Source organism: Herpailurus yagouaroundi, unplaced genomic scaffold (genome assembly GCF_014898765.1).
Source record: "Herpailurus yagouaroundi ecotype Mexico unplaced genomic scaffold, PumYag 206, whole genome shotgun sequence".
Lineage (NCBI taxonomy): Eukaryota > Metazoa > Chordata > Mammalia > Carnivora > Felidae > Herpailurus > Herpailurus yagouaroundi.
In genome coordinates this window covers 8,730,526-8,799,575 of record NW_024412437.1, presented here as the reverse complement: position 1 = coordinate 8,799,575, position 69,050 = coordinate 8,730,526, and the positions used below count along the sequence as shown (strand labels likewise).

The 69,050-nt window shown below is 55.9% G+C and overlaps 2 protein-coding genes and 1 long non-coding RNA gene across 10 annotated transcripts in view; 2 read left to right on the top strand and 1 right to left on the bottom strand.

Annotated features, from left to right (window-relative positions):
- Window positions 1-19,640, top strand: part of SDK2 (sidekick cell adhesion molecule 2) — a 138,885-nt gene extending 119,245 nt beyond the window's left edge. For both annotated transcript variants that reach the window (XM_040452279.1, XM_040452278.1), the window contains 5 exons: window positions 1,218-1,382; window positions 3,124-3,264; window positions 3,536-3,674; window positions 6,106-6,232; window positions 15,469-19,640. In XM_040452279.1, the coding sequence (XP_040308213.1) occupies window positions 1,218-1,382; window positions 3,124-3,264; window positions 3,536-3,674; window positions 6,106-6,232; window positions 15,469-15,822 (926 nt within the window). In that variant the 3' untranslated portion in view covers window positions 15,823-19,640. The remainder of the gene's footprint in view (window positions 1-1,217; window positions 1,383-3,123; window positions 3,265-3,535; window positions 3,675-6,105; window positions 6,233-15,468) is intronic.
- A 4,228-nt stretch (window positions 19,641-23,868) lies between these two features.
- LOC121015226 (uncharacterized) lies at window positions 23,869-25,039 on the bottom strand. Its single transcript, XR_005783709.1, has 3 exons — window positions 24,940-25,039; window positions 24,376-24,483; window positions 23,869-24,249 (listed from the first exon to the last, which is right to left on the bottom strand). It is a non-coding gene; the product is annotated as an uncharacterized LOC121015226 (long non-coding RNA).
- Window positions 25,040-36,468: 11,429 nt separating this feature from the next.
- CDC42EP4 (CDC42 effector protein 4) lies at window positions 36,469-57,616 on the top strand. Of its 7 annotated transcripts, none has more exons than XM_040452270.1 (2): window positions 36,469-36,614; window positions 55,329-57,616. In XM_040452270.1, the coding sequence occupies exon 2, from the start codon at window positions 55,448-55,450 to the stop codon at window positions 56,495-56,497; it is 1,050 nt and encodes a 349-aa protein (XP_040308204.1). In that variant the 5' UTR covers window positions 36,469-36,614; window positions 55,329-55,447; the 3' UTR covers window positions 56,498-57,616. The 7 variants fall into 7 exon arrangements, with proteins under 7 accessions (XP_040308204.1, XP_040308205.1, XP_040308207.1 ...); XM_040452271.1 differs by lacking the exon at window positions 36,469-36,614 and adding an exon at window positions 37,410-37,692; XM_040452273.1 differs by lacking the exon at window positions 36,469-36,614 and adding an exon at window positions 53,443-53,672.
- The last annotated feature ends 11,434 nt before the right edge of the window (window positions 57,617-69,050 follow it).

The window sequence follows — 69,050 nt, the reverse complement described above, 5'->3', positions numbered from 1 at the left end:
CCTGACGTGGGTGGATCTGTAACACGTTTGGTGAAGGAAAGAGACTCCGCCAGCCCCTGCAAGGGCCAGGCTGGAAGTAGGGGGTAGCCTATGGACCCGACAGGCGGCTCTTCCCAGAGGAGCCCAGAACCGGCGAGGAGGAACGGCGCCTCACTGAGGGGTCAGGCCGGAGCTGGGAGGCTCGTGCGAGCAGGAGGCAGGTGGGAGCTCGTCCAGGGCTGCCAGGCCACAGAATGGAGGACCTAGGAGCTCAACCCGCCACAGACCGCTGGACCCTGTGAAAAGGGTGGTCGGACAGTCTGGTCACCAAGTCGGCCCTGTCCCGGCACAGGCAGGACTCGCTGACTCTCCGGATGCCGTTCCAGCCACGTCGGCCCTGCGTGGAGCCTCTGGCCGGGCCCCCTTCCCAGCCTGCCCGTCAGTGTGCCTACACTTCTCCTGGGCGGGCAGCACGCTCACTGCTCCTTTTGAATGCGGTGGAAACGAATTAGGTCCCAAGGGGGCAAGACCCAGAGAGCCACGGACAAGGGGGCAGGTCCGAAAAGAAAATCAGGAGCTCAAAGGGTGGGGTGGTTGGAGACAACATGGGTGGAGAACAGGTGGAGAGCCCCTCGAAGCTTCTCTGGGGTCTCTCTCAGATCTCTTCTCCTTGGCAAGGAGGCAGCCTAGGATGGGTCCCATCCCCCGCCGCAACTTGACCAAACCCTCACGGGCGAGCCCCACCCCTCCTCCAGCTCTTTTAAGAAGTCTCTTCTTTTTGTCTGACGCCACTACTGTGTATATTTTGAATAGGAAGTGGGGGGGGGGGCAGTGGGAGTCAGAAAAATAGAGGCCCGGTTAAGGAAAGGAGGGTACACCCACGTGATAAAAGCTTAGGCAGCCACTTAAAATCACATTGACCAGCACTTTTTAGGGACACGGAAAACGGGTACGTTGAATTATTCTGCACAAGGGCTAAGATGCTGAGTCTCTTCCTGTGGCTGGGGGTATTGGGTTGCTTGTGACAATATTTTCTGCGTACCACACATTTTTTTAATGTTTTACAGATATTTTAATAAAGGGAACAAAGGGTCAGAGACTCCAAAAAGGCATCTTGGTCAAAACATCTGCTGGGATTGTGTTGAGGGGACAGACCAGACAGGTTCTGCTCTCAGGGGAACAGGTGGGATGGGAGGGGCTCTCCCTCATAGGGCGCCTCCCTCCCGATGTTCTTGCAGATGAGGGGCTATGGGACATCCTCATCAAAGACATCCCCAAGGAGGTGACCTCCTACACGTTCAGCATGGACATCCTGAAGCCGGGCGTGAGCTATGACTTCCGGGTCATCGCCGTCAACGACTACGGCTTCGGCACCCCCAGCAGCCCCTCCCAGTCTGTGCCAGGTACTGCCTGTGGGCACCGCATGGAATAGCCTTGTGGCAGAGACTGGTGCCGGGCAAAGAAGACAGAGGCAGGCAGCATAACACCAGCAGCATTGGGGTGGGAGCTAAAAGGCATTGTCTTCTCAATTCTCCAAGGCAGGGAGCCTGGGCCAGGGCCTGAGTTAGTTTTGAGATTCACAGGAAGCTGGGGCGGTGCGTCTTTGGGGTTCCTTTACAAAGACTCCAGAAGCCCTGGGCAGGAAGCTCAGTGGGGCTTGTGGACAAATCAGTGGACCCAAGATGAGAGCTTCCGTGAGCTCATCACCCAGGAGATTCACCCAGGCCATCAACTGTGTGTTTCCATGGAAGCCGCCCCCAAAAACAGAGTCAGCAGCCTGGGGAGCAGTGCCCAGAGCTGGGGGGATAGGACTCCTATCCCTCCCCCTTTCCCTCTCATCTTCCCATCCAACATGTCTCAGAGGACTCACAGAGGACTCTAATGCCAAAACCCATGACCCCAAATCCAGTCACTAACCAAGTTTTAATATCAGGGCCCCTTCTCTCAAGGCAGAAATATAGCTCAAAATTTTCATCCACTGGGTGAGTCTCAGAAACCCGGCTGCCTCCCTCCTCCCACATACATTCTCCCTTGTCGGGTTGATAGAACCAGATCATGGGAAATAGTAGAGTGAGCCCCTCATCAGGCAGCCCCCGGATCAGAAGTGGTTGGGTGCAAAAAAGCATGGTAGTGAGAGGGGCACCTGGGTGGCTCAGTCGGTTAAGCGTCCCACTTCAGCTCAGGGCATGATCTCGTGGCTTGTGAGTTAGAGCCCTGCATCAGGCTCTGTGCTGACAGCTCAGAGCCTGGAGCCTGCTTCGAACTCTGTCTCTCTCTCTCTCTCTCTCTCTCTCTCTCTCTCTGCCCCTCCCCCACTCATGCCCGCATGCTCGCGCGCGCGCGCTCTCTCTCTCTCTCTCTCTCTCAAAAATATATAAACATAAAAAAAAAAGAAAAAGGCATGATACTGGGGGCTTTGAAAGAAGCAGAGCCCTGGCTGGAGGAAGCATTCTAAAGACCCACTCACGTCCACCTTCCTGGTTCTCCCCTACTTTCTGCCACCAGAGAAAGATTGAGCCCTGCCCCCAGGGAGAAGCTCTCATAGGCCTACCACAGGCCGGACAGCTACTTTTCCAATACAGAGCTGGGTCTGCCTGCCAAGGTAGCCCTTAGGCCGTAGGTGGCAAGAGTAGGAGTGGGGGAAAGGAAAAGAAAAATGAAAACTAGCAAGTGTATGGCCATTTCTCTCTCCTGTGTCCTCAGAAGACATCACTAATCAATCCCAGCACTCTCCCCCAGTGAGTCCAGAAACAAGCACATGACCGCTTTCCCCTCCTGTGTCCTCAGCAGACATCACTAATCAATCCCAGCACTCTCTCCCAGTGAGTCCAGAAGCAACTACATGGCTGCTTCCCCTCCTGTGTCCTCAGCAGACATCACTAATCAATACCAACATGAGCACTCACTCCCAGTGAGTCCAGAAGCACCTCAGAACTAAAAGCATCCTTTGACCAACAACAGAAGAGAGCGGGTACCTGAGCTAAAACTGTCCCTGTCGACCGTGTCTTAGGGTCTCCCCCATGGAGATGGCATGCACCCGGCCTACTGAGAGCCAGGTGGTGGGGTCCCGGCTGGAGCGGGAGGTTTGTAGGCAGGAGGGGGCTGAGCGCCCTGGACTTAACCCCCCCCCCATCCGTGTCCCAGCTCAGAAAGCCAACCCGTTCTACGAGGAGTGGTGGTTCCTGGTGGTCATTGCCCTCGTCGGCCTCATCTTCATCCTGCTGCTGGTATTCGTGCTCATCATCCGGGGCCAGAGCAAGAAGTATGCCAAGAAGACCGACTCTGGTGAGCTGGCACCAAGCCCCGCCGGCTGGACGGGACTCCCGTGGGCCTGCCTCCCCTTGTGGCAAGGTTGAGGGGGCTGGGCGTTCTCTCTCTCCTAGGGATGCACCTGCTCTGATGGGCGGGGCGGCCTGGGGCCCCTGCACGCAGTCTCCGTGGTATGGTTTAGTCTTCCCTCTGACAAGAGAGCCAGGCGGGAGAGGGGAGGCCACCGGTCTAAAGGGACGGCCCGAGTGACTGGATGCTGTCTCCCCCGCCCCCACTGCCCACCCAGGGAACAATGCCAAGTCTGGTGCCCTGGGCCACGGGGAGATGATGAGCTTGGATGAAAGCAGTTTCCCCGCCCTGGAACTCAACAACCGGAGGCTCTCCGTCAAGAACTCCTTCTGCCGGAAGAACGGCCTGTACACCAGGTAAAGGGATCTCTGCGTGGGGAGTCGGGGGGTGGCCGGAGGATGGAGGTTTGGGGGCCCGCGGTGCCCGGGGTGTGGAGGACTCTTGGGGAGGGCACAGGGCACGCAGGGCCCACTGGGCCTCCCTGTCCCGGAAACGGCATTCACGCTCAGGGGCCGGGAATGGTCAGCCGGGCCCGGGAGGCACATCCGGGATCTGGGGGCCAGAACTAGTATGAGAGCGCAGTGGGGGAAACGCCACAAGGAGGTGGCGACAAAGCGTTTCTGCCAATGCCAGCGAAATGCAAAGGGCTTGTACAGCTTCGCAAGCCAGCCCCCTGCTGTTTGGAGCCAGCTGCTCCTGGCGGCGGGTCCGGAAGCCATGAGCGCTACTTTGCCCCAACAGTGAGGGGGACGCAGCACAGGTAGGTCTAGGCGGGCACACCTGAGCGGGAGGTACCGGGAGGCCCCTCGGTATTGCTCACGCCTTGCCCATCTCCTCCCAATTCTGGGAAGAAAGGGCACTCAGGGTGTGGACACCCTCTCCCCTGGTCCTTGCGCCTGCATCTTCTAGAACAATTTTCTCCTACTTACCCCACAAGTCCACGCTCCCAACATCGCCCTCAAAGGGCGGCATCTGAGAACAGCCAACCAGGAAAGGTCCAGGCTGGCGGTGCGCCCGGTTCCTGTTTCCTCCTGAATTCTCTCCAACCCTGGGTCCCCCTCCCCCCACCCCACTCCCCGTGGCAGGCTGGGCTGTGCACCTCCAAGGGCAAGGGCAGCTGCCGGGGCCCACCGGACCCTCACCTGATGTGATCTGGCCGTTTTATGCCCCCGGGAGCTCAGGAGAGATTGGGGGGCTGCGGCCCAGGAGCGCCTGTCTCTGGCCTCGGCCCTCTTAACATTCCCAGCCCGTCGGAGGTGCACGCCGGCCAGGCGCGCAGCTCACAAAGCTTCCCTCTGTCTGGTCCTGGAGGAAAGAGGCCATGTGTGTGTTCCTCGGGAGGACAGAGGGAGGGGCACGCAGGCCGGCGGGCCCGGCTCTCATCCCCCGCCAGATCTAGCTTTGCAAAGAAAGAGCCATTTGAGGCCGAGGTGGTGGGCCCGGCCTGTCCACCGCAGCCCCGCCAGGCTGGCTCCGGGGCTCTGCCACATGGAACAAGGGGGCGTTTCACAGACGGCCTGGCCTCGCCTGCTTCTCACGCCCCCAGAGTACACACACCGCGGCCCCTGCGTGCCCCCTACACTGCTGTGTGTACACAGAAGTCCTGTTTGCATCAAACCAGCCTCGGGCTCTGGGAGTCTGACCCAGCCCTGGTGACACTGTCGGCCCCCCCAACCTGCCTCCGCTCACCCTACTTGCGGCCAAGATCGTGTTAGCCCGGCACCCCGTTTCCTACCCCCTCCCGAAGTCACATGTTTGCCCATCTCGTCTACGTGAGACTGCAGCCAGTGCTGTTACTGTTTTATTTGCAAGTAGTTAAGGAGGCAGCTCCGTTGTTTGGAATAAAATCAGTGCAGATTTAGCACGAGAGGTTGGAGGTGGCAGGGAGGTTGCTTGTGACTTGTTCCCAGGCCGCGGGATTGTTCTCAGAAGAGCATTTCTGCAGCAAGGGCACTGCCGGCCCCTGGGGGGGAGCAGCTGGCGTTCAGAGCCACAGTTCCAGAACACCTGGGCAGATCTCGGGGTGAGACCACCCCCACTCCAAGGCCCTGAGGAAGCACAAACAGGGCAGCCACGAACGACCCCAGCCACCTGCTCGGCGCCCGGCCCACCGCCCTCACCCCCAGCTCAGCGGGCTCAGGAAAGCACAGCCCTTGCCTCCAGCCTCTGGGCGCCCATGGCGGGCGGGCTGCTCGGTGCCTCGTGCTGCGTGTTCGAACAGGTGAGGTAGAGCCAGGCCTCTAACTCAGCGGGCAGCGCACTTTCTCGAAGGCTGATTGTCAAAGGTGGAGCAGGACTTGGCGCCCGGAATTCATTTCTGGTCTCTGAGCAGATCTGGAGGGAAAAGGCCGTGGTTTCCCTTTTTCTCCTGACCCTTGGCGTGAACCCTCTGAAGCTCCCTTGGTGAGCTCAAGAGTGACGCGGGGAGCTGGTCTGCACAGGCACGCCGGCCTCACCTGGGATTCCGACTCGGGGGTCTCAGGGGGCTCTGCCGAGTGATCCCAGTGCCCTGAGGCCTTGAAACCACAAGCGGAGGATCGAGTGGGGTGCTGCCCCTCCCCGTTTCCCTGAAGCTGGCTCAGGAGGTTGGTTCCAACTGAGCCTCTCCCGCCCCTGGAGGGGCCCCCAGCCCAAGGCTCCGCTGTCCGAGGAGCAGACACAGAGAGCAACAGCGCAGGACAGACCCGTCGAGGGCTCCTGCCCTTCCCGGCCCCGCCATGGCCTCTCCAGCCACAGCGGCAGCTCTGGGAAAGGCTGGCTCTCAGCGTCCCTTCCACTCCCTCTTAGATCTCCTCCCCGGCCCAGCCCGGGCAGCCTCCACTACTCCGACGAGGACGTGACCAAGTACAACGACCTCATCCCGGCAGAGAGCAGCAGCCTGACCGAGAAGCCCTCAGAAATCTCCGACTCTCAGGTGAGGGGCAGGGGGGCCAGGCAGCCCAGAGAGGGGAGTGGAGCGGCCCCTTCTGAGAGTGTGGCCCGTCACAGGGGCCTCCTTTCCTCCTTTCCTTTCTGGAGCCGCAAAGACGGAGGAGGGGTCGTATGTGAACCAGCCGTCACCTCCCAAGCTCTGCTCAGAGTTTGCTCCAGGGCTGACGGGGCCCTATAACCTTGACTAGATGTGAGACCCTACCCCCCCCCACACACCCCGCCAAGAACACAGTCCTCTAGAGTTTCCAGCATCTCCCCACGTGCTCTGGCCTGCAAAGGATCTCGTGGAAGCAAGGGGAAGGAGCCCTGCATTGCCAGAGCCTGGAGAATGGCTGAATGTAGCTAGTTAGGGTTAGAATGAGCTCGAGAAACTGAGGGCCAGAAGCTCTGGAGCCCCGAGGCTGGGAAGCAGTACAGATTAGTGAGGCCTTAGGCTTTGGAGATTCAGACCTGAGTTTCCATCCTGACTCTGCTGCCCACCAGCCCGGGCATCCTGGGTTTGGTAGGTAACCTCTTTGGGCCTCAGTTTCTCCATCTGTTCTACAGGCAGGGATGCTAACGGGCGCTGTCATGGGGCTGTGGGACTGCTGAGGTTAAGGCACAGAGAAGCTTAGCACAGCGCACATGGCAACTGTTCGATAAATGTCAGCTTTTATGTGAAGAAGGACACGGTGCCTCTGGGAGAGACACAGAGCTTGAGAGAGGCTGCCATTAGGTGGGCCACATGGGGACACTGTCCCAGACTATGGGGACAGGGGGGTTGAGTGCATTCCAGTGAAGTTATGTCATGGCCTCCCACCCAGCCCTCTTGGCCTCGGCCAAGCCTGGTGGTTGCCCAGGGAGGGGCCAAGAAAGGCCACTGCATCCCACACCCTAGACCTTTATGCCCAGTCCTGGGAGAGGCTGAGGAAGAAGAGATGCCAGCAGGGAACAAGGCTGTCGGCCGGGTAGGTGGTGCCACCATGCCCGGGTTCCGGTTGTGGGCCCAGTAGACCAAGGGCCTCTGGCTCACTGCTGTTTTGTTCAGCTCCAGGGTTACTGATGGGCTTGGCAGAGCAAACAAGGCTGGAGCTAACACCCCAGCTCTGAGCTGGCAGGGACAGAGACCCCAACTTAGCCTGGCTGACAGAGGAACTCACACAATTCAGGTTATGGCGTCTTGTTACAAGTATTTAACTCTCTGCGGCCATATGCATCCTGGGACTTGTGAGGCCACGCTTCACTCAAGCATGATTCTTCTTTCTTTCTCCCCAAAATGGCAATGGGCATTTAGGCTCTAGGCACTCAAGGTAAAATTCAAAAAAATACAGCCCGTGAGGCTCTAACAGAAGGCCCCTTAAGCCACACTCCTGTCTCTGGAGAGCAAAGGCGGTGGCCAGCAGGGGGGACTCTCCTTCCTGCTTTGATCAGCCTCCTTCGTCCTTCTATAGAGGGCATCATTCATGCACACTCATTGGCTGGGCACTGACCTTTCAGGGAGGGAGCCCTCTGAGTGCAAAAGACATTGCCCAGATGTCTTCAGATGGCCCGGGGCCATCTCCTCAAGAGTCGGGAGGAGCCTCCCCCAGAATGCGGAGCTGGTCCCTAAGACCAGCCACCCACCCCCACCTCGAAGGAGTTGCTGAGAGAAGAAACCTCATCCGAAGACCATCCTACTTCCGTCACGCCCACTCAAGGCGGGCAGAGTCCCTAGACTCCCCCACTTTGCCACTGGTGTCTTTTGTTCGACACAAGCCCACCGCCTGAATGCACTTTCCATAGCCATCTGGAACCAGTCACCTTCAGGGAGCACGTGCCCTGGAGAGGGGAGGCCTCCCGGTTCCAGAAGCCAGTTGTCACAGCAGAACACCCACGTTCCCTTTCAGGGGCAGCAGCGGACCACAGCCTGGGCCTAGAGCTCCGCCTGTGGTCTTTAGGGTGGTTTGGGGTTTGATCTGGAGCTCAGCAGGGTCGAGTTGAGTTTACTTATTCTGAAAGCAAAGTTCCATAGAGTCAGGGACTTGTGACCGTCCTGAGGTCTATTACCTCCCCGGTGCCCTTCTTGGCACATGGTGCATGGGCACTCTGCACACTGGTGTCAGGCATGCAAGGGTCATTGGAGAAGCTGGCCAAGCTAGTCCAGACCTAGTAGGCTAGCAAGAGAGAGACGCAAAGGTTCACAGTTGTAAAGCTGTTCCTTTTAGACCAAGGCCAGAAGCACACATTCAGAGCGATCCTTCAGAGTGACACTGATGGCCATGGCTACACCGCCTGGGGCTGCACCCATCATCCCATGTGCCTCACCACTTTGTAATCACAGCGAGCCTCCGAGCGGCCTTTGTGTCATCTTTTTTGTCCAGATGGGGAAACTGAGGCTCACAGAGCTCCGCTGAGTTGGCTCAGGCCCCACAGCCAGAAGGTGCAAACCCAGGATCCCAGCGCCCGAGTCACAGAGGCAGACCTTGCACACGGGCCTTCTGACACAGAGCCCAGCTTGGCCCCCTGGCCCTACCCTGTCCCAAAGCTGGTGATATCACCCTTGTGGCAGACCCCCCTGGAAGGGCCTTCAGAACCAGCTGATGAGACACTCTTGAGAACAAATAACTGTGGATTTTCTTTAAACACAAACAACAACTCAAGCCTGTCTTCAAAGGTTCAGAGGTGCCAGGATCAGGAGGCCCCTGGGACTATTCAGCCATCAGTCGCTCACATCCCCCAGGCCCAGGGCGCCAGGACCGTTACGTGGGCCATTGTCAAAATGTTGAATTGTTTCCATACCTGTTGGGAAAGAGCCACCACCCTGAGCCCCTACGTGTCACCGAGAGAACCCCAAGCAGACTGCTGTGTGACTCTGCCCCTACAGGCTCAGCAAACAGAGGACAGGGCCCTGCTTCAGCCAGAGGCCTTGCCTGGTTGCCTCCGGGGTCACATCAAACTTTGTGTCTTAACAGCTAAGGAGGCCTGATGTCCACCCCCCACCAGGGCGTAGAGGGCGACCCCGGGGGGGTGTGGCAGGGGGCACACACTGACTTCTCAACACTCAGTTCTTGAGCCTGTACTCCAGGGACAGAGAGGTGATGGAGACATGACCCTGCCTCCAAGGAGCTGCTCGTGGGCCGGAGGGGACAGACATGGACACAGAGTGGCTGGTCTCCCTCTGATGCCCTTGCTGAAAACATAAATAAGCAGATCTGATTACTACCCGCTCGCCTCTGTGAGATGCGGCTCAAGTACGAGCCGGTGTCTGCTGTGCAGAGCATCAGCCACCGCGACTTGCAATTTGGGGCTTCAGGCGGGTGCTCCCCAGTCCGCCCGCAGGGGATGGCTTCTGGAGGGGCATCCTTGAGGGTCAGCAGGCACATGGGCCCCCCCGGCCCCGTTTCAACTGCTCTGGAGAATGAGGCCCTGACTTTTTGAAGTATACCCTTCCCCCTGCATCCTCTGAGAGTGACTTTTCCATATGCTGCCTGGTTTCTATTCCAAGTCAGACCACCCAAAAGTGACAACCCAAAATTGGCAGAAATCTGCCCGGCCCTCTCCCTGTGATAGGGTAATAAACAAAAGTCCGCGTTGCTTATAAACAAACGCGCATGACAAGATGTTAAGAAGTGGTTTAACGGGGCTGTGGGAAGACTGGGGCTGGGAGGGCTGTCCCCAGAGGGGTGTTGATGAAGGGGCTTCCAGGCTGGGGGTGGGAGGTGGGGGTGCAGGAAACAAAGGCTGAGGTTTGAAATCCCATAGCTTGTTTGATATAACTTCTGAAAACAAAGCATGGCTGCATTGCAACGTCATTTTCAAAATAAGAGCCCAAGTATGGGAGAAAAATTATATAGCACACAAGTAAATCTCAATGGAAAAGGAGTTCTCGGCCCAGGGCACGCCTCTTCTAATAAATACTCAGTCTTTGTGACTTCCTGGGCAGCCCCAGGAAACCCATTGCAGTGAAATTAAGCCTATGTGGAAAAGTAAGAAAACAGACAGGACAAATTAGGTTTTCTGTAACACTTTTGAGCACCCAGTCATTAATGGTGAATGTTTACGGAGCCCCTCCCGGCGGCCAAGAATGACTCTAGGGCTTGTTCCAGAATGGCACACTTAACCTTCACAGCCCCCTGCAAAGCCTGGCGGGGTTATCTATCGCATGAGTCAGGGAGCCACCAATGACGAAGCCAGGCCCACCTGAGACCTATTGTGTGCCACGCTGGGGTCGGGCCCTGTGTGGCCATCTTGTGGTTTGTCCTCCTCGGGGACCCGTTCGTTCCTTCCTTGCTGCATTTATTCAACAGCGAATTCCTCTGCACCCACTAAGCAGCACCAGGCACCGTTTCCATGTGGCAGCTACAGTGGTGAGCAGGACCGACTCTCAGGGACGTTGCATTAACTGCGTTATGATCCATTAGGGAAGACCACGTGCGTCGAATACTCACGTGTTTTCACGTATTAAAATTTTACGGCGCCACGCCATAATTTTCAGGAGGAAAATGGGAAACAAAAGGCTTCCTGTCCCCTGGGGTGCTGCCCTCTGAGGTATCTTGGGGGACGGTCCCATCCTCCTGGAGGTTCCCAGAGGGCTGCCTGGAGGAGGTGGCATTTCAGCTGGGCCTCAGAGTGCGAACGGGACTGGGTCATGCAGAGAAGGGAGGAGCCGTGCAGGTTTGCAGGTGTGCATTTGGCTGAGTGGTTCTGACAACCCCTCCCTCTTGAGTGTCTCCGGTCTTTTATCAGTGTTCGCCTCTTGGGTTGGGCCGTGAGTCTACAAGATTCACTGAGGCCCATCTCTGGCTTCTCCTTAGCCTGACCCATACAGGCCCAGGAAGCCCAAGCTTGTGCCAAACTAGAAACACACTACGGGCAGGGCAGAGGGAGCCCGGAGGAAAGAGGCAACGCTACATGTGGGGCCCCCGCTTTGTGCCAAGTCCTGCACTGTGCACGTTCTCATTTCAAATCGAGTCGCCCCACCAGGCAAGTTGCAGGATTCCCAGTTAACAGCTGGGGACACTGAGGCTCAGAGGGGTCAAGTAGCTTGCCCGTAATCACAGAGCTTAGAAGTGTGGGCAATCCCCACTGCCTCAGGCCCCGCTGAGCTGACATTTTTAAAAAGACATTCCTGGGAGGGGTGCCTGGGTGGCTCAGTCTGTTGAGAATCTGACTCCTGATTTGGGCTCAGGTCATGATCTCACGGTTCGTGGGCTCAAGGCCCACATCGGGCTCTGTGCTGATAGGGCAGAGCCTGCTTGGGATTTTCTCTCTCTCTCTCTCTGTCTCTCTGCCTTCCACCACTTTCTCTCAGATAAATAAACATTAAAAAAAGAAAGGAAGGAAGGAAGGAAGGAAGGAAGGAAGGAAGGAAGGAAGGAAGGAAGGAAGGAAGGAAGGAAGGGAAAGAAAGAAGACAGAAAGAACAAGGACATTCCTGGGAGATTTCTAGCTGTTTTAGTACAAGAAGCCCAGATGCCTGACAAAATTGCGCCTCGTGGGGGCTTCTAGAGAGGGAGACACCCAGCACATTCCCCCACCTCTGATGTGCAGGAGAGGCCCCCTGGTTCCAGGGGTAGGGCGTCCAAGGGACTGATGTAGAGCTGGCCTCAGCCTAGACGGGTGCAGGGAGCCCCTGGGCCAGGGCGACTCCAGCTTCCAGCCTCCAAAGGAGCCGCACAGGGGACCTCCTGTCACCTGGGGCAGCACAGTCCCACCAGACTTCAGGAGATTCAGCAAGATGAGGGCACCCTGCCTGGCCCCTACGTCCCTGTCGCTGTGCTGGCAACAGCGGGAGACCAAAAAGCTGTCCTCTGCCCCCCTCTCTTTTGTTGCCGGCTCTTCCCGCCGACCCCCTCCCCGCGCCCCTCCGCTCCCCTCCGCAGGCCCGGTAATTGCTGATTGAGTGCCTTTGAGGAGCTGTTAAGAGGCCCGGAGCTGGAGCAGTCGCCTGATTGCCTGGCGGCCTGGCGGGACTGCCCGTGAAAGGTCCCCTTTGTGCTGGGTCGGTTACTGGGAAGCTGCATTCAATTACGCGCGAGAGTTGAAAGCCCGAATGGGCGCCCTGGGTCCCCCCACCCTCGCTCGCTTTCTTCCCTTCTCACCCCACCCCCCCTGCAGAAAAGAAACAGATGTTCCAGGAGAGGGAAGCGGGAGAGCAGCGCAAATGCAAAGGCCGCCTCCCTGGCTGCGGAGAGCTGGGGGCGGGGCGGGCGCGCCTCCAGCCCCCTGCACCTCCCCCACCCCCACCCCCGCTGCGGCTCTGGCTTCCGTCGCGTTTCCACCCCCGTCCGAATGCGGGATGCTGACCGTAATCATTAGCACGAATGGGCCCCCAGGAGGACCAGAGAGGCCCATCCCCCCTAGTGATGCTTCACTTTGGGGGACGGGAGGTGAACATTCTTCTTCCTTGCCAGCCACCTGAGCATTGAGTCCGCCTCCACTACCCCTGCTCCTTCTGATCCCTCCTTGGGGGCTTCCAGGCCTTCGCACCCAGACCCACCTCGCTGTCTCCCCAGTAACACCTTTTACAACGTTCCATCATTTCACCCTGTGAGCTGCAGGCATCTACCCATTTTACAGACAAGGATACCGAGGCTGAGAGAGGCCAAGTGATGCGTCCCAGACTTAACCTAGCTAGCTAGCGAGGGACAGAGTCGGTGATGGCGACTGGCTTCTGGGGCCGGCCAAAGTTCTAGAACCTCTACCAATGACACTACCAACTCTTCAAGCCAGTTGGTGGGGGCCCTCCCGGAGAGACCTGTCCCACAGAGAGAAATGTGGGGTGCCCCCTTCCACCACCCAACACTTACAGACCCTCGCTGCTCCTGCACCAGAGCCCCCCCAACCCCCTGCCTCGTGGCATCCACCATGGCTTGCTCAGACTTCTCCCGCCTCTGGGTGGCCTCCCTGCGGCCGCAGGCATCGGGTGCCCAGCCCTCAGCCTCCTCCCCACTCTTGGCATATGGAGCCCCTGTCTGTACTGCCCTTTTGTTCCCTCCTGGGCTGGCAGCTGGGCAGTAGGCAAAGAAAGGGGCTTGTATTGTGCTGCACTGCGTCATGGGGACACCGAGGGACTTTCCATTGTCTCTACTGCCAAGAGGACTGAGGTCCTGGGAGCCTGTGCAGGGTGGTGGTAAGGAGAGCATCTCTACGGAGGGATGAGGTGGAGGAGGGGAGGCAGCAAATGACGTAAATTTGCAGATGGACTAGGGTGTATGTCATCCCCACGGGGAGGTTAGAGGGGCTCTCATTCCCATCTTGTGACCTCCAGGCAGGAGCGGGGTGGAGCATGTGTGGGCTTTGGAAAATCAGGCAGACCTGAGTCCCCCAGCGCATCATCTCTTGGGGCAAACCCTCATCCTCTCTGCCTTGGTGTTCTCGGCACTTCCAGAGCAATAGCAGTGACGAGGCCGAGGTGTGAGAGTTCAGTACAGTCTCCTGACGGAGCACCTGCTCCCGCGGCTGGCACCGCTATAGTTCTGTACATTCTAGCTCTTTCTCATGAAGGGGCTGGATGCCATACAGGACTTGGGGTTCCGGAGAGCAAGTGCACGTTGCGCCTCCCCATAGCTCAGACCCCTTGGGGCAAGGTCAACAACTCTCCGTTTGCTCTGACTGTAATGCAGGACACAGCTAGTCATCCCAGACTCATTGGTATTGGGTTCACTGGGTCTGTTTGGTACAGCTTTACCCAAAGTATGTTGATAAAATTTACCTCCTCCATGTATTAGCTGGGCAGGGACGCGGCGACCTGAGCGAGGCCTTCTGAGCCTCACTAAAATCAGAGCGCATCTCTTCCAGAGAGTTCTAAGCGTGTTCCCATCTGTCCTCTTCTTAGTTCTCAAAACATTGCTGGGAGCCTGGGGTGGGGGAGGGGCACATGATATTTTTAGCTCCACGATTCAGATCCGAACCAGGGAACGCTGTTTGACGTCGCAACCCGGCCTGACTCTTGGCTGATTCCCCCCTCAGGCAGCTGGAGCTATGGTGAGGACACCAAAGTTATCGACAGTTTTAAGAAAAACTGAATATGTTGTATTTATCGGGGAAAGCTACAGGGTAATCATCGTGTGAAATTCAGAGCTTTTGTTGATCTTTTTCTCATGCTCATTTTATAAATGGATGTTGCTTTCATTCTGGATCACAACGTGGGTGAGCACCAGCGTCCTTTCAGTGCCCGGAGCCTCTCCAAGTCTGGCCCTGGCTTTGTCCCCAGTCACACAGTAAGTCAGAGGTAGACCGAGATTGGAACTCAGTACATCCTACATGAATAGCCGTGCTAAAATGTAGGCTTTGTTCCTCTTCGGGTATGGCAAGGCCAGGAGATCAGGAGATGATTGTCCCGGGGAAAAAAATTATTATTCACAGTTCCCAAGAAGAGGGGACCCATCACACCATGCAGGGCCATTCAGGAAAGCACTAGGGTCCCCCGGAGGCAGAGAGAGCAGGGGGGAACGCATGGGCAGGAGCCTTTATTATGGAAGCAGGCTTAGGTTAGTATGAATCAATTCAGTGGGCTCTGGGATACAGGGGCTGTCCCTAGTTGCCTGGTACCTGGCCCCTGGGGTGATTAGGAGCAGCAGTTGGTGATGAAAGGGCATTCGCTAGCTCCAAAAATTGACCAGCCCCAGGAGCCATAGCCCCTCCAGAATCAGCAAGGCCCCAGATGTCAAAGCATCAGAAATACAGAAAATGAAAAGGCATAATGAATTCAACCACCAAAACATGACATGCTAAGCAAAAGAAGCCGGCCACACAACAGGCGCGTTTTATAGGATCCCACCCGTAGGAAATGTCCGGAGTAGGTAGACCCACAGAGATAGAAAGTGGTTACCAGGAGTGGGGGCGGGGGAAGGAAGGGGGAACGACCGCCAGTGGGTACACGGCAATGAAGATGTTTTGGAGCCGCGCGGAGTAATGCCCAACACTGTGAGTGTGTGAAAAGCCACTGAATCTTACACTTTAAGACGGTTAACTTCATGTGCTATAAAGTTCCCTTCAATGAAAAAGAATTAGAACTCAGGTCTTCGATCCACATTGGGTCCCTTCAAGGCTGTGTGTGTCAACGCCACGATCTGCTCCCAAGGCAAGGAAGGTGGGCACATCCGGGCATTATGCCCCCTGGGCAGTGAGGGGGAGAGAGGTGGTGGCCACAGTCCAGGCCTTGGGAGATTCAAACCTGGGCGCCTGGCGGCTTGCAGCCCTGGGCACACGGACCCGTCCCCGCGGGGCCCCTGACTCCCCGATTCTCTGTCCTCCCAGGGAAGCGACAGTGAGTACGAGGCCGACCCGACCCACCAGAAGGCCCACTCTTTCGTCAACCACTACATCAGCGACCCCACCTACTACAACTCGTGGCGGAGGCAGCAGAAGGGGATCTCCCGGGCCCAGGCGTACAGCTACACGGAGAGCGACTCTGGCGAGCCGGACCACACCACCATCGCCAACAGCAGCAGCGCCCAGCAGGGCGGCCTCTTCCGGCCCAAGGCCAGTCGGACCCCAACGCCCCAAAACCCCCCGAACCCCCCGAGTCAGCAGAGCACCCTCTACCGCCCCCCCAGCAGCCTCACCCCCGGCCCCCGGGCTCCTATAGCAGGATTTTCATCGTTTGTTTGACGTCGGAAGGGGGAAAAGAAAGAAAAAGCAAAACAAAACAAAACAGCACCAAACTCCCCATCCGCCCCTCCCCGCACTGCCTGCCAGAAAACAAAAACACCGAGAAACCAAGTCAACTTTTCACCTCCTGAGTTTATTTTTCCAGAGATTCCAGGGCCAGCAAAGACGGTGTTGAGAAGGAGGAGAAGAAAACCACCGGAGGAGGACGTATGTGTGTGTGTGTGTGTGGCCCACAGTTGGTCAGCTCCAGATTGTAGGGTTCCCTGGGCCTTTACGGACTTTGCAGAGTCGGGCTGCAGGGGCCCAGCCTGGGCTGAGGCGGGACAGAGGGAGGGAGAGAAAGCTAAGGCCCAGAGAGCTGTAAGGCAGTGTGCTCGGGGGGCGAGAAGCTTCTGGAAGTCCTGACAGCTGCCTCTTCCGCCAGTGCGGGGGGGGGGGGGGGCCCGGGGCCCACTGCTAGATGATGATGTGCAAGGCTGGGCGCCCCTGAGGGCAAAGCTCACCTTCTCTCCCCGCCCCCCCCCACACACACCCCTCCCAGCCCTCCCCCTGCATCGCTGACAGGCCTCTGGGGGTTCAATCCGTCCCCCTGGCCTGCTCCTCACGCTCCCCTCCCTTGTTCAACTTCTCCACCAAGCGTTTGGTTTATTTAGAAAAAGGAAAACAGCTGAGGGGTGAGAGTCTGCCTAGCTAGTTCCTTGTTTCTTACATACGCTTTTTATTGTGACTCCAAGGAAGAGGGCCCCAGGGTGGGGAGAGGCCCCCACACCACCACTGAACCCGGCCGTTGCTTGACTTGAATTCACTTTCCTGAGCACAGACCAGGAGAGCTGAACCCGGGGAACGGAGTACAGGGCACTGACCGGGCATCGCTGGGATAATTGGGCATAACGCAGGAAGTCAAGAATGTAAGAAGGAAGCTTAACTTCCCTCTTCCTTCCAATTTAGGTACCACCAGCACCCTCCTTAAAGCAAGAGGGAAAGGAAGGCGCTTAGATAAGGAAGTTCAGCATGCACCGGCTGGGGAGCTAGGCAGGGGTGAGGGATGGCCATCTAGGCAGACACACCCCTGTCCCCGGACACACCCCTTCCTCCTGAGACGGGCACGTACACACAAGTCCCCCATGCACTTGCAAGGAGAAGGGTCTAAGGATCCTCTCCCAAGAGAAATCCCTTTGGGTCCTAGCCAGTCGGGACACTCACTTCCAGATGTGTGTCCCTGTCGCTCTCAACCCAGAGCGATCCCCATCTAAAGCACCCCCAGTCCCAAGCACAGGGGCACGGAAGCCCAGAGGAGTGGGCCAGGCCCCTGGTCTAGAGGCCAGAGCTCCCAGAATCTACGCTGTCTGCCCAGCACCTGGTTTACAAAGAGTCAAAGACCCAACCCCAGGGTATGTGTTCCAGGCCGGCCTCAGCCTAGCCAGGGCTCGGAGCAAGGAGGGGCCCCATCCAAACTTCACACAGCTCCCAAGATGCACAGCCAGGCCGGCCAGGAGGAGCAGGTCAGATGGGACCAAGGACAAGAATAGCTGACAGGAGGCAAAGCTTTTACACACACACGATCTGCTCTAAGGAATGTTCTTTTAAAAAGCCGCTTCTAGTGGCCTGAATCTTCCTTTCAGCCCCAGGATGTAGGGATTGAGGGAGGAACCGTTCTGTCGAATTCCCCGAGTGCCCCCAGCTGGCCCAGCCGCGTGCTTTTGGGTGGGCAGCAGCCTCTGGGAGAGGAGGTGGTCCGGCAGGAAGACACCGGGTGCGGCGTGGGGCCCCTTAGTGGGCCGGATGCAGGCCCCATCTTGGGGGTGAGGGAAACAGAGGAGGTCTGAAAGGGGGATTTGGGAAGCAAGCCAAGGAGAGCGAGGCTCTGCACCTGGCCCCACGGGCCCCCCACTCAGGTGAGGGGGGTGGGAGCAGGGCCAGGGGCCTGAGGGGAGGACATACCTCCCAGACCCTCGGGAGCCCTGGCAGGTGTCTCCGCAGACGGGGCCCAGACGCCGGCCTCTCCACCGGGGTGTCTTGGGAGGGAAGCACCCCCACGAGGACACAGGCCTGAGGTCTGCCCTGTACACATCTGGTGTCTCCATGGCAACGCATCCGCAGCCACCCGCCTGTGATCTCCCCGCGCTGCCTCCTTTTCATCTCATCTTTTTTTAACAACCTCATCCCTTTCCTTATCTGCTGTGCGTTTAGCCATTTGCGGAAGTTCCCAGTTTGCAGTAGGGAATTCATGTAGCCCAGCCCAGTGAGGAATCTGGGAGTGGGGTGGGGTGGGGGGAGGAGCAGGACGCGTAAAGCCGTGTGTGTGCGTGTGTGCGCGAGGCCAGATTTCCTTTGCCTTTCACAGACTGCCTAGTGCACCGAGATGTGCGCCCTCCCCCTCCCCACGCACTCACTCACCCCCACGCCGACACACCCACGCACACTTAGCACAGGGCCGTGCACGCCTGGGCTCACGCACATGCACACACAGATATGCACGGATGTGTGTTCGCAAACGGGCTTGCGATTCCTTCTGGTAGCTCGTCTGTCCTTTGTGAGGCACAGGCAGCCGGGGTCACTCCCGCTCGAACGTGGGAGCCTGAGAGGGCACTGGCGAGGACGCTGTGTGAGCCGGAAGGCAGGCTGTGCCCAACGTGAAAATCCAGCCCTGAGTTCATATCCACCCACCCAAAATGTTGCCCCACTGCCCCATCCACATCTGGAAGCCCAGGTCTCCACGACAGAACTCTAGATTTCTCAGAGGACACCTCTGCCCTCATTTACATATCTGCCGGGGCAGTGGAGGCTCCCGACCCCTGACCAGACACCCGGTCGCATTAGGATGTGCCGGGCACTGCCCGTAGGTAACAGGGAACCTCCCCGACCTCTGGGCTCCTGGGCGGACGATGCCAGGGCCCCTGTCTCTGTGACCACCTGAAGCAGGTTGACACAAGGACACTTCTGTGTCCTCTGGCTCTGCCTCGTCATGCCCTCGGGAAATCTGGTGTTGCACCCAGCAGCCCACGCTGGGCACACCAGCACTGCCCTTCCCCCTCGTGGCCACGCCCCCTGCGTGCACACCAGCTCCTCGCCCAGACTGCCAAGATGAACCAAAAAGCTGCTCGGCTTCCAGAGCGCCTTTCTCCCAGGGCCCCAGGGGGTTTGCAAACCCAGGCCGCCCGTCCTGTCCCCTCATCTGACACTGCCCCAATTCAGAGGAAGCACGGACACTTCCAGCTGCCCCGCCCAGAGCACGCTGTCTCGAGGCCTTCTGTCTTTGCCCACACCTCCCTGGGCAGAGCGTTCAAAGGTGCCAGAGCCTCCCAGAGCCCACTCTGGGCAGGGGCTTCCTTCCCCTCCCCGTGGTGCACGTGGTGTGAGGGGCTGGAGGACAGGAGCGGGGAGGGGGACCCGCCCCCAGCAGCAGCCACCTGATCTGAGTGCCTCTGTATGGTCCTGCCCAGTGGCAACCTTGGCCGCCACCCGGAGCACAGATGCCCTCCTGGGACCACCCCCCTTCTCTTTGTTTCTGTAAGAATAACCAAAAGCATTTAAACGTGTTACCTTTCTTTACACATACAGACTCCAAAAACAAAAACCAACACAAATCTTTATTTTTTTGATTTAAAAGATATAATGAAGAACTGTGGGGAGAATATTCATCGTGGCAGGTGTCTATCTGTAAGAAAAAAATATATATCTATATGTCATATAGCTTGTTAGCAGGTTTATTTTTTAAATGAAAGGTAAAAAAAAGAAATTGATTTGAAATATACACCACGAGATGTCCCATGGCCTGTCAAACTTGTCGGTATTTTATAAATAAACTTTTTTTTTTTTTGGAGTTCTGAAGCAACATTTATTCTTCTCCTTCTGGGAAAGTAACTGGGGATGATAGTGCGGGCTTTTGTTTCTTTTACACCTTTAGGATAATAGCCACTCGGATTGTACCGGATCAGAGGCCAAATGATAATGATTGATAATGCTGGCAATGACAATAGCTAACATTTGTGTGGCGTTTACGCCCTGCGAGACACTGCTGTTATCACTTTCCACTGATGAACTCAGGGAATGCTCATGACAACACCTTCAGCAGAGAAGCCGGATCAGGGAGAATTTAAGGGGCTTGCTTGCCCTTGAGAATTGGAAATGCCGGAGTTTGTACTAACGCAGTCTGGCTCTAGAGACACGTGCTGCCTCTGTGTTATTTTAAGGCAAGTTCCTTACCCGTGTTCATTTATTTTTATTTATGTATTTTTTACTATTTAGAGCGAGAGTGTGTGTGTGAGACGGGGGAGGGACGGAGAGAGAGGGAGGCAGAGGATCCGAAGTGGGCTCCATACGGACAGGCAGAGAGCCCCATGCAGGGCTCCAACTCACGAACCTCAAGATCATGACGATCGTGACCTGAGTGGAAGTCAGACGCTTAACCACCGGAGCCACCCAGGTGCCCGCCCCCCACACCCACCCCGTGTTCATTTTAATTCCTACCCAGCCACACCCCAGACGCTAAGGTTGGTTTAGTAAGAGCCACTGTGGTGCTTAGTGTAACTAACCTAGTCGATGCACCCAGGTCTTAAGTGAGGGCTTGAATCGTTGCATTTATGCGTGTGGTGCTATTGACGTGATACCGCATTTCTGTCACATACATTGAGTCAAACAGGAGAAAGAGAACGAAGGAAAAATGATTTTAATTGTGTAACGCCACCAGATGAATACACTTACTTAAATAGTCTACGTTGCTGTATAACGTACATCAGACATTCGTGCAAGAGGCTGCTCAGCACAATTAAAGCAGGGAACTTAAAATATACAAAAATATACTCTTAGACACTTCATTTTTACTTAAAACACAAATGCAAATTCATTCACCAATCTGTTAATGTTGGGCCATAGCGTTTTGCTTTTTCTCAGCATGCTCTCCGTGTATACAGCTCCCTGTTGTCTTTCTTCCATGAATCACAGCCATCGTGCATGGGCAGCGAATTCTAGTCTGTTTCTTTAAAGCAAAAGGGGGCACCTGGGTGGCTCAGTCGATTAAGCGTCCAACCCTTGATTTCAGCTTGGGTCAAGATCTCGCAGTTGGTGAGTTTGAGCCCCGCACGGGGCTCTGCACTGACAGTGCGGAGCCTGCCTGAGATTCTCATTCTCTCTCTCTCTCTCTCTCTCTCTCTCTCTCTCTCTCTCTCTCTCTCTGCTGTAACACACCCTTTTATTTTTGCCACTTTTCTTTTATCAAAGCATTCGGTGCAATTTTCAAAGAAATCACTGTTCTTTTGCACTCTTAGCCATTACATCATATTTAATTAAATTGTGGAATTACGGGGCACCTGGATGGCTCAGCTGGTTAAGCGTCTGACTTCAGCTCGGGTCATGATCTTACGGTTCGTGAGTTTGAGCCCCACATCGGGCTTGTGCTGACAGCTCAGGGCCTGGAGCCTCCTTCGGATTCTGGGTCTCCCTCTCTTTCTGCCCCTCCCCCACTCACACCCTGTCTCTCTCTGTCTCTCAAAAATTAACAAATGAAAAAAAAATGTAATTAAAAAATTTTTTTAAATAAATTATGGAATGACTATAAAAAGTACAACTGGCACAAACAAGTCTGGGAACAGTGACAATTGATTCGTTATAAACATGCAACTTGATTCGGTAGCAGCAGAAACATATGGGCATCACAGAGAGCAGCCCCTTATTAGCCTTCAGAACCCTGGGGACTGTGGGCACCTTCATGTTTTGCAGAGAAAATATATGGAATCCATTAACATGGCTGGTTGGTTAAGTGGAAGTCAAGTGAGAGAGCTTCCGTGTATAGGACAGCACAAACCATGCACACTGAACTTTATGACCAATTTTCAGGGTGATTAAGGGATTTTCAAAGGTAATTTGGACGACATATAATCTTTACCTTAATAAATGTGGACCCCAGCCCCCACATTAGACACAACTCCACTAATGAGGATGTTTGGGTAGAAGGTGATAATATGGAAGGCATTCTACAAACGAGTCAGATTTGAAAGGAAGGGCTTTGAACCACAAAAGGCATATCCTTCCTGGTGGCATGTTTATTCTAGACCCAGGAGATGTCTCATTGAAATCTTTAATTCCAAAATTCTTCCTCATTCATTTCTTTTTTTTTTTTTATGATTTTTTTCCTTTTTTTTTAATGTTTATTTTTGAGAGAGACAGAGTGTGAGTGGAGAAGGGGCAGAGAGAGAGAGGGAGACACAGTATCTGAAGCAGGCTCCAGGCTCCGAGCTGTGAGCCATCAGCACAGACATGGGGCTTGAACCCATGAGCCGGGAGATCATGACCTGACCCAAAGTCGGCCACTTAACCAACTGAGTCACCCAGGTGCCCCATTCCTCATTCATTTCTAATCCCAGACTAGCTTCTCCCCAACTGTAGCTGGTGAGTGGGGAATTTGGCTGTCTCCAGCCCTATTATCAAAAACGATGCCTCCCCCCCAACCCCCGCTCAAAAAACGAGAGAGGCAAATCTGGTAAGAAGAAAGGAAGGAGGGGAAGGAAAGGTGTTTTCCAAAGCCAAGGAGACACGGTGTGAGGCCACATACTGGCTTAGATTATACATAGTTCTCCTTTCTCCTGAGAAAAGATCATCTCACCTGGAAAATGTCAGAACTCAGTGGAGTTTCTTTTCTTGAAGCTCCCAGAGTGACTAAATGGGAAAAGCACTTGGGTTGGGGAGGTTAGCTAAAGAGAGCACGGCGTTGGCAGACCTGGGTTCCCAGAAACTTCAGCTTAAACTTGAACTTGAGCTCAACCTTTATCAGCTTCCACGACCTCATCCGTGGAAGGGGTGCAACTTCTGCCTCTTCCAACATCAGACTCCTCGAATGAAGTGTAGGGAAACGACCCATCGGATAGAGGTGCTCTCCGGAGATGTCCCTCGCCCCCAGCCAGCCCCCTATCCCAGTTTCTCTCTCCAGAACTCTCAGAGCTACAAGTTTTTCGACTTCCTGACCTGACTGAGGACGAACTTTGGCAATGGGGCTTGGCTGCAGTCAACAGGTGCAGAATACAGCTGATCTCTTTCTAGTTTCTAGCATCCTAGTTTCTGGAAGGGAAGGGGCACTGAAGCAGCAGGCTCCTGAGGCTATGGGTTGTGAAGGGTGTTCTGTTAAGGTGCAGTGCAGGAAGTTAAGGGGGAGATGAGACTCGGGTGGCCTGAGGAATCCTCTCTGGGTCGACTCCAGCACACCCAAGACGGGCTGCCCCCACCACTACCTCGTGGTTCCCAGCACCTACTGCACCCACCCTTCTCGAATGCCGGCCCCGATGGGCTCAAGGAAATCCAGGAGACCCTGTCACTTCCCACTAAGGGGCTGTTGGGGCTCAGAAGCCAAAAGTGACACAGGGACGGAAACAGAAATAGCTAGTGTTTGGCTCCCTCCCCTCCCAACATTGACCATCCAAGCCAACCAGGCCCTTTGGGTTGGGGTTTTATTGTCACTCAGGCAGAGCTTCAGCCAGGACGGGGTGACCCCAGATGACACTGCGGTCAAAGCCCAAAGAACACCAGCCGTTGCCCTGGAGGGATGCAGTGACACCCCCAGCTTGGTCCCTCCGGAATCTGCTGCCCCGGAGCTGGGCTGCGTGGATATGGGCCCAGTCTAGTGCCAGCCCGACTCTGCACTGAACAGGAAGGTTCCTCCTCTTGACCTTCATGACACATGGGGCTGCAGGGCTCTGGGGGTGGGCTGGCTGCACCTCCCCTCTGCTCGAACTGCCCTCAGCAGCATGGCTTTGAGGGTTTGGGAGCAGCTCCTATGGGGCCCAGATGCAGTGGCTGATGAACAGGCTCCTGCTTTACACCTATTGTCCCTGATGTGATTATTAGCAATGCTCCCTCTCATTTTGTTTCTTTTTTTTAAATGTTTCTTTATTTTGACAGAGAGAGAGAGAGAGAGAGAGAGAGCGAGCAAGAATCCCAAGCAGGCTCCTCACTGTCAGTGCACAGCCCCACGTGGGGCTCCGCCCCATGAGCGGTGAGATCATGACCTGAGCCAAAATCAAGAGTCAGACACTTAACCGACTTCCCTCTCACTTTGTTTCCTAATCATCTGGTCCCCGCACTCCTACTGATGAGTCGTAACCTGACAGCCAGGCAGGGCCCAGCCTTCAGTCCCTCCTACACTTGGGGCCTTAGACCACCGTGCTGAAGGTCTGGGAGAATGGAAGGGACCATCTCCTGGACACAAGCTGTGACTGGGGACTAGGGGGTTGGCATGGAAGAGCCAGTGAGTCCGGTTCTGTGACCACAGATTCAGAGGGAAGCTCTTCCCGCTTATTGCTGTCTCAGACTCGGTGTCCTGACACTTGAGGGTCTGTGCTGTCCTCAGTCCGGTCCTCCCTACCATGGGCTCTGGGACACACGCATTAATGTCTGCAGGATACTGCTCTGCCTGGACTGTTCTGATGGAGCAGCTGCCTGAAAGAACAAGAAACACATACCCCTCATATAGGGCCTTCCTTATACAAGGGAAGATCCTACACACAGGATCTTCCCCTATACAGAGATCCTACCCCATCTCAACTCTTACTCCCCCAGACTGACCGATAGCTCGTGACACTGGGTAGAAACTTGGGGGAAATCCGTGCCGGTTCTAGGCTGTCTTCAGGAATCTTGCTGGTCAGCATGGTTGATGTAGCAGAAAACCCAGGCCTTGGACATGGGAACAGAGGAAACTGGGTTCAAGTTAGGGTCGCCGGATAAAGCACAAACCAAAATTTGCATGGGATATGTTTATCCCACACCACATAATTTGTTGTGATCTGAACTTCAAAGTGAACTGGGCATCCTCTATTTTTATTTGCTGCCGCAAATCCTAACTCCACACCAGATGTGGGTGCTCCTCCAAAACTTCTGGAACCTGGGTGTCCTTTTCGAGAACATGGGGGATGCCGAAAGCGGCTCTGTACGCCTCCCCCCACCCCCACCGAAAGGTGTGTGGGTGTCAGAAGGGAGATTACATGAAGACTGAATTTGTAAACCGTAACACCGCTTGACACATGCAAGAGATTAGTCCTTAGGTGGGATCCACTAAGAGCTTCTGGGTTCAGGCACAGTTCGGGCTCAATCCGTCCCGATTTCCAATCCCTTGATAAAAACGTGCTCTACCTGCCTCAGGACTCATCCTAGCTGGAAATCGCATCAGTAGAAAACTTCTGAATCGTAGAGATTTGGTGGGAGTGGAGGGGTCATCCCGGGCCCTTCAGAGCCTGTCATTCACCCTGGAAAACACTCAGATTAGGACCCGTTGAGCAAAGTTTTGTAGGTTTGTGGTAAAGTGCTGAAGAGCTACAAGGAACACCACAGGACCCAAGGTGAAGAGCAGCCATGACCACCCCAGGCCTGAACGGGCAAGAGGAGAGGAGGAAGTTACTGGAACCCGCAGAGAAGGCTGGATGGAGAGGGAGATGTCACACGGGGCCAGTCGGGAGTCGGAGAAGCACCATCTCCCACACTGGGCCTGGCTTGCCTTCCGTCCTCGGGTCCCCTGTCTGGGCTCCTGATGGCCCAAATTCAGCGGGAAGTCAGAGGGCACTGGGGTGCAGCCCATGAAGGCCAACCTCCCCCGGGGGCCCAGAGCGAGGGGGACAGGATGGTCACGTGGGTGCCGGCAGGCCCACAGCAGTGCTTACGTGTGTGTCTTCCGATGTTGACGTCCCCATAGAGTTCCACTCTTACTCCCTTCTGGATGTTGATAGAGTGGAATTAGGCCCCGAGAGGCTCGCTGGGAGCCTCCACCAGAATAGGTGGGATTTTCCGGTGTATTCGAGAATTTGAAAGGTCTTTGACTTTCTGTTGCCTGCAATCTCCTGTGCCATCTAGAGCCGCAGGACAATGACAGCAGCCGACCTTTGTTGTCCACCACATACCACACCCAGCGCTGTGCGGAAGGCCTTTGCTGCACCTAGTGAATCCTCAGGGCGGCCCCGTGATCAGGAATTTCACCTCCTCCCATTTACCAGAGAAGGACACATAGACACAGAAAGGTGAGGGGACCTGCCGGCTAAGTGCCAGAGCCAGAAGTGGACCCCAGGCCTGCCTGGCCTCACTGCCCCCCCTTCCCTTTTAACCACCAAGCAACCTGCTGGAGTTCAGACAATGCTGGGTGTTTGGGGAGGCCTCCACATTCTGGGCGGGCGCAGGCCAGGAGGGAAACGTTGCTTCCGGATAACGATGGTCACGGGGTGGACGAACGTTTTCCCTAAAGGGCCAGATGGTAAATATTTCGGGCTTTTCGGGGTACATGGAGCCTGTTCTAGTAAGGAAGCGGCCCAAGATGATACATGAATGAATGTGAGGCTGTGTTCCAATCAAGTTTTCTTTATGGACGCTGAAATTTGGATTTTATACATTTTTTAAATTAATTTTTGAGAGAGAGAGACAGCGAGACAGAGTGCGAGTTGGGGGAGGATAATAGAGAGAGGGAGACACAGAATCCGAAGCGGGATCGAGGCTCTGAGCTGTCAACACAGAGCCCAACGTGGGGCTTGAACGCACGAACTGCGAGATCATGACCTGAGACGAAGTCGGATGGCCAATCGACTGAGCCACCCCGGCACCCCTGAAATTCAAATTTTATATAATTTTCACATGTAATGCGATATCATTCTGGTTTTTAGTCTTTCTGAATCATTTAAATATGTAAAAATCCGGGGCGCCTGAGTGGCTCAGTCTAACTTCATGAGTTCGAGCCCCGCGTCGGGCTCTGTGCTGACAGCTCAGAGCCTGGAGCCTGCTTTAGATTCTGTGTCTCCCTCTCTCTCTGCCCCTCCCCCTCCCTCTCAAAAATAAACACACCTGGAACCTCAGAATGTAACCTTATTTGGAAGTAGGGTCTTTGCAGATATAATTAGTTAAGATGAGGTCATACTGGAATAGGGCGGGCCCTAAACCCAGTGACTGATGTCCTTTAAGAAGAGGGGAGGACACGGGGAGACACAGAGAGAGAAGACCATGTGAACACAGACCAGAGTTCAGAGTGGTGCATCTGTTAGCCAAGGGACACCACGGACTACAGGGGCCACCAGAAGCTGAAAGAGGGAAGGAACGAGCCTCCCCTAGAGCCTTCAGAGGGAGTGTGGTCCTGCGACACGTTGATTTTGGACTTCCAGCCACCAGAACGGGAGAGAATAAAATTTTGTTGGTCTCTGCCACCCAGTGTGCTGCAGTCTGTTATGACAGCCCTGGGGAACGAATAATAAGCCCTCCTGGGAGCTCCAATGTGTGTGTGTGTGTGTGTGTGTGTATGTTTTAATTTTTTTAAGGTTTATTTATTATTGAGAGACAGAGAGAAAGACAGAGCATGAGCATGGGAGGGGCAGAGACAGGAGGAGATGCAGAATCCAAAGCAGGCTCCAGGCTCTGAGCTGTCAGCACACAGCCCGACGCAGGGCTCGAACTCACCAACTGCAAGATCATGACCTGAGCTGAGTTTGGACGCTCCACCGACTGAACCGCCCAGGAGCCCTCCAGTGTGTGTGTTTTATCTTGGAGGGTTTAGATTGAGTAGCCTCGCACAGGCTGACAGTGTCCCAGGACCAGGCACCTCCCGGACCTCGGGCCTCCCTTCTGCTGCCGCCCCCAGCTGCCTTAGCTTTCTGCAGAAAAGTGCCAGCCAGCCCCGAATTAAATTGGCAACTCTGGGATGCTTGTTTTCCTGTTTCTCCCTAACCTCCCCACTTCTTAAATTGTTTCCACCTCTCAGTAAGAGCCAAATAACAGTCATTCCCTGAGGTCAGGAAAAACCCTCACCCGCCACCAACCTGCAAGATATTAATCACAGATGCCGATGACCAGTACTCCGGGGGCCTCTTACCCTCTGGCCGTTGCTGGGTAAGGGCAGAGGGAGCGGCAGGACCTGCCTGCTTTTTGGGGCCTGGCACGGTGCCTGGTATGTAGGGAGACCGCACACCCTCACAAGGCAAGGCGCCACTGTCCCCAACTTCTGCTGGGACACAGCAGTACATCCCTAGATGGAAGAAATCCACACGCAGTCAGGGACATGGATACATATGAAAGACAGCTCACGCCTTAGCCCAACACTTTTGCAGGTGCTTTGCATAAATTAACAAATTCTTACAAAGGCAGGAGCTGAAACACAGAGAGGCCAGGTAACCTGCCCAAAGTGACAGGGCCGGGGCCCCCAGTGGTATCCCCAATGCCTAGGACTGCACCAGCCAAAACACCATGTGCTCCAGCATGAAGAGAGCTCCTCGGGGTGAAGGGAGCTGCCCACAGTCCTGCATGAGACCCGGAACTGGAGCCTGTTCCCCGACTCCCAGGCCTGGACGACTTCCATTCCACTGGCTCTTCCTCAGAGAAAATGATTGCTCTGGTTCACGGCTCCTGGGATGACACTGAAATACAGCTGGCAACCTTGTCATTGTTTACTCTAGTGGCATGTATTGTACAGGGATTTGGTCAATAGCAGGGAAGATCCGGAAGGCTCTAGAAAAAGGATGGAAATGGTAGGAAGTCAGAGAAGCCACCTCAGAAGTAGCCCCGGTGGTCATTTCTTGGAAGGAAACCGGTGGGGGAGGGGCCGCCCCGCAGGGGCGGGGCCGACGGAAAGTGACCACACCTGTTTGCAGTTTTCCAGCTCCCCTCTCTCCACCTCTCCTCACCCAGCCCTCTGTAATCAGCCAGCTGTCTGTGTTTGTTAGGCCTCATCCTCCTGCCTAGACCCGTCCTGCAGACACCGGGCCCTGAATCACAGGCGGGCTCCTTTCTGTGGCCTCTTGTCAGCTCTTGGGGTGAGGAGTGAGTGGAGTTGTTTCTCTCATGACGCCATGACGTCACCTGGGGGTGGGGGGAGTTGCTGGGGTCCTGCCCCAGGGAGCTTCCTCTGCACTGCCCGGACTTGGGGGAGGGGGAGGGAACACCCTCGGCGGCCCCCCGGGAGCGGGTAGCAAGGACAAACAGGAGAGGAGCAGGCTGAGTGTTAAGGGACACACAACCATGCACAGTGACAAGATGACAACTGACGCTCGACCTCTGAGGAGAGAGACTCAGGAAGTGGGTCAGCTCAGAGTCTGCTGCCTCCCAAAAGGGGCAGCTCTCCCTGACTGCTACGACTGGACTGGAAAGGGGTGAGGTGGGGAGAGAGACCAGTACTCCAGGCTCTTTGGATTCTTCAAGAACCAGAAATCCCAATTTTATGTGAATCCCCTTATGCTTAAATACTATATATATAGTAAGCGTCGTTGTGGTGTTGTGGCCGGTCATATCTTCCCAAAATGATTGCAACAGAGCTCCCATCTCTCACACTCCCCTTATAATGTAACTTCGACATCCCTCCACCAACGGTGGAGCCAGTGTTCCCTCCCCTTAATCCTGGGTGGGAAGGAAATGTGATTCTAGCAGAAGGGAGTCGACGTGACTTTCAAGATCATTGTTACAGGATGAACTGCGCCACCCCAAAAGATATCCCCAGGGCCTACCCTCCAGGACCTGTGGATATGACCTTTAAAAATAGAGTCTTCACAGATGATCAGGTTAAGATGACATGGGTTCTAATCCAAGATGATCGGCATCCTTATAAAAGGGGGAAACGGACAGATGTGCATGGAAGGAACACAGCGTAGAGATGTAGGAAGAGGGCCAGGGAAAGACAGAGGATTAGGGTGATGGATCTACAAGCCGAGGGATGCCCGAGTCCACCAGAAACTAAGAGAGAACATGGAACAGCTTCTCCCTTACAGCCTCAGAAGGAACCAGCCCTGCTGATGGCTTGATTTTGAACTTCTAGCCTCCAGAAGTATAAGAGAATGAATTTCTATTAAGTCATCACTCTGCAGTAGTTTGTTATGACAGCCCTCGGAGACCAATACAGTCATAAAAGATCATATGGTTTCTGTCTGGTTCTCTTGGGACACATGATCTTGGCACTTGGCCGCCATCTTGTGAGGAAGCCCAAACCATCCCACGTGGAGAAGCCACACATAGGTGCTCTCGCTGATAGCCAGCATTAACCACCAGGGTGAAGGTGATCCAGTCTGATGCCAGCCCCCAGCCACTGAGTCACACCGCCCATACCCCCTTCCTACCCTGCCTTCAATCTTCCCAGCTTCGACCTCTTACATCATGAAACAGAAACTAGCCATTCCTTCTGTGCCGGTTCTAAATTCTCGAGACCCACAGAATCCAGAAGCATAACGAATGGCTGCTTACAAGGAGTCTGTTTTGCAGTAGAAGGAACTGGAACAGCTGTGCATGCCAAACAGAATATATCTTCAGGCTGCATCCAACCCACAGGCCACCATGTTGCCTTTGGATAAGATCACAAGGCTGCCTGTGGGCTCTGCGAGGCCAACAAGCTGCCTAACCTGGAGCCATGCCTTCTCCACACCCCTGGGGAAAGGGGCAGTGACATGACATGAAAAGGGTAGGAAAGAATGGGGATGAGCCGGGCTGCTGGGACAGTACCTTTCAGGCAGGGATGGGGTATGTGTGCAAGAAGTCACCCTCCACTAGCAAAGATCCCGCATCAAGATCCCAGGTTCCAAGAGACGCTGCTTGTCAGAATGTGTAGACAAGAGATCCCTGGGAAATGCCTGCAGCCCCACAGATGTATAGTCTTATAGGGCTTTCTGGAGATCCAATGAGTTAATATATGCGAACCCCCCAGAAGGAGTGCCTGGAATCTTACGGAAAGTGACCCGTCCTGAGGTCTACCTGTCGTTATGATTGCTGGTGTAAGTTTTCAGTATCCTGAAGCCTCGAGCAGTAAAGCAGGTGGGGCGCTGGGAGGCTCATCCCACTTCAAGTTCAGTAGGACCACCCTGATCTGCTTTGTATCTTGCCCGGTTTCACTTGAGGGGTAGAGAGGAGACTTCCTGCTTACAAAAAACAACATCGTTGAAAACCACCCAGGCAGCAAAACCAGCGCTGGCCCGGTTCTGGTAGCAGCAGGCTGTGTGACCTTGGAAAATCACTCCACCTCTCTGGATTTTATTTCCCGCCCTGTAAAGTGAGTGGCCTGGGTGACGGCCAACATCCTGTCATCCGCCCTAAAGCAGCCAAACCACGTGCTCAGGCAGAAAGGGAAAATACTCTCTTGTGCAAATTTCCACGCGATTAATTTATTTAATTACAAGGCCCGTATGCCTTCTCACGTAGCTCTTTCTTTTACCCTCTGATGGCCTTGCCGGAGCAAAGTTTGCTTGGCCGGAGGAATCCCTGGATGTCGCTCAGCCAGGATGTCATTTGCTACCCAGAAACGCCTCTGGTCCAGGCCTGGGGCAGCCTGCTGCCTGAAGCCGAGTCCCCACGGCTGGCTTACCCTAACAGGCCCACTGCCTTCAACCACAACTGGCTTGTGAAGGTGACAGAGGGCTTGGGGAGAGGAGAAAGCTAGCGTCCTGCATCATCAAGCCATCAAGCTGGGAAGTGTAAATTAGCCTTGACATCAGGCTGGGACGAATTATTGTTATGACTCGAAGGCTTTGCCGACCCGAGGAAAGGACACACACGTGCACGCCCACATAGACACACGTGCACGCAGACATGACAACACTTACAGGAAACAATACTCTGGAGAAAACCAACACTGTGGCCACAGCGAGGGGCTTTGATAATTACGGTGTGCCATAAACACATTTTCTGGCACCTCTGCCTCATTCTCCCCACAAGGAGGAGAGAATCAGTGATTCCAGACCCTTTTCCACTCTTGCCAGCTCCTTGGCAGCCATTGGCCCAAGACACACAATCACACTGGCTTGAATGTGGGGACAGATTCAAGAGGGCAAGACAGAGGTCCCTTAAAGCCTGTTTCTTCCAGAGGATCTTCCTTCCCTGTGTCCTGGGCCGGTGGGCGCGGGGGTCGGGGGGAGGGCGGCTAGGAGAGTGTAGGGAAAGCCTGGAGTCAGACAGAAGTACACAAGCATCAGGTCAACCCAGGGACCTGGGATCTGGGGGGCTCGGTGCAGAGGGAGGGAAGGAAGTAGAGTGCTCCAATGAAAGGTACAGGCACAAGGACCTCCTGCTCTGAGGGAGCTGTCCCTTTAGGGGCTTCGAACATGTGGGGTGATGTGTCACATCACATTGGGTCAGTGAGGATCTAAGTGATGCCTAAGGCTCTCTCGTCATCTTTTCTTCAGCCCTGGGCCAGGCACTGAGCTCCAGGAAGGGATTTAATTGGGGTCTTTGGTGTGGATGTGGGCTGGTGGTGACAGAAAAGGCAGATACATCTGGGGCTTCCCAAGAACTGTCTTGAGTCAGTCCTTGAGACGAGGAAGAACCTTCCCCGGGGGAAAAAGGAGCGTGCCTGCTTGGTGAAGATGGCACCCATTCTCCCTTCCCTTGCCTGCTGTGGCCGAGTACAGTTAGCGAGCTCACTCACACTTCGGCTGGAATCTGCTTCCTTTCCTGCTGTCTTGTGGTTTTGTGGCTGGAACCGTGGGCTTCAGAGCTCGACTGCGTGGGGTCCTTTTCAGTCTAGGATCTGGACACTAGCAATGGAATCTCGGGCCGGCTACTTAGCCTTCCCTGATTTTAATCTCGAAAATGGAAGTACGGGCAACCACTTCTTGGCCCGAGATCTAGAATTCTTAACTCAGAGTAAAGTACTCAACAGGTGACAGCGACCTTGCCTTTTCTAAGGGCCTCTCTTAGGCCACATTTGCCTCTGATTTGGGCTCTTGGGGAGCAGACACGCCTTTTCTGAGCGCAGACGAAAGCTCTTTTCTCACCCCAGTTGCTTTTCTTTCCATCTTTTCAGGGGCCCAGGAGGGTTTCTGGTTATCAGGGGCTGCCCTCCAGCAGAGCTGGGTCTCTGCCCACCCCTCCCCAGAGAGGATGACAGAGAGCCCTGGGCGAACCCCTCCACCCCCACCCAAGCCTGAGAGACTCCTTTATCAGAAGTCTAGGACTGCCTCTTGCAGATAATGCTAATTCTTTTTTTTTTTTCTTTCTTTTTTTCTGTTAGCTCAATTCTGGGAAACACTAACAAGAATGGGCCCACTCTGTGCCCAAGGGGGGGGACGCTCAGGAACAAACTTGTTCCACAAAGTCTAACTCGAGCCCTTTATTTTGAGACCGGCCAGCGTCCACATCATGGGCCCTTGGGTGGCCCCAGCCTGACGGTGAACTCTGGCTTGAAGTTTCTACCAGCCTCATGCTAACTCCTTGAGGTGGGTAACCACGTGCCCTCCACTTACAGATGAGCAAACTGAGCCCAAGTGACTTCTTTCCGGTCATACAGTGACAGTGGGGATCTGAACCCAGATAGTCTGGCCTCAGGGATCTGCGTTCCCAATCCGGACCTGCAGGGCCTTACAGCACCAGGAGGAGGCCTCTGCGGACAGGCAAGGCTGGGCTTTCTTGCCCGTCCTGGGGGTCACTGGTAGTCGAAGCTCTGGACTTCAGAAATCTGGGGACCACACAAAACATTCTTTCCAGGGTCCCCGCTTCTGAGACTCGCTATCTTTAACTGAAGTCTATGCTAATTTTCTGAGGAACTCAGAACCCTGACTGTATCTTTCTTGCCCATCCTTTTCTCCCTCCCAGATAAACAAGATATTCAGTATCATCAACCCCCTTCATGGAAGTGTTCCAGCTCAGTGGTCAGGGGCAGTGTGTTAATAACACGATGATGCACAGTGACAGACAGGACCCCTAAGTGGGGTGGGGCGGGGGGGGCCTGTGCTGTCTTTTTCCCTGGAAGAAGGATAGAGGAGGGGACCACGGTACCCAGAAGCCTAAAGTCTGATTTAGCAACAATAATAGAAACCAGGGTCCCTTACGTTGGACTTGACAGTTCACAAAGCAAGGTCACATGTTTGTCTCCTGATTGTTACCGTGCCCTCCCTACAGATGGGACTCAAAGAGACTAAGTGACCCCTCCGAGGTCACACAACCCAGATGTTCTGACCCCACATCTGGGCTCATTTCCAGTAAATTCCATGGCCCCCCTGCTCTGTCTCCACCCCTTGACCCACCTCATCACCTTCTTCAGGTCCAGCTCAACCCTACTGTCGCCTCCTGCTTCTGGGCTCACTAGCCTGGTGAGCAGTCCATCTCCCATGCCAAGGAAGGCCAGGGCGCCTCTGAGACACAGCGTCTCCCTCAGCCCCTGAGCCCTGGGAACTACTGTCCTGGGAGGACGCCTGACCCTGTGGATGGCCCAGCAAGGGCCCACTGAGGGGCTCACCGAACAGAGCTCGGTTTGAGGCTGGGGTTGCAAGTGGGGGAAGGGAGGGGTACAGGGCTCTGGACTCTCTTCATTCATTCATGGCCAACGTACTGCATACCAACCCACACGGGAGATCCACCACCAGTCGGACACCAGCCTGCCCCCAGGAGCCTGTGGGAATGAACTGCTGTTTTACTCTCTGGGATTCCTGGCTGCTCCAAAGCCCTGATGTGGGTTAAATCCCTCAGAAGGGGGTTCATGCACCTGGAGCCTGGGGCAAAAGAGCCCCCACCCCAAAGGCAGACTTTTCCCCACAGTGGTAGAGGGCCTGACCCTGACTGCAGGCTCTCTGCCAATATAGCCTGGTATCCTGGGGATTTTCCCAGGCTGCACAGCAGAGGTTCCCCGGGGCCCTGTGAAAGGGCTCCAGGTGGTTCCCTAGAGCAGGGAACCAAGGCAAGAAAGAGCCCCTGCCTAGCAGGGTGGGTATGAATAGCCAGGGGTGGGCAGGGCCTCAGATCACCAAGGCTCCATCCCAAGCTGTACTGACATCAGGCCCTGGTGACACCCAGAGGTGCCCACCGGGATCATCTTGGCTAACCTCAGTGGGGGGAAAATGGTGAGGGGACTCAGGATAGAGCTGGGAAACCATCGATCATTCTGGAAAGTTAAATGACCGGCCCAGAGTCATACTTTATGGCAAAGCTGACTAGGTGACCTCTCTACAAGGAACTAGGATTAACCCACCTAATGTAACGAACCTTCAAGGCCGGGGCAAAATAATATGAACTAAGATGCCCAGAGCCCAGCGTCAACAAAGCAGGGAGGTGTGAGTTTGGGATGGGTAGGCACACTGGGGAGCAGGGGTAGGGCAGGCCCACGCAGCTTAAGGATCACGTATGCCCAACCCCCAGGGCAGGCCCCAGCAGTTCCCACAGGCAGAAACACGCGCCTGGGGCCTAAAGGCTTATAGGTCAAGTTATAGCAAAGGTGCAGTTAAGACCTCAAATCCCTCTCCAAAGTCAGGGGCTTAGAGCTCGCCAGAAATGTCAAGGTAGATGTTCAAGCTTCAAGTTTCTCATTTTGCTAATTTCCTCTGGTTATCCATAGGCCGCCATAGTCTGAAAGGTTAGAGCAAAACTTAGCCTCAGTAGATACTTAGGAGGTAAAGGTCCCTAGAAATTCACAGGGAAAATTAACACGGTCTTTTAATCAAGCCTCCCGACCAGGTAGGGTTCTAGCAAGGCAATTGAGATCACAGTCTAGAAGCACTCAGCTCCTTCCAGGGACCGCCTACATCCGCTGTGGGCATCCTGAAGGCAGGGTTGGGTTTTACACATCTTTGCCCCCAAGGCAAACCGCTGGATTGTTCAAAGTTCGAGGAAGGAGCCTCCCTTGCGAGCACTGAATTTGGATAAGGAGGGGCAGGTGAGGACTTTGTCCTAGAGGTATGCTTAATTGACATGTAATCTAACTGGGAAGGCCAAACCCCCAGACACCTGTAAAAAGGAGAACAAATTACTGAACAGCTAGCCCTAAAAGACAAAATAATGTGTTAAAATTGCAGGGAAGAAGGGGGCAGGGTGCCGGGACTCAGCGAACCAGGTTAAGTTTTCTCTGGACAGATAAGGTTAAGCTGTGGTTTATACCACCTCTGCCTGACTCGCTTTAATTTTTTTATCTTTACTTTTTGGTTTTTTTCAAGATTTTTATTTGTAAGTAAATCTCTTCACCCACCTTGGGTCTCAAACTTACAACCCCGAGATCAAGAGTGGCAGGTTCCACCGAATGAGCCAGCCAGGCGCCCCTCGCCTGACTTCCTTTAAAACCCAGGGAGCTGCTAACAGCAAGGGAATTCTCAGTTTGTGCCCCGTCCCCTTTCCTGAGGAATATCTCACCATTGGCGTTTATTACTTTGGTAAGGATCATTTACAAACGGAAGCCGTTTCTCAAAGAAGGAGCCCAAGGCCTGCTTCTCTGGGACTCAGGAGTTGGTCGTCCTCGAGGTCCATCTGCAGCAGAACTTAGCCTCCGCGGATACCCAGGAGGCAAAGGGCACAAACCTTGGGAAAGCAAGCCGATCGAAGCCAGGTCACCCCGCCCAAACCCCTCTGACACCCTCTACGGGGCTGGCGGGCCGGCTCCTTCCCGCCCCTCTCGTTTCCAGTTAGGGTCGGGGACGAATCCACGGCCCGGGGGACGCAGACCCCGGGTTCCCTTCTCCCGTCGGGGCCGGGCCCGGGAGGTTGGGGGCAGGGTGGGGGGGTACTGGTTCCTGGTCACCGCTGGGGCCCTCGGGACCCCACCGGCCCGGGTCCCGGTGGGCCTCCACGCCCGGGCCGCCCCACCTGGAGGAGCCCCGACAGCCTCAGACTCGCAGATTTGAACCGAGGAGGCCGAGCGGCCGGGCGAGAGTTCCCAGCCGCCATTGGTTGAGGCGGCGCCGTGACTTCAGCGCCGAGGGCGCGGGAGGGAGGGCGCGGGAGGAGCCTGGAAGGGGAGTGTCCGAGCGGCTCACCGCCCAGCGAGCCCGAGGGCCGGAGGGAAACGGACGCCGGCGCTGACATGGGCCTCCAGCCCCGGCGCCGCGCAGAGCCCACGGAGGGGACAGCGCAGCCGCGCCGGTCCGGCGCTCGCGTCTCTGGGGACCCAGGTAGGCGACCAGCAGCCCGCGCCCTGCGAGGCCTGGGTGGGTTCGGTCTGGGGGTGGGGGGTGGCTCGAGGCCCCCGGTGGGGGCGGAGAGCGTGGAAGACGCCGCGACAGGGGGCCGAGGGGCGGAGAGGAGGGCTCAGAGACCCCCACTCCTGCGCCCGGCCCCGGGTGGAAGGGCTGGGCCGGGGCGCGCGCGGGGCGGCCCGGGTGCTTGGGACCCGGAGCCGCGCACCCCGTGTCCGAGCCGAGCCGAGCGGGCTTTGGGGAGGAGGGGGTGGCCGAGAGCCGGGAAAACCGCGTTCTGCCTCGATTTCCTCTCTCCAGACCGGGATTCGGCGTCCGGCCCAGGGCGCTGCTGGGGCGGGTGGGACCGGGGCGGGGGTCGTCCCCGGCTTTAAAGGTCCGCCCGCTGGCCCGGGAATGGGGCGTGCGCCGGGATGGGCAGGGGCACAACAATCGCGGCGAGCCGCCCGCAGTCTCCGCGAGGGGGGCGTGTGTGCGCACGGAGTTCTCCGTGAATAGAAACCGAATTCTTCGCGTGTAGTGGCGGAGGCGTGCACACACGCGCTCGCTCTCGTACACACGCTGCAGCACACGCCACCCAGTGTCACCCGGCGAGGGAGGAAAGAAGGAAGGAGCTGCCTGGAAGGGAACGGCCGAGGAAACAAATACAACCTCCTTCCAGCCGCCGCCGCCGCACCCCCCCCCCCCCCCCCGCCAAGCCGGGCTCCGGCCCCGCCCGCCTCCTCGGGAGACCTGGAGGCCGAGGCGGGAGAGGCCGAGGCGGGAGCGGACGCGGTGCCTCCCGGCGGGGTGGGACGCAGCCGAGCTGGCGGCCCTGGGAGGGGGCCACGCGCGGGATCGGCGCGCCGGGTGCGCCTGGGGCAGAGCGCTCCTGGCGTGGCCGCCGGCCGCGAGCTGTCGGTTAATGATTTAATCGCCCGCTTGGGGCGGTGGAGCTGCGGTCGGCCGTCTCTGGCTCCGCCCCCTCCCTGGAGCGCCCCCAGCCGGAGGTACAAAACTGCCCCTGCCCCGGGTGCGTCCTCCACCAGCTGCCCTGCGGCCCGGGCCGCCGCCGGTGAGTGCCCGACGGGGAGAGCCGGGCGGGAACCGGGAGCCGGGGCTGGAGGGCTGCGGCTGGGCGGGCTTCCTGGGAAAGGACTGAGCCGTGTGTGTGTGTGTGTGTGTGTGTGTGTGTGTGTGTGTGTGTGTGTGTGTGTGTCTGGGGGAGGGGTGCTCTCTGTTAACTCAAACCAGATTCCTGGTGTTTCCCGTAGAGATACTGCAGCGGCTTTGGAAGTTTTCTTTCTCTCCCTGAGAGAATGGAGGGGAAATACAATGCTTTTTCTTTTCTGTTCACCCTTTGCAATCTGACTGGCTCCCACGCCCTCAGCTGCATCCTCGGCGCCTATTCTTTGCTCGTGTGTATCCGAGCAGTTGAATGGGGACAGGGTCCCCTAGCTGCTGAAGCCTGCTGGCTCTTCTCTAGAGGGTGCATGGTGCTGGAGGGATGATCTCCGTCTTCCTTACCCCAGCAGCCATCTGGACCAGAGAAAGCTTTCCCCACGCAGCCGGCGTAAACAATGAGGGGCCCAGTTACAGGAGGGCCTCCTGCAATGCAACTTCTTCGAACAGTCTGGGTTTCTAATAACTCCCCGCCGCCTCCGCCCCCTTTCTGAGGCTGGGGTGGAGGAGGGGACCACCAGCAGGATGGACTGAATTTTAAGAGAACAAAGGGCACAAAGGAAGGGGGAACTGAGCTGTGGATTTTCCCCAGGAATGGGGAGTTTTCTGGACCCAGGCTGGGCCCATCCAGGCCTCTAGGTGGCTCCAAGGCTCCCGGAGCAATAATGGGGTGTCCTGGGGAGTCTGGGGAGGCTCCGGCCCTGTGTGGTAGCTAGGAGCCTGCCAGGAGTGGGGGGGGGGTGCCATGTGGGCTCCACCTTTTATCAGCTGCCCTGTGTGAGCTGCCCATGTGACTACTGATTAGTGTGGTTCATCTCCTCCAAATGTGGACTTTGGCCCACCACTCCTGGAGGACAGCTGCTCCTTCCCACAATTGGGGCTTCAGTGAACCTTGGGAGATATCCCAGTGGGTTCTGGTCTTCCCAGGGGTTCTGGTGACCCACACAGGGACAGGGAGCGGGCTGGTGTGATCAAGGGAGTCTGCACCCAAGACGCGATGGTTTGGGGTGAATCTCAACCCCTCTGATGTCCCCCTGAGCTCACAGACCCCCGTTAAACTGCTTTGCTCAGGCCTCTACTTGGAACATTCCGTCCTTTATTGGGGTCCTTTATCTGCCTTTTCCTCTCTCGACCCTTCTTTTTTTCCCTTCCTTTCTTCCTTACACATGCCCACCCACTGATGCTTATCCCAAGTGGATGTGCCAACCCGGATCTACTTCTGTCCTCCTGCCTCTTGGAGACTGAATGTCCAGCCCTCACAAGACGGGAGCCCAGGGAGCCCCAAGCAAATGAGAGCCTTATCTACAAAGTGGGGCTGGGAGGATTTCTCCGCCCCAACAGATGTCGTCCTGGGAGAGGAATCTTAGACCCTTCTTGACAAGTCAGGCGCTTTCCCAGCAGGGCCTCAGATTGGCTCTGGTTCAGGGATTCCAACCCCCTCCGCCTTTGGAGTGGTTGATTGATTTCTGTGGCCAGGACAGGCCGTGCCCAGGTGTGGCCAGCAAGGTGTTTGATATTGGCCAGGCTTGCTTGTTTTCTGTGTCCTCTCTTTCCCTCTCTCTCCCTCTCACCCCCTCTCTCGCCGTCACTCTCCCCTTCTCTGGGGTGGGAATAGAGAGCTGAGAATTTCTGCCTGTCTCCAGCTTCCTTTGCCCTAGGTGGGGAGGGTGGAGTCTGTCCCTTGGAGGAACAGGATCCGGGTTGATGCCAGAGATAAGGCTTGGGGGCGGAGGAACAGGGGTTGTGCAATCTTGCCCTGGAAGCTGAGAGAGGGCTGACCCCAGCTTTGGTCTTCTGACGTATGCACTGAAGGCTTTTCCTCAACCTTGGGAAAAGGAACCAAACCTTGGAGCCAGCTGGCAGAGGGTCCTGCAGGGCTTGCTCTGGGGAAGACTTCTGGGATGTTCGGGGGGGCGGAGACAGACCCATGCCAACCCTCTCTGGAGGAACTGGATGGTCACACCTGGAGGGACGTGTGGGTGTGTGTGGGTGCGGGTGTGTGGCTGGATGTGGTCCTTCCTCGCTCGCTCGCAGAGTATCGCGAAGGAAGTCTAAGCTATTAGTTTCCCACTTTCCCACTCAGTGTGTCCTCGAAGCTCTGGCTGAAAATACGCCTCTTGTGGAGCCTTGGGCTTCCTTCCAGAAACGTACATCAGAGTCTCCCCCAGGCACTGCCGGCTTGCAGCTCAGGGCTCCATGCCAGGGTGGCAAGCGCTGGCATCCAGACCCCTCCTTTTCCAGGAACAGGGGTACCGGAAGTCTCCACTCCGCCTCCCGAGCTGGGGAAGGGTCTCCCTTCGGGGTCAGGCAAGGGCAGTGTGGGCACATTCGTGAAGGAAGGCTTCCACAGAGACTGAGCTGCCCTGCTGGCATTTCCCCCTCTTTCCTTCATCCCAGGAGCGGGGGCCTCTGAAAGGCAGCCGTTCCAGGGCAAGAAACACCCCTGAGTGTATACTCAGGGACAGCGTCTCGCTCGGCCAGGTCTGCTCAGAATCGTGCCGTTTTTGCAGCGGCCAAATGTGGGCTGCAGACCCCAGCTTCCAGATCTTCCCAGGGTGACCACGGAAGCTCTGTGTCCCGGCTTCTGTTCCCTGCCCCTCCTTTGTCTGTTCCCCCAGGGGCCCACTCCCTACAAGCCTTCTTTATGCCTTAGAATATCGCCCTTGAACATCAAAGGGGGACTAGCGCCCCTGGCTGGGAGAACACAAAAGGAGGCTTCTCCGGGCTCCACTATAGCTTCTGTACCTTAGTGAGGGTTGGATTAGGTCCAGAGAACCAGGGAGCATTTTATTGGGGGGTGGAGCGTGTGGAGGTTTTGTGCATTATTTGTCGCTGGCGCCCACAGTGCCCCAGATTCCTCAGTTATCCGGCCCTCATCCTAGAGAGGAGCGGCAGGCGTTTCTTTTATCCCACCTTCGCCTCACACCCCCACCCCTGTATCAGGCTGAAATCGGCAAGAGTTTAAGTCTGGTCCCAGAGAAGCCAGACTCTTCATCCTGGATCGTGAAAGGTCAGGAAGGGAGAGGGGGAGCGGAGCCAAGTCTTGGATGGCTCGATCCACGGCCTGTGGGGACTGCAGTCTGTCTCTGGGCTTCAGAAGCTGGGAGGACCCCTCCTCCTGCAACACTTCATCCTGGGGACCCCCCCCCCCCTAAGGACTTGAAAAGGGTCAGCTCTGGAGCCTTTTGGATTGGGTATCATCAGGTGGCTCCGGAGGTAGATGTCTTTGAACTTGGCCAGAGTGTCGCTGGGGATGCTGAATTTTCCTCCTACCTTTCGAGGCATGGGCATAGGGCATCCACTGAGAGAGAGAGCACATTACAGCATCTTCACAGCAAATACGTGAGTGCTCGCCTCCTGTTGCGCTGAGGGCCTTGCTTACACGAGCTTATTTAATCCTTATGGCAATGCTAGGAAGTACATAATGGCACCAATCCCTTTGAAAGCGTGCGGGGAAACTGAGGCACGTGTAACGTGCCCAGTGTGGCTGGGCCGCGGTGGGGAGTCTGGCTCCACGGTCCGTGCTCTCCGCCTCCACCCTGCGTGCTCCAGCAGGGCCAAGATGGAGATTTGCCAGCCCGCTCTGGAGTGAGTCCAGATCCACCCTCTGGAGAGCCTCGAGTGTCTTTCGATCCCCACTCCTCGCCTGAGCAGTGGACTCTCAGGAGAAGGGAAGTGAAACCAAACAGGGCCTGGCAGATCTGATTTCAAGCCCAGCCGCTTCTTTGTGAGGCGCCCGGGCTGGAGGGCGGAGCATCAGGGCCGCTCCCAGGTTTCGGGGAGACCTGCCCTGGGTGCTCAGGCCGAGGGGGTCCCCATCAGGCACCTCTTCCTCCTCTCCTGGCTCTTCCCCCTGTGATGGCAGCCGCTGCTTGGGTCCCGAGGCAGGCTGGGGGGAAACACAAGCTTCCAGGAAGAGTCCCGTAAACAAGCAAAGTTGCTGATATCCCGGAGTCACTGGCTCTTGGCTCCTTCGACTCCTGAGCGGCTTTGCGGCTTCCTGGCTTCCCGTCGTCGGGTCACAGGGCACGCCTTCCCTTTCTTTCCCCGGAGCTGTTTTCACCCCCGGGTTGGGGGCGGGTGGGGGGGCCTTCTCCTTCCCCCTCCCACTTGCCTTCACTGCCTCCCTCTCCTGGCCCAGAGCACACGGTTCTGGGATCTGGAAGGAGGTGGATACAGAGACCAAGGTGAAGGAGCCCGGTGGGGAGGACGGCCGTTGCCAGCAGGATGGAGCTGCCCCTGTCTTTCCAGGATTTATCTGTACTTTTCGCTGGGGTGGTGGAGAATGGAGTGGCCAGGCTGGGAATATTTTAACCTGGAATTCTATGTAAATCTGTGTATCCTGTGCGTGTGCATGCATCCAGAACCTTCAGCTCTCAGAGGCCGGGGCCCCAGCAATACTTAGGACCCTCCCCTGCACACCTTACGGTGGAGTGGGAAGAACCTCAGAACCAGGCGGATCCTGAGACTCTTCTCTCAGCCCTGTTCTTCGCAAGGACGTGACTTGGTGGAGCATTGGTGTCTCTTAGCCTCAGCTTTCTTATCTGTAAGATGGGGACGATAAGTCCCTTGGATGGTGGGAAAGAACACCAGGACAGTGGTAGTACTTGTTTTGTTGTTAAAAAAAACAAAAAACAAAAAAAAAAACAGGGGCGCCTGGGTGGCTCAGTCAGTTAAATGTCCAACTTCAGCTCAGGTCATGATCTCACGGTTCGTGAGTTCAAGCACCGCGTCCTGCTCTGTGCTGACAGCTCAGAGCCTGAAGCCTGTCTTCGAATTCTGTGTCTCCCTCTCTCTCTGCCCCTTCCCGGCTCGCGCTCTCTTTCTCTCAAAAATAAAGAAAACATTTAAAAAACTGGGGGGGACAAAAGCAGTTTAGCCAAGATAGAGCAGCTGCTTGGTGCAGAGGAAGAGCTCAGTGAATGTGAGTTCCCTTTCTCATACTTCCGGTGACACATGGGCCACCTGAGATCCACAGGTGGGAGCTGGGGGTCCTCAGCCCCAGCCTTAGAGCCCAGGCTCTGCTGCGGTTCTGTCACAAGCCTAGACAGCTGCTTCTGTGTTTTCCAGCAGTCAAAGGGTAGATTTTCTAAGCTGTCGCGTGTTTTCCCTACTGCACCTTCGCCTGGCTAAGTTACTGGCTTCATTTTCTTATAAACTGTAAGAAACTATCAATTCTCTGAAATGAACGAGAATGTCTGCATCCAGTGGTGAGCATTATGCATGATCAGTGGAGATCCCTCTAGATCAGCGCTGCCAATAGAGGGAGGTACCGTGCCAGCCGCATACGTAATTTTCAGTTTTCCAGTAGACACAGTTTGAAAAACTAAAGACGGGCGTCTGGGTGGCTCAATCGGTTAAGCGTCCGACTTCAGCTCAAGTCATGATCTCATGGTTCGAGGGTTCAAGCCCCGCATCAGGCTCTGTGCTGACAGCTCAGAGCCTGGAGCCTGCTTTGGATTCTGTGTCTCCCTCTCTCTCTGCTCCTCTCCCGCTCATGCTCTATCTCTGTCTCCCAAAAAATAAATAAATGTTAAAAAAATTTTTTTTTTTACTAAAGACAGGTGGAATTAATTTTAATGTTTTGTTTAACCCGAGTGTACACATCAAAAAGAGATCATTTCACCACATAATCATAAAAAATTAAGACATTTTACATTACTTACTCACACAGTCTTTGAAATCCAGTGCGTTTTTAACACCTACGGCACATCTTTATTTGGATGCGAAATTTTAGAAATTCTTCATTCGAATTTGAATTTCCTACAACTTAGGGTTGAAAAAGTGGGTTCGTATATAGTCAAGTGTGTTTAGCAGCGTGGACATTAAATATATATAAATTAAAAAAGAAAAGGCTAGCGTCCCCATTTAGCAGCTGTAATAGTCAGAAAATACAGCTAGGTAAAGCGGGGAGGAGCATAATCCACTCACAATGACAAGAGGGCACAGAATGACCTGGGATAAACACCACAAGGAATGTGTATGACTTAGAACATTTAATAAAGGAGATTATCCAAAAGATTTGAATAAATGGCTATGAAGCTTTGATGTTGTGATAAAGTCCATTCTTCCCAAGTTCATTTCTTCTGTCCTTTCAATTCCAACATAATCCCACTAGGATTTCTTTTGGGACTTACCGTTTTTAAAGTCTGTCTGGAAAAGGAACAACATTAGAAACAATGCAAGGAAACTTTAGGGAAAAAATTAAAATAGGGATATTCCCCTATTAGATGCTCAAAATGTTTTACAAAGTGGCAGTGTAGACCTGGTTTAGAAATCAGCAGACCGGGGCGCCTGGGTGGCGCAGTCGGTTGAGTGTCCAACTTCAACCAGGTCACGATCTGGCGGTCCGTGAGTTCGAGCCCCGCGTCGGGCTCTGGGCTGATGGCTCGGAGCCTGGAGCCTGTTTCCGATTCTGTGTCTCCCTCTCTCTCTGCCCCTCCCCCGTTCATGCTCTGTCTCTCTCTGTCCCAAAAATAAAAAAACGTTGGAAAAAAAAAAAAAAAAAAAGAAATCAGCAGACCAGCAAACAAAAACGGGAGTCCCAAGATAGATTCACGAGTGGAAGGGTATCTGTAAATAAAGAATTTAATATCTGGTGAAGGTAACTTTTAATGCCTTACCCACATTTTATAACAATCCTATAAGGAATCAGTAATGTGCATACAACATTGTTGTATTTTAATCGTTTTTCTATTTTAATTTTTTTTTTCAACGTTTATTTATTTTTGGGACAGAGAGAGACAGAGCATGAACGGGGGAGGGGCAGAGAGAGAGGGAGACACAGAATCGGAAACAGGCTCCAGGCTCTGAGCCATCAGCCCAGAGCCTGACGCTGGGCTCGAACTCCCGGACCGCGAGATCGTGACCTGGCTGAAGTCGGACGCTTAACCGACTGCGCCACCCAGGCGCCCCCGTTTTTCTATTTTAAACAACCCACAATTTTATAAGCCACAGGCAGCTTTACTTTGTTGTATTTCCTTCCAGTATTTTTCTCTCTGAGTAGTTACTCATTATTATATTACCTGGTATTGTAGAGGAAGTGGATATTTTCATAAACTGAAAAGGGGAGAAGGTCTTTGCTTCATAGTGTTAAAGCCAGAAACCACGAAACAAATTTGACTATATAAAAATGAATGAGCACTCTGGAAAAGAAGACAAAATCACCCAACTGCAAACGGGTGTGTGATAAACTTACAGAAGTATGTAGGATGGTAAGAAAATTTTAACTGCTTTAATATTTTAAAAAAAGTCCTACAAATCCATTGAAAAGGTGAAGCCCCTTCCCCGGAGTATTGGGCGAAAGGCTTTGACAAGCAATTCCCAAGAGAAAGACGCAGAGGGCGATGATGCACTTTTTATTTTTTTTATTTTTAATTTATTTATTTATTTTTAAATTTTTTTTAACGTTTTATTTATTTTTGAGACAGAGACAGAGCATGAACGGGGGAGGGTCGGAGAGAGAGGGAGACACAGAATCTGAAACAGGCTCCAGGCTCTGAGCGGTCAGCACAGAGCCCGACACGCGGCTCGAACTCACAGACCGTGAGATCATGACCTGAGCTGAAGTCGGACGCTTAGCTGACTGAGCCACCCAGGCGCCCCAGATGATGCACTTTTTAAATGCTCATCCTCCCTTATAATTAAGGAGATACAAATGACAAGTTTGTGAGTGTGCTGATTGTCGTGTTTTTGTTGTTTCCAACTAAAGAAGATACAGCCCCTGGTATCAGACACTATATTCCTGTGTTGCTGGCACTGCAGCTTGGTGTGTAGAACCTTCTGGAGAACAAGTTCACAATAAGAAACAGAAGTAATTTAACTTACTTTTCGACCGGAAATAAAGATTGGCGCAAACTTAGCCAGAGGATTTTTGTTACAGAGTTGGGATAAAACGGAAACAACCTAGCATTCGTTAGCGGCCCACTGGATGTAAAATTTTGGAACATAGTCCTTAAAATAACGCAGACGTTATTTATGAACGTGTAAATATTTTCCCCCAAAGGTGAACAGTGCTTGGCTTTATTTATCTACCTACAGTGGAAGGTACTGCCCTTGTCCTAAAGGGGAAAATGCCTCAATCAGCACTAGCCAGTAGAAGCAGTTTGCGAGTTTCAGATTTCATTTCCATTTTGAATAACTGTATTTTATTATCTTTTTATTTTTCTTTAATGTTTGTTTTTGAGACAGAGCCTGAGCAGGGGAGGGGCAGAGAGAGGGGGAGACACAGAACCCGAAGCAGGCTCCAGGCTCGGAGCTGTCAGCACAGAGTCCGATGCAGGGCTGGAACCCACAAACCCTGAGATCATGACCTGAGCCACAGTTGGGGACGCTTAACCCACTGAGCCACCCAGGTGCCCCAATAACTATATTTTAAAAAGTGAAAAGAGATAGGTGAAATTAATATATTATTTAACCCAATATATTCAAAATATTCTCATTTTAACATGGAACCAATAGAAAAATAGGATGAGCTGTTTTGCATTTTGAAGTGCATTGTCTGTTTTGCCCCTTAGCACGTGTGAATTCGGACTCCCCGCGTTTCAGGTGCTCTGTAGCCATGTGAGGCTGGTGCTGCGAACGGTATAGCTGTAAATAATGTAATAGCCCTAGAGAGGCAGCAGAAGGCAGGAGTCACTGAGAAGTTGTGGTGTGGAGTACGTGGGGTTCGCCTTGTGAGCCCTGCTCCGGCCAAGAGCCTCGCATCCTCATTAGCTGGGCCGGGCTCACCCAGCAGGGAAAGCTGGCAGAGTGCACAGGTAACTTGCAGCTCTGGGAAGCAGGTATTGAAACTGGGCCCTTGTTCACTTTCCCTTTCTTCTAGGAAGCAGGAAGCGGGATCTGCCCACATGGGGCTGGGCAGTGGCATCCATGGGCCAGTGAGCCTGGTCTGGATGGGCAGGCAGGCAGGGGTGATGGAGCAAATACAGGGCCCCCAGCCTGGGAGGTTTTAGGAAGGGAGCTTGGTTCTGGTCTTCCTTCTTGGCAGCTGGGACTACCAGGAGACACGAGGGGGACTGAGACATGAGGGGGACTAGAGCGAAGCAGGAGGGAGGGACGTTGGAGGCGGGGCCTTGTGCTGAGCTGCTAAACACGCCAGGGGAGTCCTGGCTTCTGCTTCAGGTTGGTCTCTTCCCCCACCCACCCCTTCCCAGGGAATCAGAACACGGGGAGGTTCCTCTGAGCAGGGAGCAGGAATGAGATCCTGAGTAGGGAAGAGCGCTTCTGAGCCAGCCCTGAGAGCAGATCTCTGACAGAGTCCGTCCCAATGAGTCTTGGTTCCAAGGCTCTTGGATAAGCAGCCTCCCGATGCCGTCCTACCCACCCACCCCCGTCTTCCACGGGCACATTCTCAGCTGGGAACATCTGAATAGGCCAGGAGGCATCACCTCGTACAGAAAACCATGGGTCCAACGCCCATCAGAAGTGGGCTGAAGTCACCATTTAAGTAGATGTGAGAGTGATCTGTCGGGTGAGGCTCACACCGTCTGAGCCTCAGTTTCCCTTTCTGTAAAACGGGGGGCAGTCTTGATACCCTCCTTGCAGGGCGAGGGGCACAAGTGGCCCATGGTCTAGGACGATGCCTGGCATGCGTCAAACACCAGACTCTGTCATTTAGACAGTGTTGCTGTTTCCACCCGTGGCTTGGTGGTCCACCGTTTGGGGGGGAGCACTGGGGTGCTGGTTGCCCTGTGTGACCCCAGCCTTTTCTCTGCTCCCATGCAGCCACCGGAAGAGCTGAGCTTAGGGCTGTAGGAGCAGCAGAAGCAGAACTTTCACCTGCCCCGGGCACCTCCCACTGTGGGATCACCTGTGTGGGAGGCTGGCCTCCAACTTGGAGCTTTAGTGACACTGGAAATTGGCCAGTCTCCGGTGACGGTGACGGTGGGGGGGGGGGGGGGTTGGCGATTGTTACCTTTCATCTCCTCAGTTGAAGAGGCTCAGGCATCAGGAAGCAGCTGTTGGGGAGCGAGCTCTTTCGGGGGAGTCCTAATCTCCGTGTCTCCCCTGACACCGGGCTGCTGGAGGTCGCCCACCTTCTCCTCCACGACTTTGAATACAACCTGTCTAGCTTGGGGGAGGGGGAGGAGGAAAAGAAAACAGACATCTGCGGGGGATTTTGGCGCAGAGAGAGTGGACCCGAGACCCACCTCACCCAGCCCCAGCTCGGTGCCTTGTATTGGGCCCTGAGAACCAGACAGTTTTAAGCTGGTTTTGAAATTAATGTCTTTTCCTTAATCAGCCGTTGATGCTTTGGGACATTGATGCTTTGGGATTTTTATGATTATTATTTTTTCTTACCTTTTTTTTTTTTGTTTATTTTTCACAGAGAGAGAGAGAGAGACAGAGACAGAGCATGGGCGCGGGAGGGGCAGAGAGAGAGGGAGACGCAGAATCCAAAGCAGGCTCCAGGCTCCAAGCTGTCAGCACAGAGCCTGATGCGGGGCTCCAACTCACGAACCTTGAGATCATGACCTGAGCCCGGGACGTGAGCTCAACAGACTGAGCCACCCAGGCGCCCCTATTATTATTACTATTAGAACAGCGTATCACATCAAAGGAAACAAAAAAAATTGCCTGTTTTCCACTCAAGCCTAACTTAACTCCTCAGTTTCCCTGTGTGCCCTTTAAGCCTTTCTCCGTGTAGACGTGTGAATGCTGTGTATGAACAAGCCTGAGCTCTGCCTGCTTTCTCCTTCCCCTTAATGCCGTTTGGGAAGCAGCTGCCCGTGTGGCAGCGTGGTTTTCACACGTTAAGCGTTTGAGTTACTAGGACCTACTCCTCACACCCCTTTCCTTATTCCTGGCCGTTAGGTTGTTTCCAGCCTTTCGTGATTCTAAATAAGGCTTCTATGCATATCTGCGTGTGTGGCTTTTTTTCCTGCTTTGAAATCGTTCCACAGGACAGTTGCTAAATCGTAATCCTTTTAAAGCCATTGTTTAAAGAAACTGCCATAGTTGCCCCTGCCCCACGACCACACTTGGGGGCAGTCCCTTCATGTGCCCTTCCATGTGTCCCTTAAGTCCCTTAATGTGGCTTCACCATCTCTGAGAGTATGGTCACTCCATACCCAGGGATTTTTTTTTTTTTTTCAACGTTTATTTATTTTTGGGACAGAGAGAGACAGAGCATGAACGGGCGAGGGGCAGAGAGAGAGGGAGACACAGAATCGGAAGCAGGCTCCAGGCTCTGAGCCATCAGCCCAGAGCCCGACGCGGGGCTCGAACTCCCGGACCGCGAGATCGTGACCTGGCTGAAGTCGGACGCTTAACCGACTGCGCCACCCAGGCGCCCCTGGAAACTGAGTCTTAAAGGAGGGAGGCAGCTTGTCAGGGTCTCCCAAATGGTGTGTGACTGCCTGTCCCCGTCAGTGCAGCCCTGGGTGGGAGCAAAAGGCCTGAAGAATGAGGGGTGCCCTGGGATGACCCGGCCCGGGGCTCCCTTGCCCCCTGCTAAGCTCCCTGGTGGGAGGGCTTTTCGTAGTGCGCGTGAGGGAGGTAAAAGATTCCAGATAGTACTAAAGTCGGCTAAAATAACAACATCGCCCCCACCGCGGTTCCTCCTGCATTATGTAAGAATGTGGATCAAAGCGTCCACGGTTCTGTTCATTTCACCGAGCAGCCCGTCAGCCCCGTCCCACCGTTGGGAGTTAAACCGTCTTGTGCCTTCGCTGGGATTCCTTATCTTTGCAGGAGAAGTCTGCCGAATGTTCCAGAAGGCACCGAGTCTCTCTCTGGCCTCAAAAGCCAGAGCCTCTAGCCTCTCAGGGAGGGAGAGGAGTGGCCCGTGTTACGTGGAACTTGCACAAGGCCCTTCCATGTGTCGCTCCGGCTGGCAGGGGCTGTGTGGCAGAAGGCCTCCCCTGTTCGGGCAAAGTTAAGTTCTTCCTAGTGGTGGAGTGTTGGCTGCACCCTGGGAGAAAGGTCTGCAGCCCAGCAGGTGAGACCTGCTGGGGGGGAACGGGCCTCTGGGGCTTGGCCGGGGCCTGGAGTCTTTGATTCTGCCCTTCCTCTCTTCCCCCATCTGGGCCCTCAGCGACTCCTGGTGTCACTGACTCCAAACCCTGCCCCACATGTGCCCTCCTCCGTCTGTCTCCGTAGCCGCATCCGTCTCCTGGCCCCCATCCTCTGCCCTGGGCTCTGCAGCGCCGGCCGTCTTGTGCACCAACCGTGTGCTGCTTGGGAACTGCCATCTGTTTCCTTTCCTACCAAGAATGCCATCCAGACTCCTACCTGGTCCTCAGGGGGCTGGGGCTGTGTGACCTGGCCCTTGGCCCCTGGGTTTCCGTTCTGTTCCTCAAGCTCCGCAAGCTTCTTCCCTCCCCTGGGGATGTGCTCGTGCTGTTCCCTCCCTGGATTGCTCTTGACCTGCCTGGGTCCTTTCCACCATTCAGTTCTCAGCTCACAGAGCCCCTTCCTCAGAGGGGCCTCCCCCAGGCCCGTGACACCCACACTTGCTCCCCTTTCTTGACGCCAAGCACTTGAGAGACTGACTGTCTTACTTGCGTGTATGCAGCGCTGTTCCCCACCCACCCATATTCACTACAGACTTGCCCCCCGGGAAGGCGGGGCCTTATCCACCTTGAGATTTCCACTGTCCTGTCTTCGGAGCCTAGACAGGTATGGGAAAATGGGTGGATATGAATGAATGAATGAATGAATGAATGAATGAAATGAACACGGCCTCCTGTCGCCATCCCAAGCCGTGACTGAGGTTGTCTTTCACCAAACATCCCCTTGCTTTCCACCGTGCTGCTTGGGGCTGGCCCCGGATGGGCGTTAGAACAACTCAGGGGAGTTGATGGAGAGGCGCCTCCGGTGGCAATGGCAGTACGGTGGGCGTAGAAGCATGCGTGCCGTGAAGCAGGGTGAGCTGCGGGTCAGCTGCGAGAGTGGGAGGCCGGCCTTGCCGCCCCAGGAGAACTTGGGTCTCTCGCCTGCCTTGGCCCGGCTGCCAGGAGCCAGCCACTGCTTGGGTGTTTGGAGCGCACCGGTCCAGCCTGTCCTTCTGTCTGTCTGGTTGCTGCTTGACTGGCTGATCTGGGAGGCCAGTGCTCTGTGTGCAGCATGCCGGGAAGGATGGGTGAGGGGTCCAGGCAGGCGCTGTCCTCCGGGGTCCCAGAAGCAGAGCTGAGCTGGGAGCGTGATTGGTGTAGACCAGCCAGGGGCCTGGCCTTCCAGGGAGGGTCCGTTGCTCCCGCCTTGAAGGAATGTTCTGGGGATGGTGGGGCCAAAGGGTAGAGGCATCTGGATCCATCAGAGGCTGGGGAGAGTGAGGGACAGCCGTGAGTCCCTGCTCCCTTTTCCTTTGCTCTGGCAGGAGAGTGGAATTATGGCTTCGGGGCAGGGTGGTGGTGCCCCGCCCCGGGCAGGCAGGCTGTGGGGAGTGGCCGCCCTGTCATCAGGCAGCCTATTTAGCCACATCCCCAGAGCTGAGTCATGGCGCTTAGCAACACCCCCTGCCAAAGGCACAGCTCTCTTTGGCAGGATCCCCTTCCGGGTGGGAGCGCAGGCCTCCTGACCTGCCGCCCCCAGGACTGGCCCAGGCCACCTGCTTGCCCGTAACCTCAGTGTTCCATCTCCTCACCCCCGCATCGCTCTCTGTTCAGAGCTTAGGGTCCTCACCAGCCCTGAAGCCTGGCCCATCGAGTCTGAGCTCTAGGATCCCAGAGACCCAGACCTTGGCCCCGTCCCAGGACTGCTAGGCAGTGGGATGGCAGGTGACTCCACAGAGACCCCAGCTCTCTCCAGACTCTTTCATGCTGGGTGCTGGAGGGATGGTTTGGGGTTTTATAAGCCGGAAAGCCTCATTCCCACCCCCAGGGAGCGAGGCTATAAGTAGCACATGGCACCGGCCAGACTTTTACTTTCTTTCTGGGGGTGTAGGGCCCAGCAGGATGCTGGGGCCCCGGGCCTGGCCGGTGGGTTTCCCCCCTGGCCGCTCTTACCTGTTCCTTTGTTTTACCCTCCAGGATAGAAGGGGGGCTGATGGCATGATGGGACCCTCCTGTCCTGTAGTCTTGGTGGCCAGAATGTCAGGTCCCTGTGAGTGGCCACAAGCCACTCCATGGGTTCTGCTGAGCCCTTGGCGGTTGAGTGTGTGGTTCCCTTTTCTCTGTCAGGAGCACTTCCCATCGGGAAACCACAGCGCTTCAAGTTGCCTACCGGGTCTGGGGATTCCTACTGTTGCAATGAAACCCTGGACTCTGGAAGTGGATGCCTTGTGTTCCCACAGTTCTGACCCTTTGTGCCCCCTTTCCTGTCTCCCACCCACCCCCCCCTTTTGTTGTTGTTGTTGTTGTTTATCTGGTAAGTAGCATAAGCTTTAGTTTCCTAGCTGTGTTCTCAACCTGGGGCAATTTTGCACCCCCCCCAGGGGACACTTGGTATGTCCGGAGACATTTTGGTTGTCCCCCCTGGGGAGGGATGCTGCTGGGATTTAGTGGGTAGAGGCAAGGGTGCTGTGAAACATCCTACCATGTGCAGGATGGCCCCCACCACAAAGAATTATCTGGTTCAAAGTGTCGACACTCTCGGATCGATCAGGAACTCTCTTGAGGAAGCAGCTAGGCTCCTCCTTTTTCTGGACTCTCCTGGCCCAGACGCAAGGAGAGGTGTCCAATTGGTAAAGGTAGCTGGTAAAGGATGCTACCCACCAAAGGCCAGAGAAAGGTCTGGAGCAGAGCACTGGACCAGGAGGCCAGCTTCTCGCCCAGCTCTGCCGTTTGGGGCAGAAACCTGGATGAGTGACTTTGCTTCAGTGACACCTGTTTTCTGGAGCTGCTCTGGGTGTCCCTTCCCTCCCAGCTCTTTGAGATCCCAAGATTCTGTGACTAGAGGCAGGAGTTCGAATGCAGGCCGTTTGAACACGTGAGCCTTTCCCATTGTTGCGTCAGTGTCCTGGGGGCAGCAGAAGCTCAGGGATTCTCTGGTACCAACTGTTCATTAGAAACCTGGTTTGATTTCCTTCCGTTCCTAACACGTCTGAGACCAACCCCAGCCTCCCTTTCTCTTTTTTAGCCAAAGAGAGCTTTTCCCCCAAAGGTTTGCCTGGGAGCCCATGGCAGACCCAGAAGGTCACATATGCTGACCCTCTCCTGGGCAGTGTGGCGAGGGGATAACCCTGAGGCCAGTACTTCTCATGTAGTTGGAGTCAGAAAGCCGGGGCCCATGGGCCAAATCTGGCCCACAACTTGTCTTTATATATAAAGTTTTATTGGGACGCAGCCATACCCTTTGTTTCCATGCAGTATGTTGCTGCTCTCCTACTGGAAAGACAGTATCTTCCCCAAAGCCAGAGATCTTTAGTCTGTGGTCCTTTATAGAAAATGCTGGCCAATCCTTGGTCTAGCTGTTCCATGTCTGATTGTTTAGAGGTTAGGTCCCAGGGCGTGGGCAGGAGAAGAGGGTTCAGGTTAGGGATGGGGAGAGCTAACTCGCCTGAGGGTTGGTGGGAAGAAGGGGCAGGAGGAGGGAGAGCTGACTGGCGGTAGTGAGAGTCCTCACCTGGCTCTGAGCCCAGCCCAGGTCACCTGCGCCCCGGTGCCTGGCTCCTGCCTCCCGTCCTAGAGAACTTTGTTTGCTGGAGTGACAGTCGCATGGCTGCCTGGGGCGGGGTTTGGGGGGTGGCACTGGATGGCTGGGGAGCCGTCAGACTGGGCGTCAGCAGCTGGACAAAGACTGAGAATGCTGTGGGGGGTGTTTGGAGGACACAGGGGTCAGGCCGGCCGGGAACCCTGGAGCCGGCTAGAGGTTGAGGGAAGCCAGCGCGGCCCCTGGACTGGGAAGCAGAAAGGGAGATGGGGGAAGGCAGGACGGAGGTGTTGCCTTTCAACAGGTCTTTGAAGACCCATTGCTAGATGGGATTCAGTGGTGAGTCGGCCCCGTCCGAACCCTCTGGAAGCTCAGGGTCCAGTGGGCACATTACAACCCAGCTGGCAGGAATAGAACGACGTAGCCGGTGCCTGCCGGGAGAGGGGACATCCAGAGTGCCGGGAGGCCGGAGGCGAGGTGGCCGAGAGGGTTCACCCCGGCTAAGGACGGTTTCCCGGAAGAAGCGACGTCTCAGCCGAGCCCGGAAGGACGTTGAGTGAGCCAGGTGACAGGGTGTGCCAGCAGGGACCTGCATGTGTCCAGTCCTGGAGTCCAGGAGGCAGAAGCTGAGAGAGGGCTAGGACCGAGAGCAAAGGTAGGGGAGCGGCAAGCAGTGGCGTGGAGGAAGGAGGGAGGCAAGGACGGGTCGCCAGATCGAGGGGTCTGCACCGGTGAGTCCTGGATGGCTTTTGTTTTAGAGAAAAGGTGAAGAATGGTCTGGAGAGGGACAGAAGGGGAAACGGGGATCTGCTGGGCTGGCGTCGGGGGCCAGGTGGGATGTGGCGGCCTAGCTGGGGGTGAGGAAGAAACCGGCGGGACACCCACGGGTCGCACTTCGCAGTGGGAAGAGTGGTCCCGCCATGAAGTCTTGTTGGCAAGACTACGGCCACCATCACCCCTTACCCACCCGCCTTGTCGGATCCCGTCCGTCTTCCTGCCCTGCTCAGCCCTGCATTGCTGGGTTTAGCCTTTGGGGCAGGTCCCTCCAGGGGGAAAAGGACTGGTTTGTCTCCAACGGTCGACCTCAACTTGGTGCTTGCCAGGAGCTATATGGGTGATACCTGGAGCTTTCAGATGCCCCAGGCTCTCCGGGGCCCCCCTCGCTGATCCTCAGTTCCGGTTAACTGTCCCCCCGGGGTCGGCAGATCTCGGGGGCCCGGGCCGTCTAGTCCCTGCCCTCCTCCTGCACCCTTAATGATTCAAGAGACCAGAATTTTCTAGTCTTCATCCCTAGGAGACACAGGGTGAGTGTCCAGCAAAGAGCTTGGCCCCACGGTGGAGAGGTCGCAGGCAGGGTCCTCGTTTGCGGGACACCCAGTAAGGACTGGAAGGCTGGAGAGCTGGTTTTGTGGGTCCCAGCGGCCCCGCCCCAGTTCTGATTCAGAAAGCAAGTCTGGCCGCCCACATACGTGGAGGTGCCGGGCAGCGTCTCTCCGGAGCCCATCCTGTTCTCTCCCTCGTCAGAGGACCATGACTCAGGTTGAGGTGTCCACTGCCTCCACGGGGATTGAGGTCAGACAGCAGGAAGAACCTAGAGCGTGTCTCCAGCCCGGCTGTCCGCGGGAGTCCTGTCCTGGACCCAGGCTCTTTCCCAGACTGCCACACGGAACCGCCTGTGCATCTCCACCGCCCTAAGCGTGGTTGTGTTCACGCTGGTGGCATCCTGGTCGGGGGAGATGCTGTCCTTCGGAAGAAGGATCGTCCTTCTCTCTGGTTCGGGGAAAATGTGTCTGTGGCTACCTGAACTCTACATGGCTACCTAACCTGAGTGCCTGCGCGTGAAGAATCAGGCAGGCTTGGGCCACCGGTGGCTTCTTTCACAGTATTTCATTCTGGTGGGAGAGCTGAGGTTTGGGCAGCAGCCCCTCTGTAGGTGGGCTTGCTGCCCTGCGGCCAGCCCGGGTTAACCCTTTGCCTGCTGTTCTCTTCTTGCAGCCCTATGATCTCCTCCTTGGCACCCCCTATGCCCGCCGGACTTCACATCTGACCCCCGACCCGCCTGCCGCCTTGGGAGGCCCGCCCCCCGCCCCCCGCCTCCCTCCCCCACCGGCAAGATGCCCATCCTCAAGCAGCTGGTGTCGAGCTCGGTGCACTCCAAGCGCCGCTCCCGCGTGGACCTCACGGCCGAGATGATCAGCGCCCCCTTGGGCGACTTCCGGCACACCATGCACGTGGGCCGGGCGGGGGACGCCTTCGGGGACACGTCCTTCCTCAACAGCAAGGCCGGCGAGCTGGACGGCGAGTCCCTGGAGGAGCAGGCCGCCTCCTCGTCCTCCAAACGCGGCCTCCTGTCCCGGAAGTTCCGGGGCAGCAAGCGGTCGCAGTCGGTGACCAGGGGGGACCGGGAGCAGAGGGACATGCTGGGCTCCCTGCGGGACTCGGCTCTGTTCGTCAAGAACGCCATGTCCCTGCCGCAACTGAACGAGAAGGAGGCCGCCGAGAAGGGCTCCGGCAAGCTGCCCAAGAGCCTGTCGTCCAGCCCCGTGAAGAAGGCGAGTGTCGGGGAGGGCGGCCAGGAGGAGGCGGGCGAGGGGGAGCTGGCGCCCCGGCGGAACGGGGCCACCGCGCTCCACTCCCCCGACCCCCTCCTCGACGAGCAGGCCTTCGGGGACCTGACGGAGCTGCCCGTGGTGCCCAAGGCCAGCCTGGGGCTCAAGCACGCCGAGTCGGTCATGTCGTTCCACATTGACCTGGGCCCCTCCATGCTGGGTGACGTCCTCAGCATCATGGACAAGGAGGAGTGGGACCCCGAGGAGGAGGGCGGCGGTTACCGTGACGGGGACCCCGCAGGCAGCACCCTCCGGGCTCCCCCGGCCCTGGCATCGGCGGCCCCTCCGCGGGCAAGGCAGCAAGAAGGCGCGTCGGGCCGGGACCCGCCCCAGGACGAGGGCTGGGCGGCGGCCCCCAGCCCCGGCTCGGCCCACAGCGAGGGCAGCCACACCACGCGGGACAGCAGCTCCCTGTCCAGCTGCACCTCGGGCATCCTGGAGGAGCGCAGCCCCGCCTCGCGGGGGCCCGACAGGGCCCGGGCCGCGCTGCCCCGGCCGCAGGACAAGGAGTTCTCCTTCATGGACGAGGAGGAGGAGGATGAGATCCGGGTGTGAGGGGCACCAGGCGGGAGGGGGGCTCCGTCTCCTCCCTGACCCCTCCCCCCCTCCAGGCCACCACCCCCTTCCCTTCCCTGTCCCCGTCCCATCCTGTGCAAGGCAGCCAGGAGCCTGGCTTCCACCGCAGACCCTGGACGTCCCCCGTCCTGGACGTGGGGCGCCGGTGAGGCCGGGGCCCCAATGGGGACACAGGGAGGTGGCGTGGGCACCCAGCTGCCTGGCGCACCCAGCCCTCCCGTGTGCTGCAGGCCGGACCGGGTGCTTGCGGCAGGAACCGGTTCTCCCTTCCCTCCAGCCCGGCCTCAGACGGTGACGCATGTCAGCCAAGTCCCCGCCTCGTGGGGCAGCAGCGGCGGGTCAGTCCGGGAGCGGCCCCGGTGCCTCGGCCAAGGACGCTCGGCTCGCCTTTCCTCTCCTGGCGTTTCTGCTGTGACTGGTGGCCGTGTGGCAGGAGGAAAGGTGGTCCCACGCCCCGGCCCCCCCGCTCCCGGCTCCTGCACCGTGAGCCTGGAGCCCCTTGGAGCAAAGCCGGACCGAATGTGTGCACTAAACGCGGCCCCTTCCAGGGGGGAGAACAGGATGGGGAACGAAAGAAAGGAGGCCCCAGGCTTCCTGAATTTTCTAAAAGGGGCCTTTCCAGGATGACACTAGGAACAGGCTGGGCACTCGCTCGGCCCCTATCGATCTGTTTGTTCTCCTGTCCTGTTTAAATCCTTCCAGAGCATATCTGGAACAGTGTTAACAGCTCTGCTACCAGATGGAAGATCAAATCCTTTTAGAAAACCTTTATACTAAGTGCTTCCAGACTTTATTTAGAACTGTATGGGGTGGGTGTCCGTGCGTGTGTGTCCTTCCCCGCCCGCCCCCCACCCCATGGCTATTAACAGTTGAAGGCAGCCAGTGTAGAAATTTTCTGGAAAAGGATTTTTTAAAAAATTAATATATCATTTCTTGGAGGGCTAGAAGCTTTTTTGACTGAGTTACTCCCCCCCCCCCCAGCCCCACCCCCCCACCCACCCACACACACACACACACTGACCACTTCCCCTTCCTTCTTTAGGCCTTTCTGCCAGCCCACTTCTGAGGCCCCTAAGGGTAGAGGGTTGCCAGATTTAGCAATAAAACAAAACAAAACCAGAACGCGGAGATAAATTAGGATGTCGGGCATACAAAGGATCATTTTTGTAGTATAAGTATGCCCCACACCATGTTTGGAACATACTTACGCTAAAAAAACTATTTGTTGTTGTTCTGAGATTCCCACGTTTCACTTTGGTCCTGTCACCCTGCCCAAGGAGGTCGAGTGGGAGCTTGGGCATGTGCGCCAGGGTTAACTGATGATTATTTTCCTGTCCTGGGAACAAGCTGACCCACCTTCTCCTGTCCCCTCGTACGCGGCGGAGGGAGGGGACAGGCCAGGGTTTGCGGGCGTCAGCGCTGCAGCCTCTCCCGCTTGTTGCCAGATCCTGATCCACTTAGTTCCTGATTCCGGCGCCCTGTCAGTACCGTTTCCAGTAGTGTGGCTCCCACATAGGGGAGGAGTCAGAAGGGGCCCTACAGCCCCCACCAGCTGCCCTTGAAACCCATGCGAACAGTGGTCAGTTCCAGATTCTAAACTGTATATATTTTTTCATGGTATTGTTAAAACAGTGAGGAAACATTAAAAAAAAAAAAAAAAAGTGCTGTGGCACTCCCGTTGTCCGTCTCTGCTTCTGGGGAGGGTTATCGCAGGATGTGGGTGGGTACGGGTGCCGACTGGGGGCCCTGGGGCTGCCTGTGCCCCTAAGGCACTCGGGATCTGGGGTGGCTTCTCTCCCTGTCCTTTTGGGGCCCCTCCCCTCCTGCGCTGCTCTCCGGCCCCTGGAGGGACGAGGCTCACGTGCCCATCTGCTGGGCAGGTCTTGGGGGCTCTGGGATTTTGGTGGCCCACCCGCCGCTTACCAGTTGGGGGCCTCTGGCCACTAAGTCACTTAGCTGCTCCGTGCCTCCTCCTGCTCCTCTGTGATACGGGAACCCTGCTGCTCTTACCGGGCCTGGTGCAGACACAGTCCCTAGAAAGGAGCCGCCTTCCTTTGTTTCCCGGCTTTTCCCCATCTGACCCGGAGAATGTTAAAGGCAGCGTGCCCTTCGTCCAGACTCACGGCCTGAGAGCCCATAAGAAACGGGTCCAGACGCCACCTGGCCACCTTCCCCAAGTCACTAAGCAGTAGACTCAGGACAACATGGACTGAAAGCCCTTTCACCTGGCTGCTCACGGCCTCCTGGGAGCTTCGTTCCTTCAGGAAGTGAGGTTGAGGGTGTGTCTGTCCTGGTTGGGGACCTGGAGACCCGTCCGCCCTGTCAGCCCAGGCAAGGCAGGGTTTGCTAGCTGAAGTCCCTCACACATCCTCCTTTCCACATGGGGGCCAGTGGTGCCGAGTTCCTGGAAACCCTGCCCCTCTCCTCGAGCATCCGCAGAGAAATTTGGACTTGAGCTCATCCTCCCTGGGAAGCAATTAGAAGCATAATAAAAATGTTGCACCGGCCCCTCTGTCCCTAGAGGGGCTCATTCTCAGCTAATGAGGGATGTGGCTGAGGCTGGGAGTGAGAAGCAGGGTGTGGTGGCCCCAAAAGAGGGAGGGGAGAGGACTCTCTCCCCTTTGGTCCCTGAGGCTCGCCTGAGAAGCCCACGGCCCCTGCAGGGCACATCTCGCCTTAACAGATGCCCTGTAGGGCCCCTTCTACCTCCAGCAACCCAAAGCAGGAGCCAGGGGCTGCATCTGGGCAGTAATGTAGTCATGCTAATTCAGGTCACGGCCAACACTTAACAAAAATGTGCTGCAGAGCTTGCTGCTCCGGGCAGGGCTGTGGTTCTAGCCTAAAGATGCGCATCGGCACCAGCCCACCCCGGTCCAGCCTTCGTGTCCCGTCCGCGACCACCGCTGCAGGCCAGGGCTCTGCTCATGCTTCCCCGGGCACATGCTGTTCTGCACCATTACTGTGGTGAAGGCTGGGTGCCAGCCCTTAGGACCGCCATCTGCCAGGCACTGCCCTTGGTGCTGGCCTCATTTATCGTCATGACAACTCTGTGAGGCCCTCGCTATTCATATTACCCCCATTCTACGGATGAGGACGCTGCGGCAACGGAAGGCTAAGGAACCTACCCAGCCACACACAGCTGGCAAATGGAGGAGCTGGGGCACGGACCCGGGCACGGCCTCCAAGGCCTTCCTCTCCACCACTGTCCCAACCTGATGTTTTATACTTCGGGACCGGCAGTGGCCAGCAGGGCCAGTGACCCGACTGAGCAGGCCAGTGCAGAGACAGGCCAAGTTGGGTGGGGTGTTCCCAGCTCACCTGGGCTGTGCGCCCAAGGGGAAGGGGGTACTGCTCACTGCCAGGCGAGGGGCTGGCGGCTGCTGATTCACGCCATCCAAAGGGCGTGCGAAGGCCCTTCTCGGGGTCACTCAGGGCTGGCCTCTGTCCCTGCCGGGTAGGCCCCTTGCTTGCCTCACAAGCCTGCAGCCTCGGGCCCGTGTTCCTGCTGGTGTCCAGGCTGGTCCCGCAAAGGGCTCACCTCCGACTCCGTTCTGTCACACACACAAGCCGTTCTCCCGCTTCACCACGTTCCCAGAAGAAAGTGGACAAAAGGAATAGAGGGGGTCAGGACACATGAAGGAGGGGTTCTTAGCATCTCCAAGTTTTAGGATCCGGTCCACCTCTCCCGGTCCCCCATTTTACAGATGGGCAGACAGAGGCTGGGGGAAGGAAGCCCTGGCCGGGTCACGTGAGCAGAACAGAGCAGAGGAGACAGGCGGACTGGACTGGCTCTGGCTCCGGCCTGGCGGACAAGGGGCAAGCCCTGCCTGTGGGACGTGGGGGGCACGGGTGCTTGCTTGAGCTGGGAGTGTTAGTTGGGCTGACGGGTGAGGGGCGGGGTTGACCTTTCCAGGTGTATGTAGCTCCCCCTACCCACCCCTGGCTCACCCCCGCCCTCGCACAACAGCCTTCCAAAGGTCCCCGCCTCTGCATACAGGTCCCCACCCCACCCCGCCCCCAACACCGCCCTGGCTGCGTGACAGTCTACACAGCGTAACCCTGGATGCTCCGACTGAAAATGTGGGCAAGGCAACTTAGGAATAGCAAAGGGAGAGCTTGTCTAGCCCCTTGGCAGGAGCCAGATGGGAGACTGGAAAGAATGTTTGGGGGAGGGAGAGGTATTTGCAGGCAGATGGGTGTCGGTGGCTTTGCCTCTGAAACCTGTTGCTGCAATCCACGGAACTGCTGTTCTCCAAGAAGGGAGACTCCCAGGAGGGGACAGGAGGAGCCAAGGGTAGCTGCCTTCCCCCGGCAGGACTCTAGCCTTGAAATGACACTTGGCATGTTAAAAAATACCCGCCGAGGCCACGGGGCTCTGCTGAATCTTGTTTTGTTTTTATGGCCTGCTTCGTTGCCAAAGGATTGGAGGCAGCTTAACACACACACACACACACACACACAAAGTAAACTACAATAGGATAAAAATAGATCAAAGCAAAAACAGGGCTGGAACACACAGTACAATGAACCAAGAGGGTGGCACAGCAGAAACGTTCTCCGAGTGGGCCTCCGCAGTTCTCAAAGATGGGCTGCAACTTGGGCTCTGAGCTTCCCGTTAGTTGAAGTGAAAAGGGAAATCCACCTGTTAGGAAACTCATGAAGTCCACAAGGTTAAAAGGATCCCAGAAGCAACTGTGCACGTTCTGAGGTCTGGGAGGGATTCTTGTGAGATCTTTGAAGGAGCCAGGGGTGGGGTCTCAGACAATGTCCTCGACCACAGTCTCCTAACAGGGCCACAGAAACCCCATCAGGCTGCCTTTGCTCAATGTAAATCCAGGGCTCGATGCCAAAGTGCAGATCAATGAGATCAGGCCTATGGAAAAGGCCAGACCTAAGTGATCCAAGTCATTTACCCAAGACATGGAATTTAGATTCTTCCAAAGCAGGGGTTCTCAACCTCAGCACTTTGACAAGTGGGCCCCCGTCATTCTTTGTTATTGGAAACTGTTCTGGAGGAGGTTAAGCAACATCCCTGGTCTCTACCCGCTGGATGCCGGCAGCATGCCCCCCAACTGGCTAGGTCAATCCAAAACGTCCCCAGAAGGCATTGCCAGATGTCCCATCCGGGGCTGAAAACCGCTGCTCCTGTTCTGTTTCAGGAACACCATTTCCACCCCCCCCAAACCCCATAAGGGCCAATTTAAGACAAAACGGTTTTCAAGTCACATGTTTTTTATTCAAAGCAAAAAAAAAAAAAAGGCTATGGAGTCCCGCAGGGGAAAATGTGTACATTTGCATCTTAAATTTTACCTACTTTACTGAGAAAGCTGGCACTTCTCTTTAGCCATCAGCATGTTGCTCTGAAGGTGTAATATGAGAAGCACCATAGAGACACAGATTTCTAGTCTCTGCCTCTGGAGCCACACTGAGGAATGCACTGAGAAGGTGGCTGGGGCCGGGCTGCCCTCCGCAGACCTAGGGTGGCGAGTGCACTGTGTCATTTCCCAGGTGACTTGGAAGATGCTGCTTCAGTATCGTTTCTCGCAACCAGGGCTCCCCCCCTGCCCCCGGCGAGTCAAATCATAGCTGCCTGCAAGTGTGAGGCTGTGTTCTCCGAAGACAGAAATGGGCAGCACAGACTCGTTCGTGCGTCCCCAGCAGGTGTTTATTAAGCACCTGCTGTGTGCCCGGTGCTGTGAGAGGCACAGGAACGGTGAGAGAACGTAAGAGAGTGGACGATCGGGTACTTTTTACTGTGTTAGGAAAAAGATGCATGCTTTAATATTAAATATTAAAACGTTTTCTTTGGCCTAAACGCTCCCATATCGTCTTCTGATTTTAAGGAAATTAAAACATTTTCGTGGGCCTCTAAAAGTGCTGAGGGCCCAGCCCGGGCACTGCACCTGCTGGGCCTGATGGAGAAGCCTCACAGTGGGAACATGGGCTAGGGGTGAGGTGGGCTGGGGGTGAGGTGGGCTGGGGGAGCAAACAGAGCACCAGCAAGATAGGAAACATGTGAAACACTGGACATGGCACTAAGGGCTTCTCAGGGATAAACTGGTGGGTGTTGGGACAGGAAATGACCTGGGTCTCACTTTAATTTTTTTTTTTTAATGTTTATTCATTTTGAGAGGGAGAGAGAGAGAAAGAGAGAGAGCAGGGGAGGGGCAGAGAGAGACAGAGAGGGAGAGAGAGAATCCCAAGCAGGCTCTGCACTGTCAGCACAGAGCCTGATGTAGAGCTCGAACTCACGAACCATGAGATCATGACCTAGCCGACATTAAGAGTCAGACGCTTAACCGACTGAGCCACCCAGGTGCCCCTGGGTCTCACTTTAGAGAAAGTAATAGGGAAGTGTCCCTGAGAGAGGAGAGTTGGAATCAGACCCACGAATGAGAGAAATCTATGATGCGAAGAGCAGAACCGGCCCATTCGAGGAATCAAGGACATCCCTCGCTTTGGCCCGAGCATCTGGGGTGGTGACATTCCTGAGAGGAGATGGCAGGAGGCACCAACTTCAGGGGAGCTAGGGTGGGTCTCAGACATCTCAAGTAGAAACGGCCAGAAGGCAGCTGTGTGGGAAGCGGGTGCCTCGGACTGGACGTTTGTGATCCCCTAAGTTAATACGTTGATGTCCTACCGTCCTACCCACCCCCCTAGTGTGATGGTATTAGGAGGGGGGCTCACCTCGGGGAGGTGAACAGGTTTAGATAAGTTCACAAACATGGGACCCCCCACAATGGGATTAATGTCCTGTTGGGAGGAGGAAGAGAGACTGGAGAGTCTCTCTCCACCACGTGAGGACACAGCGAGACAGGAAGTGTACTCTCACAGGAACCGAATCTGCCGGCATCCTGATCTTGGACTCCCAGGCTCCAGAAACTGTGAGAAACGAAAACCTACTGTTCAAGCCCCCATCTGTGGTATTGTGTCCCGGCAGCCAGCACTGACTGAGACGGGGGGGGGGGGGGGCAACTCCCCGTGTGTCTCTAGCTGCTCATCTCCCTGGAGTCATGGCCCAGAGATGCAATTCAAGCCATGAAGTAAGACCAAGGACAGCTCCATGGCTGTGATAACCCTCCTCCCTCCCCTCCACCCCCACCGCCGACCGGAGGGAAGGTCAGCATTGGTGAGCCTCTCCCCTCTAGCCCCGCTAGCTCCCAGAAGCCTGCACATGCAGGCAGGATGGGCTGGGGGGTCGTCCAGGCTGGGAGCCAGGCAGGGCTGCCCTCTGCTTGTCGGCTTCTGCCACTCACACCCACTGGGCTTGGACACAAAATGGGCACAATTGACTTCCCATCAATAGTTGGGGCCTGGAGGGTTTTTCCATCCGTACTCTGTCCGCCTTGTGACCCGAGAATCATTTAGAAGTAACAGACTGGAGGGCAGTCTGCTGTGATGGAAATGGAGTTTTTCTTCCAGACTCAATTGACCCAAAGGCAGATCAAACTCCTGACCTTGGCCCCCAATCCATCAAAATGAGTGCCCCAGGCCGTGGCTGGGAGAATCAATCCATCACACTGTCAACAGCCAGCTGGCGGTGCTGTGTCCTATAGAAACCTTACGCCCCCCTTCTGCAAGTGGGAGGAAAGGGGTGCGTGTACCCCAGGAGGTGCACAAAGCCATCTCCTGGGATGCAGGAATAGATACAGATATGAGAACCCGGCTAATAATTACTGTGGATCCTGACATTGAATGTTTCTCTCCTTTACAAAGCATAGACAGCTTCAAGGCTGTAGGGAAGACGACCCCCTTTCCTGGGACTGCTGGATTCTGGCTAACGGGCTGCTCCGAGTCCTTCTGGGGGGGGTGGGGGCCTTCCTTGGAGAGCAGCCCCAGGGCTTTGCAGCCGCAGGTTCTTTCTAAAATGCAGGCTGGGGGCATCTGGCTGGCTCCCGTTGGTAGAGCATGAGACTCTTGTCTCCAGGTTGTGAGTTTCAAGGCCCACATTGGGAGTAGAGCTTACTTACTTAATGAATGAATGAATGAATGAATGAATGAATATGAAGGCGTCAGCAAGTCTGCATTTCTTCTGGAGGTACTAGGGGAGAATCTTGCCTCCTCACTTTTTACAGCTCCCCGAGACCTCCTGCCTTCCTTGGCTTATGGCCCTTCCTCCATTTTCAAAACCAGCAGAGTAACTAACGTCTTGAAACCTCTCTCTTTCTCCTTTCCTGCCTCCCTCTGGCTCTCCTGCCTCCCACTTTTAAGTCCCCTTGTGATGACATTGGGCCCACCCAGACAATCCAGGGTAACCTCCCCCATCTCAAAATCCTTAACCACACCCACAAAGTCCCCTTTGCCACGTAAGGTAACTTATTCACAGGTTTCAGAGATTAGGACGTGGGCATCTTTGGGGGCCAGTATTCTGCTCACTAGAACACTGATAAAAGCTGCGCCTTGTTCGTTCTGTATCCTTCAGCATGAAGAGAAGTTCAACGATATTTTTGAGTGAGTGCTGAGTGAATGAACGAAAGACTAGCCCCCTAGAGGCTGGGTGGGGGCAGAACCATCGAGGGGACGCCGGAAGGGCTCTGGATAAGGAGGAAGAAACCAAAGTGTAACCTGAGCTGGCCCCATCACGCCTCTTCTGCTAACTCATTTTTGCTGGCGGTCTGGACCTGTGGCATTCCCCCCAGAGCTGCCGGTGACAGGGCATAGGAACCCCAGGAGGCTCCAAGCAGCCTCTGCTCCCCCTGGAAGGGCTCTGGGCACAGAAGCTGAGGAGAGGACGGCCTGTGGACCAAGATGCACGGAGGTGGCAACAGTGGGGGAGAAAAGCTATCAGGACCCCCTGAGCCCCACAATGTCCTGTCTCCTTGACTCTCAGACCCAAAGTGCGTGTCACATGACCTCTCAGTGGCCTCAGCACGCTCTCGAGCCTGAGAGGTCAGGCTCCTGCAGACGGAGCCTATGGTCTTTGGGAAGCTCATCTAAGTGCGACACCTACTGGTTCAGGCAGCCCTTCTCACCTCTCAGCCCTGGTTTCTTTGTCTGCAAAATGGGTACAAGCAACTTGAACAGTTGCAAGTCAGGACAGGAGGAGGCCCAGATGAGAAGTGTGGGTGGCTCATTAGTGCCATTACTGAGCCCGCGCCCCTGGGGGAGACGGATGCCTTTCCTAGAGTAGACTTCCTAGAACCACCGGACTCCCAGAGACCAAGCTCTTGGGCAAAGGCAGAGCAGACCCATCCCAGCTGCTGGACCTCCCTGCCCTGCACTCCAAGTGGCTATTGTGAGGCCAACAGCTGTCCCCGCCAAGTGGCATCTCTGGGGCACAGAGCAGTGGAGAGGGCAGGGCACACTGGCTCATTGTCCTTGGGGCTGAGCTGAACAGCAGCAGCTGTGGGTCACTGGGGGATCCTCTGACCTCCACTCCATCCCAACACCATGGCTATCCAGCCACCGGGCCCGTCCCTGCTGGACTTAGAGCGGCCCCTCCAGCAGCGCCTGAACAGCATGGAGCCCCCTGTCTCCTAGGGGGGCCCCTGTCTCCTCCTTTATCAGGGGACCTTAGGAACAGAAAGCTTGAGGAAGGTGGCACCTTGGGCCTGGGGGCAGGACACCGTTCCTCACTCCTTATGGCACATACCTTCTGGGAGGGACGGCTCCCACCCAGCTACTCCCTGATGTCAGGCACCCACATGCCCGTATGTACTTCTCACACAGCACCCCGGGTATGGTCACACTGTGGGTCCCATTTCACAGATGCAGAATCTGGGGTTCAGGGAGGTGATTAAATGACTGGCCCGCGATCACGGGCTAGGGCCCCGCAGAGCCCGGATTTGAACCCTGGCCTGCCCAATGCCACAGTCTATACCCGTGGCATGAACTCAGGGTGCCCAAGGCGGGAGGTAGGCAGATAGATGCACAGACACCAGGGAGGAGGGCCTGGCCACACTCGGCCCGGAAAAGCACTGGCTGAGATTGATCCAAGGCCAGGGGGGACGGGCTCGAGGACCTCCCCCAGTTCCTGACAGAATTCTAGAGCTCCCTGCACGCCTGCTTTTCAGAACAGTGCATCTATAGAGGGAAAGGGGCAGGGTGATGCTGATTCAGGAAATCTGCAGCCGGAGTTAAGTGGGTGCCTCATAATGATGGTGATTAAAAATTAACACCACTGTTTGCAGAACGATTTGGGTGTCCACTTTGCAGCCATGAATTAATTAATCAATGAAAACACCAGTGCTGGGGACAGGCTCCGGGGCACAGAGAGAGGACTATGAGGTTCCAGAGGGGGCACCCAGCTCCCCACTCCGGCGCCTTCTCTGGCCTGGGGCTTGCTTTGTGTCTCTGCACAGTAGGGTTGCTGGTGCACTTGGGGAGCCTTGACGTGGTAGTATACACGGGGGGCAGCCTCCTGGTTCGAGTGACAAGAGTGCGAAAGGATTTAGGAGGTGGGAGACCCAGACCTGCCCCCAGTTGCCACCAATTAGCTGTGGGACCTCGGTAGTCACCTACTTCCCTGTGTGTCTATTTGCTCATCTGTAAAAGGGGTGAGGTCTCCTGCAGCTGAATTTCCGAGCGGGTGGATGAATTAGTTTGCTGGGGCCACCATAACAAATTATCACAGAGGCGATGGCTTAAGACAACAGACATGTCCTCCCATCGCGGAGGCCACAGGTCCGAGATGGCGGTGCAGGCAGGGCGGGCTCCTTGGGGAGAACCATTGCCGCCTCCGTCGCCTCCGTCGGGGTCTCCGGGGGTAGCCGGCCACCCTGGGTGCTCGGCAGCCGCCAGAGTCCCGTCTCCTCCTCCGTCTTCATAGGGCTCCTTCTCTGTGTCTCTTCCGTCGCTGCGTGTCCCAAACTCTCCTCTTGTAAGGCCCCCAGCCATGGAGTTTAGGGCCCACACGAATTCCAGGAGGACCTCACTGAGATCCTTAGTTACATGTGCAAAGATCCAATTTCCAAATCAGGTCACATTCACAGGTACCAGGGGTTAGGACTGGGTCTCCCTCTTTGGGGGAGACCATTCAACCCACCCTGGAAGGCATTTGGGGTAAGCAAAGGCTGCGAATGCCAGCTGCTGTCATTCTTAGGCCAAATCAGTGACTGTGCTCTGGGACTGGGGAAGTCATCTAGGCAGCATCCTGGGCACGCCCTTGGCCGGCCAGGCACTCAAGAGGTGCGACCGGGAGTCCGGGTCGTGGGCGGGGCCTTGAACGAAAGAGGAGGGGCCGCTGGGGTGGATGGAGGGAGGAGTCTGCACGGGGGCGGGCGAGGGGGGGGGGCCTCCTCCAAGCTCGGCTCTTGCCAATGAACCCTTTCCGGCCACCACAGTGCAGGGAAGCATCCCTGGAGATATTTCCAGGCTCTAATTATTATTTTTATCATCCCTTAAATAGCTGCCTGTCCTCTCCTCCTCCATCTACTCTCCAGGGTGCCTACCCCTTCCGGGACGCTCCACTGGCTTCATGATAGAAAACTAAGCTCTAAGAGACACTCGAGTTTCAAATGCCAATCTTGTCACCCCCACCCCTCTAACAGAAGGACTAACTAAACCCTGACCAACCCCCTCCCCACCACCATGTTGCCTCATTCTCCATGCCCTCATATGGCTGGCCTCCCTTCTGGAACATGCCCATCGCCACCAGACGCTCTTCGGCCGCCCCTCCCCGCCCGTGCTGAGCGCCCCCCCCCCTTACCGTTCATACCCCTGTTAACCTCCCCGTTAGCCATTATCGTCCCCCGGGACCAGCGTGTACCTCCCCACTTGGCTGGGCTGTCCCTGGGGGCAGGAACGCAGCACTCTGTTTTGGGGCCCCAGTCCCTTGTACGTAGATGCTCTGTGGATGTTTATGGAAAGAAACCATCGAGAGATCAGGATTTGAATTCCGTGTCACCATCTTCCCAGCTGTGTGCCCTGGGCCTCGCTGAGTCGTGATGTCCTCATTTGCCTGCCTGCCTGCCCTGCGGGGTTAGTGTGTTGATAGATGAATGTGTTCTCAGGACTACTAATCAATGCACGGGAATAGGGTTCCTGCCCCAGGGGCGCCCCTGTGCCCCAGCCTCCCACAGGCCCCGGCTCGGCCCCCTGCCTCCCTGGGAATGAAGTCAGAGGGAGGCGCGGGCTTTTGGAAACTCTTGGATCCCTTCCCCGCCCCTCCCAGCCCCGCCTCAGCTCCAGGTGTCTCTCTCTCCCCAGCTATTTTCTTTTCTGATCGCGAGTTCAAAAGAACACCACCAAATCGAGGAGGAGCGTGGCGACAGCCACGGGAAAACAAAAGCCAGCAAGCAGGCTCCTTCTTGCAGGCCCGCTCGGGCCTGCAGGGCGCTGCCCACCTCTCCCCGCTCGCTCGGTCCAGGAAGGAGGGCGTCGGGGTTCTGCGGGCTCCAGTGCGACTCTGAAAACACCAGCTCCAGTTGGAGGGAAGGCCAGTTCAGGGCCAGGGCGTGGGGGGAGGGGGGGGGGAGCCTGCCCTAGTTAGAGCCCTAAAATGCTCCTTTGAAAGCACTTTCAGATGTCCCCAGCCCTGGGGGCAGGGGTGGTGTAATAATAATAAAACAACATTTGCATAGAGATTTCGTTT

What these genes read in the sequence shown, in the direction of transcription:
- CDC42EP4 (XM_040452270.1), top strand. Translation starts at nt 55,448, where the DNA reads ATGCCCATCCTCAAGCAGCTGGTGTCGAGCTCGGTGCACTCCAAGCGC.